The 72089-nt window shown below is 41.4% G+C and overlaps 1 pseudogene across 1 annotated transcript; it reads left to right on the forward strand.

Annotated features, from left to right (window-relative positions):
- The first annotated feature begins 43832 nt into the window (after nucleotides 1–43832).
- Nucleotides 43833–44522, forward strand: LOC105509036 (annotated as a pseudogene). Its single transcript, XR_001001364.1, has one exon. The product of XR_001001364.1 is annotated as a 60S ribosomal protein L9 pseudogene (transcript).
- The last annotated feature ends 27567 nt before the right edge of the window (nucleotides 44523–72089 follow it).

A 72089-nucleotide genomic window follows, 5' to 3' on the forward strand; every position in this document is an offset into this window, starting at 1 on the left:
TAAAACATTTGGTCTAATGAAAAGTCTCAATTGATTTGGGTCAATTTAGCTTATGGTACTTTTCCTCAGAGAGACAGTTGCCATAAACAAAAATCTTATCTATACTGAGAATAATGGTGAGTGCTAAAATCACCCCAAGGTATAATGTTGTTTCAGCTCTTTCAAAGATTCTAATATCAATTCTAATTATACTCACAACTTATAATTATTTTCTTCCCCCATTCTTTCAGAATTGTACCCAGAGCTCCTCCTTATGGTATGTAAGACAATTTCATAATCTGATGTTTGCTCGTCATTCCAGCCTCATCAGTAACTTCCAAATTAGCTACAATTCTCCTTGTCTATCTTTGAAATATCATTCCTTTCTTTTGCCTTTTAGCTGACATCTATTCTTTTACAACAAACTGCAGCTATGATCTTTAGTGGAGGCATCCCTGCCTTTTCCAGGCTAGGTCAGGGCTTCCCCTGTTCCCTGCATTCCCTCTCCATGCATAAAGTTTAATCAGAGTATGTGCAGCATGTGATATGACCCTTAATTTACTTTGCTGGGTCTCTATTGTCAAAGGTTACATTCTAAGCCTTCCCCATCACCCCCCAAAAATGACATGATGAAGTCTTAATGCCAGTAACCTCAGAATGTAACCTTATTTGGAAATAGGGTATTTACAGGGATAATAATCAGGTTAAAATGTGATTACTAACGTGGGTCCTAATCCAATGACTGGTATCCTTTAGGTAAAAGGAAGATTTGCACGGAGAAAGTCATGTGCAGAGGGAAGATGACGTGAAGAAGTACAGAGGGAGGATAGCCATTGCCACCTAAATAAATTCTTTAAAAGAAAATATTTATCTGGGAATAGGGCAATGCAATGGGAATACACACACCATAATGGTAAACTATGTGTTATTCAAGACAGTATAGGAGGACAAAGAATTCTAAAAGAAAAATGAGGAGGATTACATAATGGAGACAATTGTGCTTGGCTATAAGAATTGATAACAAGGTTGGACAGGTAGTTGCTGGATAGATGTCATTGCAGAAATAATTTTTGTGTTGTATAAGGTTGCAAAGGCTTTTGGGCGAAGTTGTGGTGTTTGCAGTCTCCTGTGACAGTTTTTGTTACCAGGAATGTATGTCAGGAATTATAAGAACCGTCTGTTCATGGGCATTCCCAGCTCTATTTGTCAGGTTTTTAAAAACATATAGAACAAGAAAACCCACAAGTTACTTCATTTTGATTCTGACAACTTTCACATTTTCTTCTTTTGATCAAGTCTTTCTCCAAAAGCATCCATCATTCTGTAGTTAGGTTTCAATTATTCTTCAGTGCCTCAATAGGCCTATGCTGGGTTGCTGGTCTGGTCCCATTGGGAGAGAGTCCATGTCAAAACCCTTATAGCCACATTTGAGCAACAAGAGAGATTCAAAGGGAGTGGCTCTTGGGCTGTGACCTGGAGTCCATTATTAAGTTCAATTTCATCTGTTCCATAGAGTTTTGTTATCTCAAAGGGCTTGGGCCAGCATTTTTCTCTTAGGAGTTGTACTTCTGAAAAAATTTAAGTAACAGGTACAACGTATAAAAAGGAAAATATAAAATAGTAATATGACAACCCAGTTTGCATAATGGTTTTGAGCCATGAACCAAGGGCTTAAAAATCAACCAACTGAATACAACAAATGATCACAGGAAATTAGGAGGCATCTGTTGTCAAATAGGTTGCTTGTTTTCTGATGTTGTATACATATGAGTCTCAGCTTCCCAAGAGGAATTTATCCTGGTACAGCATGTAGAGTTAGGATAGCACAGACATTTTAAAAATTTAACCAATAGATAATAGAGTGCAATATTCTGCATTAGGTATCCCACGACCAGGTCAAATTAAAGCAGAGAATGAGCAGAAGTTATATTAGGGATGATGTCAAAAGTCATCCACGAGGTGAACTAAAGCATCTTTCTGGTTTGCTCCTGTCAAATTACCAGAAGCTACAGAGTACGATATTTCGTTGACACCATTATCCTGCCAAGTAAAAAAGGTAGCATAAAGGGGGATCTATGAGTCTCATTATGATATGGAATCTTATTTCGACTCCTTAGGAAAAGCTCCCTACAGCATGAAAATGTCAACTTCTGATGCTGGTTTGCAGTTTGAATGTCTGGTTTGGGGTTTGGGTGCTTTGGCGAACTTTTGGTGTGACCCATACCTACGGCACTATATTCCTTATATTTCATCGCGTTTCATCCTAAAGGGCTTCAGGAACAGCAGTTTTTAGTGTTAATAATTTCATGAAATAAAGTTGGAGAGGAGGAATCTAGAATAATTCAGGATCTAGTCTTGTCTGTAGCTAGAGAAGCACTCAAAAATGATGCACAGAGCTATGATCTAATTATAGGTGTATTATGGTTTTTCTTTTAGAAGCACAACTTTTTCTGTTGATCACATAGAAATCTCAGATGTAAAAATCTCTTGAGGATAGTCAAAACAAGGCAGATTTTACGTTTCCTCCTGGGCCTAGTAGGAAGTTACAATTTTACTCCCTTATTGTAAAGTCAGAAATGCTGGAAGTCTGCCACTTCATGCACATTCTCCAATACGACATTTCAGTCACAGTCTTGGTAATATAACAAGTGTTTTCAATTGTATTCTGTTATAAAGCGACAGCAAATTTTTATTGAACTTATGCAAATAACCATATTTCCATAAGAATACTCACAAATATTTTCTGAATTTTAGAGATAACAGAAAAAACAAATGTTTCCATCTTTGTTCACAAAAGTATATATTACCACATTATTGTAATCTATAGATAGCTTAAGAAAAAATTTCCTTAAATATGGAAAGCAAAACATTTAAGAGACAACATTTTTCAAATAAAAATCAAAAACATCTTCAGGTATTTAACTCATGTAATTAATTCTTGTTCTGCTTGATCTTGATTAGCAGTTTTATGAACCCGTCAGATTATCAGAGGTCTGGAAAATGTTTATTTAGTTTATTGATCTTAAAGTTATTAGAAATTTACATTTAAGAATATTTGTTAAAGTCCTTTTCATGATTCTGATGGCAGATGCCTTTAGAGAAAAATTAAAACAATAATTAGATGACAGAAACATAAAATAGCCATGGTTAAAAATCTGATGGGAGTTCATTATAATCAGCAATTGCCAAGGAAATTTGGTTATTTTTGTCGTGTACAACATAGTAACAAGCACTATGACTGATGAAATATTAGATTTCTAAAAGTTTTGTACAATTTATACATTCATATCAATAACAGATGTAACTGCAAAAAAAATTAACATCATTTATCATTTGACAATGCATTCCATCCAATTTACCAAATAAGCCTAATCATTTAATATCTCCAAGATGAGAGATACATCTTTTGAGGCTCTCCAGGGGCCCAACTGGAAAATCTCAATTTTTAGGGCAAAAAGACTTAATTTGGAATTTAGATATTAGAGAAATCCATCAAAGATGTGTAAAAAAAAAAAAAACTCTCAAAATTCTTGATATTCATTGAACGAGTGATAATGAAAGACTTTATGTTAAAGAATGTTTGAAATGTAAATCCTTTCAAAGCTCAATTTTCCCAAATTAAAAAAAAAAAAAAACTGAATAGAGACAATACACAAAGTTATCTGGATAAGAAAATCTTTGATTCTTAGGCCTGACACTAAAAAGGTAAAAACAAACCCTTCTGCAATGCGATTTATTTTCCTTATGGGAAGCCCGTTTAGATAAACTGGAAGTTGAACTTGATGAGAAAGGTACTTAAATTTAGTTAGACACAGGAAGAGTTTGTCCAAGTTTATGAATGTACAGCATATTATAAAGGAAGATAAACAAGAAAACTTGTTTCTTGAACAGGAGAATACATGGTTCTTAGTAATAGCATGGGAAGTTTCCTAGTTACTTGGAACAATTCAGATGTATTAAGAGAAACTAAAGAAACAAGTTATACTGGGGGAAAACGTTTTTCTAAGCCTTTAAGACAGAACATTTCAGTCTCAGGTAAAAGCAGAGTTAGATTGAGAGAAAAAGCCATAAGAGCTGATGGAAAGTCAGAAGAGAATGATCACTCCAGCCAAGCTAAAAGATACACCTTTTCATGGGGAGAAGAAAGAGCTGAAGGCAAAGACGCATGACGCGCAAATCACGTGCTGCGAGAGGCAGCAAAAATGGAACTGGCGAGACCCGAGTCCCAGAAGCTTCGGGATGAAAACTCCACCTCCAGAAATCACATTACCATTCAAAATAAGGAAGACAGCTTTTCCAACCTGAAACTAGGGAAATTAAATGGATAGCAGAAAGAAACGTAGCAGAAATAGAAACTGTCTGCAGTAGAGAAGATGGTTGTTAAACAGATTTTAGAATGAAAGAAAAAAGGTCTTGCAAATTTTACTAAGAGCCAATCAATACTTCAAAAAAACCCTGTAGTTCTAACATAAGAGAATGCCCTTTTAGTTTTGTATCAGTGTATTTTTAATACCAAAACTAAATTTTTAGAAAGACTTACATCTAATTATAGCCAATTTAATTATACATAAGATTCCCTTTATCAATTTTTCTTCATGAGTATTTTATGACCTGCACAGACCTTTGACAACCTGTTTGAACTTTCTATTTTGTCCTATATTTTATTTTTCTTAAATAACCAGTGGTTTCGACTGGGCGTGGTGGCTCATGCCTATAATCCTAGCACTTTGGGAGGCTGAGGTGGGTGGATCACCTGAGGTCAGGAGTTTGAGACCAGCCTGGCCAACGTGGCAAAACCCTGTCTCTACTAAAAATACAAAAATTAGCCAGGCTGGAGACCCATCTGTCTTATCCTCAGGATTGTTCATCCTCATTTCCATCTCCATAGATCCATGAAGGTTAGGTGACCTGTGTTCCTCCAAATCTCACTACCCTTTATGGCAAATTATGCCCAGCTGAGGTCTAAAGGCTGGGCGCTTCCCCCTCAGCCTCTGCTGCCCTGGGATTTTCATGTCTGTTGCCATGGGAAGCCTGGTTCTATAACAGCATCTCCTATGGTCACCTAGTCCATGTATGACAGCACCACCTAGGTTTCAAGTGGTGCTGGTCTTCCTTACTTGCATATTCCTCCTTGCCACAGTCCAGCTACAGCAGCTTCTGCATCTGGAATTCATTTCGTGCAGGCCAGTTTTTCCAAGTTTCCAAGTAATGTTCAGGCAGATATCAAAACCATGCCTCAAGTCTCCCACAAGAGTGTTAAAGATTTTGTCACAGGATTTAACTGGTCTTATTATCTGCCCCTCTATCCAGCATTCTCAAGTGTGCCTTTTTAAATTCCTGCTGACAAAGAGTAGCCACACCCTGCAACTCCTTGCCTTTTATAGCCCTGGTGGGTCATGCTGTGGGTCTTATCCTAGATATGCATCTGGTGGCCAGGGCCAGTGGTGGGGTCAATTTTGAGGGCAAGCGTATCCTATAGGTTACTTTCTCTAATGGCAGTTTCTTACATGGTTGGGCTGTTTCTTCAGGTGCAGATGGTTCAGGGCAGTCTGAGAACTCAAGGTTTGTAAGTGCATATGCACAGATGTCCCCAACCCAATCTCAAGCCCTCCTCCTTTTGTGACCCCAAAGTTGTTATAGCAGAATTGTCCAACCTGATTATTCAGGCTTCTCTGAAGTCCTGTCATGCTTACAATTAACTTCTATGCCTGCCTGTCAGCTGGGTCTGCTCTCCAGCTGCAAGGGATGAGAGTGTTTTCAGATGCTACCAACAATACCCTCTGACTTTCATGCTTTGCCTTATGTTACAGTGATTAACTGACCAGGGAACCTGTCATTTTCTCTTCAATACATCAGTCGCTCCCAACAACAGCCACATGCTCACAGTCCATGACTATTTCTCCCAGCCAGTGTATAACCTTCCACCTGCATTCCATCCAATTTCACCATAGGTGAGCATCTTGGTGTTCATGCTGCAACAGCATGCCAGGGACCATACTCCTCCTCCTCCCCAGAGTGATACATCCTTATTTCCAGCTTAGTGATGGGTGACCCAACTCCAGAGCCCATCCTAATCTCTGTCTCCTGACACTGCTTCTCATACAACTAACTTGGGTTGAATTTCTATTTCCTGGGACTGCTTCTCATACAACTAACTCAGGCTGGCTTCTCTAGAAGTTGAGTCTGACACGGGGATTCATTGAAGAACCCTTTAGAAGACAAACAAGCAGACAAAAACCAACGTGTAAGCAGAATCTCAAAGGCAACAAAGCTAAGCAAGATTATAAAAGTGGGTGTTGTATTGGCCACAAGGGGAAAGTCCCAGGCTGCTGGCTTAGAAAACAAAGTCTATGATGGTTCCTCTCACTGAGCTGGGTAACGAGGTTTACCTCCTGAAGTTTCCTCATGCCTGAGTTTTCTCCATCTCAGCTGCTGCCACAGTGTCTTGCCTGCATTGCTGCTAGGCACTTTTAGCCAGCCACTCTCCAGCACAGTCCTCCCCACAACCTTCCATCTCTCAGACATGCCACTTGAGTTGTTTTCTTAAAATCCTGATTCAGAATAAAGCGCTTTTCTAACCACCGGGACTCATATGCATCATGCTCCCTGGTCCAGCATAAAGGTCTCACCTATGCTAACAAATTGTGTCTACCAGTACTGCAGTACTCACTGAGACCAAAAGAATACTTCTTTTGTTTGTATTCCTTTGACCTTCTGTGCTCCTCCTGACCTAGTCTAGCTGGTGGACTCTTACTCGTCCCCCAAAGCCTAGTGCAAATGCTACCCAGTTAATCCCAATCAGACCTCCCCACCCAACTTGTAAGATGCTCAAGAGCAGCATCTAACTCAGGTATGTGCACTCATCTCTGCAGACCGAGGGCCTAGCAGGGCACCGGGCTCTTCAGAAATGTTTGTTCAATGCGTGCATAAATATGAAGATATGATGCATGATTGAAGGGATAATATAGGAATAAGCATGAGTAAATGAAAGAATGCCTGCATTTGTCTGCTGTTGCCACGTTTCAAAGTGTTCAGATTTCTTATCCCTCTTTCCCTAGACTCTGAACATAGCACAGGGTATATGAAGAGGCTTCTCTGAACAGCATGCTTGCTGATTGGATAGAAATGGGATTCTTTTCTTCAGAATCCACTGGTGTCTCCACCCAGGCAGATAAGCCTTGAAGCCTCCCTTTCCCCTCCATGAGCTCTGTGCTCCTCGGAAATAAATCACAATGCCATTGGGCCTTCATTAGCATGTAGAGTGGGAGTCCTGTCTGTACGGCTCCAGGCACACCAAGGGCTTTATCTACCATTTGCTCTCATCATAATCTGACTAGAGAAAGCTCCATCTGGGTCGCGGCTGGAGCAAGAAATGGAAACCTCTTCCTTCCAATGAAAATACAATTGAGGAATAGGTGCAGCTTGTATGTGTTAAATGTAATTCACTTCCCCAAAGTATTTACATTTAGTTGTTTCCATTAAGTAGCTGAGGCTATTAATAGAACAGGCCATTAGAATGGTCTGGATATAAAGATGGGGGTCTGTACACTGTAGGAGAAAAATACCAGACCCAGGGACTTGGAGAAACACACCTTTGACCAGGCTCTGCTGCTCACCAGCTGTGTGGCCCAGCCTTAATGAGATCCGGTGAGGTCAGTGAGCCTCAGTTTCCCTACTGCCAGACCCAACTTCAGGGGCATGAGGCATGCAACTCTTGCGTGCTCAGAGGGGCCCGTGCCTGGTTTAGTGCTCTGCTGCTGCCATCTTGAAATTCTTTCCTTTGAGCTTGTATTTTGTAACTGAAGTCTGATGGGACAGTGGAGCGTGTGCATTAGCAGAGGAGGCACCTGCACTGTCTGTCCACCATTGCTTGCTGCCTCACTGGCATGGAGTGTTTATGATTTTCCAGGAGCAGAGAATTCCAGTGGATCCCCAGTGTGTGGGAGCTCAGGGAGCCTTTTAGAAGTGATACAAGGAAAGCAGGTTTCGTTGATGGTGGCGTGAGCAGGTGCGCTGGCAGCCCTGAGAAGCCACACTTCCATTGGGACCAGAACTTATTTGGAAAGCCAAAAGGCAGCAGTGGTGTTCTAAGATGATTAAGGAACCAAGAAACCCTCTAGTGGCCTTTCTTACTCGTGTTAGTTCCCTGTATTTGCTAACTACTTATGCTAAACATGAGGACATGGCAGGAAAGGAAAGGGTAAGAACCCACAGTTCCTTTTCTTTCCAGTCCTTCCCTACCCATCAGTAAATCACAGTAAAGAGTCTTTTTGTTTTTTGAGATGGAGTCTTGCTCTGTCGCCCAGGCTGGAGTGCAGTGGCGCGATCTCGGCTCACTGCAAGCTCTGCCTCCCAGGTTCATGCCATTCTCCTACCTCAGCCTCCTAAGTAGCTGGGACTACAGGCACCCACCAGCACACCTGGCTAATTTTTTATATTTTTAGTACAGACAGGGTTTCACGTGTTAGCGAGGATGGTCTCGATCTCCTGACCTTGTGATCCACCCGCCTTGGCCTCCCAAAGTGCTGGGATTATAGGCGTGAGCCACCGCGCCTGGCCAGTAAAGAGTCTTAAAACAGAAGCATATTAAGAAGTGAAATAGACAGTCGAGTTGGTTTCATGCAGTGTTTTCATTGCTTTCGTAAGAACAAATTCCATTTGTATGAATGAGCTACAACTTTTGTACTTTTGGTGATTCTGCATACAAGTTCAATATTCTGATGTTTGCCTTTAGAACTGTCATTGCACATTGTATAAAGATGAACAGCAAAAGTTGTGCTCACTTAAAAATTTCTTTGCCCAGAATGACATTAGTGAGTCAAAAACACTAACATTTCAAGAGCCCTCAAAAGCAAAACAAGTTGTACGTTTCAGTACGTTTACAGGCATTTTTTTCTAGTTTACAAAAGGGCTCCATATTTTCTTTTCGTATGCAAATTATGTAGCTCATCCTCCTTCTAGATACAAATAGGGATCAGGCTAAAATTTCCTCTAATTATTTATAGGTCTGTGACTTTTAGTTACTAAACATCTCACACAACTTGCACAGAATAATTATTTCATATTTAAATGTAAACATAGATGTGATGCAAATCTGAAATTTAACCCCAGACATCCTGGATTCCTCTTTATTCTCAACCCCACATCCCACATGTTTCCGATTCTGATTCATTCTAATTCATTCTACCCTTTAATCTCTCTCCAATCCAACTACTTGTTTCCATTCCCCCTGCCACTGTTGGATAAGGCCACCACTATTTCATCGGGACCTATTCAACAGTCTTCTGGTGGGTCTTTGTGCTTCCAGTCTTGCCCTGCTCACTCCATACCTGGCTTGCAGGAGGACATCTGAAAACATCACTCCAATCATGCCTCCTGCACCTCCTCATGCTTGTAATCTTTTCATGGCCCCCCATTACCTGTGAGGGGGAGGAAGTCAAACATGCCCATGTGGCCAATAGCTCAGATTAATCTGACCTCGGAGGTCACAACCCCACTTAATCCCCAGGCAGTTCCATCAGGTGTTCATTCACTCACCTCAAGCTCCCACCATTCCAATAGCTATTCCCAGAAGGAACTTGACTCAATCAGACCCTCTGGCCTTTGCACATGTGCATGAGGCTGCACGGCATTCTCCTTGTCTGGTCAGTTTTTGCTTGTCCTTCCAAATTTCTGAAATTCAGATCAGGACTTGCCTCTTTCAGAAATCCCTACTAAGTTCTCACCTGGGTAAGAAAAATAATCCAGGTACTCATGTAGTAGTATCTTGGATATCCCCCACTTTATCATTTGCTCATGATACTGAAATGACATATTCATGTGTATTTCTCCCATTGAGCTCCCAGAAAGCAGAGATTTTTATCATGTTAATTGTTGGAATCTGAACTACATAATAGAAGATCTTTAATAAATATTAATCAAATTCCTTTCTGTCTCCACCTGCCTTCTCTCAACTTTAACAGAGTATCTCAATCCAATTAACAAGAATAAAAATGCACAGGCATTTTTAAGGGATGAATAAATACACTACACCTGCTCATACCTACAGAGGATGCCATTTAGTGAGACAGAGAAATAAGTAGCCACATTGCAGAGCACCTTAATCTGAGCCACTGCAGATCCAGAGCAAGTAATTCTGCCTAGAGGAGTCAGAAAAGATGCATTTCCAGGACAGATCTGCAAAGCATGAGTAGAGAAACGTGTGGTAGGCACTTGGCATGCAGTAGGTGCAGCCATTCAACCAGCAGCTAAAAAAATCACCCATCATCTCCCTCGATGACTGCGGCTTGAGTGAGATGCCTTTCCCATTGTTTTTGCATTAAACAATTGCTTCTTTATTTCACAGCGCCCTGCATTATAGTCCATTTACCTCGGGAACATTTTTCATTTTCGTTCCCAGCCCTTATTTATTTCAAGCAATTCATCTTTTCTCTTGGTGCCCTTTGCTGCCGCCTAGTTAATTGCTTGTTGTTCGAAGTTTTTCAAGTTGAAGTTTACTTTTTTTATTCGCTACCCAGGAAATAGGGCTTTCTTTGTTTTTTCATTGTTGTAAAATACACTGGAAATACAGCTTTGCTTTTCTTTGTATCCCCTCCCCATGAAACTGTTGAGGGGGGAAAGCTAGCAGAAGGTAAGGTTTTCTCCTGACGTCCACTGGGGTTGTGAAAGGGCTCTCTCTGCTTCTCCTCTCTGGCTGCCCACAGGCCAGGTCCTTGGGGATATTTACACGTAGATCTGGAATGAAATAAACTCGGCCTCTATTTTATTTTGGGTCTTTCAAGGCCCCAAAGTTATTTAACATTAGAAGTTCCATCTGGAAATAGAACAAACTGGGGAGCAAAGACAGCGCAAGAAGATGCCTGTTAGTCGTTTTCAGCAAATCGGATAATCTCAGCCTGGGGAGGGTCCAGCAGGCTCCAGTCCATCGTCCCACCAGCCCCTCCAAATCTGGAACCTTCTTCCCCAGATCATCGCTTGACCTGCTCCTATGAGGTTCTGACTTCTATTGAAAAGTCTTCAAGGACATCTGCCCTGACCACCCTTGTCTCAATCTCAAAACCCTAATCCTGCTGAATTATACATCAGAGCTCTTATCCCTACCTGAAGTTATATGTTTGCTACCTTATTTTCATCTTATGCCAAAATAAAATTCTACAAATTCTATAAAAGCAGGAACTGTGTCTTGCTGCCTCCTCTATCTCCCTGGTAGTGACTCAAATACATGGTGAATAAGGAAGTGAGAGAAAGATGTGTTGGGCAGAATTCAGTGTTAGAAAATACTTCTTTATGTGAAAATGACAAATGGTGATATTGATAGTAAAATGTTATAACTATACTTTCTTGGTTAAGTTTCAGGTATTATATAAAGAGGTTGTATGTCATTTGATTGAAGTCACATATCACTATCATTCCCGTTTTACAGATGAGGAAACTGAGGCTTAGATGAATCCTGGAACTTGCCTGAGTCAACATAGCTAGGAAGTGATGGATATAGAATATAACCCAAACCTGACTCCATTGCTCAAAAACATTCATCATGATGCTAAACCCAGTTGGCCCTGCCTGCCATTTCTTTCACTGAGCGCAATCTGAGTTCTGTCTTGCAGCAACCCCAAACAAGTCCTGAGCTCACACTTGCAGATCTCACTGTATGCTACATAGGGTGTATTTCACTGCAAAAATGATACATCTACACAGTCTCTCTCAAGTACCCTCTGAAAATGCAAATGGCATTAGAAGGAAGTTTTGTGGGGAAGCAGCACTGAAGAGACCAAGACAGATGAAGTTAGGTTCTTTCCAAGGAAAGCCTGCCCATCTCCAGCCCTGGGGAGGCCCGGACTGGTTTGGAAAATGTTTTAGCCCTGTCCTATCTGAGGGGAAATAGTGATAATAACAGCAAGTTACAATAATAATAATAGCAGTGCAGTATTGACATGCTGTACAACGCTAAATGCTTTATGTAACTTATTTCATTTAATTCTCACAACAGCCCTGTGAGGTAGGCAGCTCCGTATCAGAATGGCATTGCAAGTTCTGGGATGTTATATAACTAGGCCATGTCACCTAGCTAGCAAGAGACAATGCTCACATTCAAACTCTGCCAGCCTCTCTGAAGCCTATGATGCTCCAATTACTCCACTCTCCCAAAGCACATCATGTCCTCTATTAACATTTTTAAAAATTACCTTTCACTTTATGCAGAACTGCGAGCCCAGTTCTTTCCTGCGTTCTTCAGTTTAATATAAAATAATGACCCTTAAGCTCTGCCAAACAATAAGAGGAGAAAAATTCAAATGAATTGGGGGAAAAAGAGCATGAAAAGGAAAGTGGTTGCAGAAGGGAAAACAGGAAAACCAAAGATTGTTGTTTTGCCGGTATGGTCAACTCTTACATGTGAGCATGACCGTGACGCAGCCTGCCATAGCGGCATGCCTTGACCCTGATCTACGACCTCTGTGACTGCTCGAAATCTGCTAGAAAGCTCTGCTTCTGCATCATGACTTCCTAGGGGAGAAATGGAAGCTATATGTCTTCTTACTTGGTTGTTTACGTTTCCCACTGAATATGCATTTGAACATATGCATTATAGTTTCTGCAATTGCATGCGTCATACCCATTCCATACCTCCTGTCCACAGACCAAGAGAGGTCTACACTTGGTCCACAGACCAAGAGGGAGGGGAGGCTACACTTGGAGAGGGCTAAGAGGCATTTTGTCTTCTGAGTGCTCCTTCACCATCTAACTCACTTTTGATGCTTCTGTTTCACAGGGTACTTGTTTGAGACCCTTTGGGCACAGCATTATTCTACAGTACCATTTACTTATTGTACTGAACAGTTCTGCAAGGTTTGACAAATGCATAAGGTTGTGTAACTACCAAAAATCAAGACATAAAAAAGTTCCACTCCAAAAAATGCTGACATGCCCCCCTGTGGCTGATCCATCCCCCTGCCCAGAAGCCCTGTAGATCGATCTGTTTTTCCTATGGTTTTGCCTTTGCAAGAATGTCATATAAATGAAATCACACAGCGTGTAGCCGCTTGAGCCTGCTGTCTTTCGTTGGGCATAGTATGTTTGGCATCTATCCATCTACATTTCTGGGTACAGCAGTTCATTCTTTTTTGTGGGTATAACAGTTTATCCACGTGTTAAATTCACATGTTATTTATCTCATGTTATTCACGTATTATTCACATGTTAAATACCTGAGCTGCTTCCAGTTATTGGTGATTATGAACAGAGTCACTGCCAACATTCAGGTAAAGGTTTCTGTGTAAACCTAGTTTTCATTTCACCTGGGGTAAATGCTTAGGAAAGATTATTGGGTTTTGTTAAAAAAAAAAAAAAAAGAAAAAGAAAAGAAAAGTATGTTTAACTTTAAGAAACCATCAAGCTGTTGTCCCAACTGGCTGTTATCATTTACCTTCCTAGTGGTAATGTATGACAGTTCCAGGTGACATACATCTTAACCAGCACTGTCTTATTGTGGTTTTAATTTGCATTTCCTTGATGACTAATGAGGCTAAGAATCTTTTCACCTGCTTATTTGCCATGTGTATGTCTTCTCTGGTGAGTGGTATATTCAAATCTTTGACCACCTACTGAATTGGTTTCTTATTCCTAAATTTTGAAATTTCCTTGTATATTATGGATATAAGCCTTTTTGTCAGATGTGTGATTCGCAAATGTTTTTTCCCAGTGTGTAGTTTGTCTTTTCATCTTCCTAACAATGTCTTTTGAACAGATTACTTTGTATCTAAAGCTAACCATGAGTTCATACTGGAGTCTCTGATCCTGAGCCAGTCCCACATGGTTCATTCTAGCCTTTGCCACTTAATTATCTGTAACTTCTCCCTCCAATAGTGAGAAACCTTGTCCCCATCTTCCACCATCTGTTTATTTAGTCCATCCAGCAACAGTTTCTGAATGGTTCATCTATACCCCTGTGAGAGACTAATAAGTTATTAAGGTTACAGTGTTGATGTAAAATTCCTTCTGTTTTTAATCTTCCAGTTTCCAGTCAAGACACTGCTTTCCGAAGGTCAGTACTGCTATCCTTCACTCCTGCAGGGAGGGTCTCTATTACCTCCGTAACATGTTAATTTGTCACAGTAGTCCATCTTGAGATCCCCGATTTCCAGATGGATTTTTCAAAACTTTTATACATCAAGGTCCATGTTTTGTGCTAGAAATGTGTGAGTTTTGACCAGCACGTAGTACCATGTATCCAGTGCTACAGAACGTACCATACAGACCAGTGCCACCATCTTGAGGATGTGCCCTGGGCATCCTCTAGACAGATAACCTCCTCCTCCCCAAAACCTCTGACAAGCACTGATGGGTTTTAAGTCTCTGGAGTTTTGCCTTTGCCAGAATGCCATATGATCGGAATTATACAGGATGGAGGATGTAGCTTTTTACATCTGGCTTCTTTCAGTTCATGAAATCTAGGTATTATCCATCCATGTTTTGTGTGGGTTAATAGTTCATTTCTTGTTATTGCTAAATGGTATTCCATTGTATAGCTGTACTGCACTTTGTCTTGTCTATTTAATGGTTGAGACATCTTGCCTTGGTTGCTTCCAGTTTTTGGCAATCAGGAATTAAACTATTATAAACATTCTTGTGTGGGCGAGCAAATGCCTAGCAGTGTGATGGCTAGGTTGCAGGATAAGCATATGTCTAACTTCGTAAGAAACTGCCAAACTATCTTCCATAGTAGTCGTGCAATTTTCTATTCCCATTAGCAATGACTGAGTTTGTTTTTCCACATCCTCGCCAATAACTGGTATTGCCAATTTTATTTTATTTTTTTTTGCATTGAGTCATTCTAATAGGTGTGTTATCTCATTTTGTTTTTAATTAGTGTTTCTTGAATGACAAATGATGTCAAGCATCCTTTCATATGCTTATTTTCCATCTATCTTTCTTGCTAGATGCCAGTACAAATCTTTTGCTCGTTATTAAATTGGGTTATTTGTTTTCTTATTAGGTTCTAAGGGTCCTTTGTGTATCTTGAATAAAAAGTCATTTATCAGATATATATTTTGCAAATATTTTCTCCTAATCTGTAGTTTCTCTTTTCATTCTCTTAATGTCTTCACAGAGCAAAAGTTTTCTATTTAAAGTTCAATTTATTAATTTTTTTCATGGATTGTGCTTTTGGTTATATGTCCGAAAACTCATCACAAACTCAAGTTCATGAGGATTTTCTCCCAAGTTATCTTGTAGAAGTTTTATGTTTTTGTGTTTTACATCAAGTGTGTGATCTATTTTGAGCTAATGTTGTGGTGTGAGATGTGAAGTATTGAAGTTTTTTGTTTTGCTTTTGAAAGTCCGATTGTTCCAGTACTGTGTATTGAAAGAAAAGACTATCTTTTCTTCATTGAATTGCCTTTCCACCTTGTTAAAAATTAGACTGAGTAGACCATAATCTGGGCTCTTTTATTCCATTGATACTTTATCTTTTCACTAATACAACACTCTTGATTTCTGTAAATTTATAGTAAGTCTTAAAATTGGGTAATGTGAGTTCTGCATTTTCTTTTTCAGAATTGTTTTGGCTATTCTCATTTAGATCTTTGATTTCTTTGTAGTTTTCTGCATACAGACCCTGTACATGCATTGTTGTATTTATACTTAATTTTTGGAGCTACCATAGTTTTCAAAAAACTTCAAATTCTAATCATTCATTGCTGATACATAAGAAAGCAATTGACCACGTGCCCTGCAACCTTGCTAAGCTTGCTTATTAACTCCAAAAATTAGTTTGAAGCTTCCTTGGGGTTGATGGTTTTACTTGTTTTCCAACCTGTGTGCCCATTTTTGGTTCTTGTATCATTGCACCACCAAGGACTTCCAGTCCGACATTAAAAAGGAGTTTAGGTAAAAGAGGACATCCTTTGCTTCTGATCTCAGGAGGAAAGCTTTCAGTTTTCCACCATTAAATATGTTAGCTATAGATTTTTCATGAATACTGTTCACTAAATGAAGAAAGCTTCTGTATATTCTTAGTTTTTTGAGAGTTTTTATTATGAATTGGTATTATATTTTGTAGAATGCTTTTTCTGTATCTGTATGATTTCTTATTTAGTCTGTTAATATGAATTATAATGATTTATGAATGTTGAACCTGCATTGCCTTTCTGGGATGGATCTCACTTTAAGACTGTTTAGGTTATCTATTTCTTCTTGAATAAGCTTTGTTTCTTTCAAGAAATTCATCTATTTCATCTAAGTTATTACATTTATGAGCATAGAGTTGTTCATGGTGTTTCCTTATCTTTTTAACTTCCGTGGGATCAGTAGCAATGACCTTTCCTCATTTCTGATTGTAATTTGTTTTTTTCTTCAATTTTCCTGGCTATAGGGTTATCCATTTTATTTGAACTTTTCAATGAGCCAGCTTTTGATTCTGATTTCCTCTATTATTTTCCTGTTTTTGATTTCATTATTTCAGCTATAATTTTACTATTTCCTTTCTTCCACTTGTTTTAGTTGTTTTCCTTTTTCAAATTTCCTAAAGTGTAAGCTTAGGCTACTAATTTTGTGTCTTTCTGCTTTCTTAATTATAGGCATTTAATGTTCTAAATTCCTTCTAAGTACTTCTTTTGCTGCATCTCGTAAGTTTTAATAATTACATTATTTTAACTTCAAAAAATGTTTAAATTTTCCTTAAGACTTCGTTTTCTGGTTACCTTTAATATTTTTCTTTTGGTTTCCTTCAGTTGGAGTATAATATGCCTAGGTAACTTTATTTTTTATGTTCATCCTGCTTGATATTTTCTGAGCTTTTTGGTTCTGTGGTTGTGTGTCTGTCACCCATTTTGAAGTATTTCCAGCCATTACTTCAACTATTTATATCCTGTTCTTTCTTATTCATTTGGCTTTTCAGTTGTCTGCATGTTATGTTGTTACCATTTTATATTGTCCCACAGTTCTTGAATGGAGAGGGAGGAAAAGCAGGAGGAAGAGTGGGAGGGAGAGAGGAAGAGTGGGAGGGAGGGGAGGGAGGGAGGGGAGAGAGGGAGAGTACATGTGCTAAGAATGAAAGATGACCAATATTGCTTGTTTCAAGGGTATTGGAGGGAAGCTAAAGGCTGCTTCTGGTTCACATCTGAACTTGGTTAATCTCATATTTGTACAACAGCTTGGGGGGTTGGGGGAGGGTTTGTGTGGAAGTGGCAGGATGTTTATAGCTCTGAGTTTTGCTGAGTGGGTAAGCTGGCCTCGCAGGGGTGTGTGTGTGTGTGTGTGTTTTGAACAAACAGAGTAATATTTTATTCTACCTGTTAGTTTCTCTTATTTTCTTTTAGCATCTAGCATCTGAGATCTGTACGTTTTTATATTTGTTCATTACAAATCCTTCTCACAGGGGATCTGCTTAGAGGACCTTTCTAGTTCAGGCTGTATATTTTTATTTCCAACTTTTAAGTTCCAAGGTACATGTGCAGGATGTGCAGGTTTGTTACACAGGTAAACGTGTGCCATAGGTGGTTCACTGCAGAGATCATCCCATTACCTAGGTATTAAGCCCAGCATCTATTCTTCCTGATGCTCTCCCTCCTCTCACTCTGCACAGGAGGCTGGAGCTATTATGGTCCTTACAAGGAAGGGAGAATGAAGCTGGAGAAGTGGTTTGGTGGCCAACTTTGAAGAACTCTGACAAGCCCCAGTGTGTGTTGTTCCCCTATGTGTTGTCATTATTCAGCTCCCACTCAAGTGAGAACATGTGGTCTCTGTTGGTTGTGAAACAAGGTTTGTCTTCTCAACACCTTAGGATGATGCTCAACATTGATCGATTTTTTTCAGTGGCTTTGGCCAATCTTCTTAGGCTCTAAGAACTGCTTACCTGAAGAATATCAATGATTTTTAGAGAAACCAGCTGAATGCTAGGCCCACTTTTCTGTGCCTAGTTTCTTACTGGCATCTTGGTTCCTAAGTCCTGGCTGCCTTGACACCCCCAACCCCCATTTTTGGGGTCTCTCCTTCCCTGTAAGGTTTCCATTCTGATTTCTCTGCCTTCCAGAAGTGGTCCTTTGTCAGCTCCTTTATGTGGGATTGTAGCCCCCATACCCTCAATCATGAATTTGCAAATATACTGAGGAAAAGGCAGGTGCAGAATGTGAGTATATTTTTCTGCATTTCCTTTCAAGACTCTTGTTTCCCCAAATCTCAAATGCTGCCATAGTGATCTGATTCCTTAGAAGACATCTTCTGGTCTTTTGTGGGCTCTTCTATTTGTTCTTGAGGTTGCATTGCTCTGCTGCTTGCCACTCCATCATGGCTGGAGGCAGAAGTCCTCAGGGGAGAATTCAATCTAGGTGGTGGCATTTCTGATGAACCCAAGAAATGGAGCTGATACAGGCAGGTCACTTGGCAGCTTCAGAAATGAAGCTATGGCAGAGGCAGGTTGTAAGCAGAGTAAAAAGCATAAGCAAAGTAAGGAGGAAGAAATGGTGAACACTGGGGTAGGAAATGAATAGTTCAGAATGACTGGAGCTATTTTATTATAGGGACTGAAGCTGGGGAAGTGGTTTGGTGGCCAACTTTGAAGAATCTTGAATTTGGGCTCCTCCTCCCTGACACGGCAGGAAGCTATTAAGAGATTTCACCAAGGCTGGAATTTCTGAGAAACCTTTCAGCAGACAGTTCTGACAGTTCAGTGAAGCACCCTATGGGTCTGAGATGGAGGAGACCAAAGGAGCTGGGGAAACAGCAGTTTAACAGGGGAGGGTAGCATTTGTAACGATGTGTGTGTGGGGTGTGGGGTGTGGGGGAGAGCAGCAGGACTAGATAGGAGGAGAGGTGTGGAGGAGACCCTGGGGGAATCCTGAAAATTCTTCCTGGGCTTAATGTTGTGTTGTCTTTCCTATTAAGCTGGCCATTCATGAGTCACAAATCTGCAGACGTATGTGTCAACTTACATTCTAAAAAACAAGGCAAAATTAACACAGAGAGTTTTATCTGGGCCAAGGTTGAGCATGGCTGCCCAGCTCGGGACACTCTGGGAAATACTCCAGAGAACAAAGGCGGCGGTTAGAGATTTCAGAGAAAAAAAGGACAACTCAGGAGAGGGGATAATTACAAAAGTCGTGTTTCAGGTAATCTCACTGTTTTACAGGAATGACGTTGATGTGTTATTGGCTCATGTTATTCAGGTTTAGAATGTGAGTTATGGTGTCCAGTGTTTGGCATTGTTGGGTTAATTTCTGGCTACTTGCTGTCAGCTAGTCTAGAGCCCACATAGCAAGTAGCTTCCAGAAGTGATTACTTACCTCGAGCAGGGAGTGGGACGTGACTGCCACATTTCAATGCCTCCCTGGCCTGATAATTTCAAGGAGCTCACATTCCTCAGATAAAAAGTCTTTCTTTCTCATTTGTAAATCCTTCTAAGAAGGAAGCAGCTGCCTGGCTTTGTATCCATAAGAATTTATAAAAGGCAGAGGCTAAGAATGACATTTCTCATTCATACCGTTATAATGATCAATCAGTGTTTGCTTTCCTCTGGGACAAAGGTTCAGGTCGGAAAGCAATCGCCTGGTGAGTGTGCATCTTTTTCAGGAGAGCTAGTTCACCGCCTGGCAGGCAGGAAGCCTCACGAGGGAGCATTCACCTTGATTAATGCACCAGCATCCAGGGGCTTGCAGGCTCGGAAAGATGATTTCAACAGCCTCTGGGGGTGTTGGCTTTGCTCAGAGGGCGCTCACATTAGCTAATCGCGCGGGAGTGGATAAAGTGAACCAAATGCCACTTTATTAAATTACAATGAGAAGTAGTTCTGCCACACTGGTAGATGTATGTTCATGTGTCAATTCCATTCTCTCCCTGTTAAGCAGACCTATCAGAAATACCTGGAACCTTTGAATAAATTCCAAGAAATAGAATTACTAATTCAGGAAAAGAGCTGTGCACACAAATATTTACATGCGCAAATGTTACAGTGTAATTTGTGATAGAAACAAAACAATTAAACACCCTGCAGTAAGGGGATCAGTTGAATACATTACGGTAGAGCCAAATAATGAACTAGCAGGCAATGATTTAAAATTACATTTGATAATGTGCAAAATGCAGGCAATATATTCATTTAACAAAGCAGATTGAAAAGGTATGTGTCAGCATTGAGTGTGTGCAGAGAGAGAGGCTAGAGTAAAACATTACATTTTTGACATTTATCCCGCAGTGATTGTCCTTGTATTTGCTTGAATTTTCCATTTACTCCTAATGAACATTTACCATGTTTACATTTAAAGTATGTTTATATGTATGCTTACACATCACGTAACATATGACATGGATGTAGAAGTTTCAGACAGCAGAGTATCCTAGCAGAAACCTTTTGGAGTCAGGCAGATCTGTCTGAAATCAAGACTGCCAATTTCTAGCTTTTAGAGCTTAGGTTTTAAAAAAGATAATTTACCTTTCTTTGCATTTGTTTATTCAAAATGGGGATAAATGAGAACTACCTTATATGATATTTGTGAGCTAAAATGTAAAGCATTTAGCATATCATGAGTGCTCAAATGAGGGAACTATTTTTATTATTGTGAAAGGAGAAGATGACTCAGTTTTCTTCCATGCAGGGGCTCTTGCAGATGTGATTTTGTGACTCAGAGCAAAGGCTGCTGATTGGATGGTTCGACATTTTCCTGGCTTCAGGGCATGCAGCTGCGAGTGTCCTTGGGGTGAAGGCAACTGGGCCCAGGGCAGCACTTGCTGGGCACAGCCAAAGTTGGCTTTGATGACCTTCTTTCTTTCTGTTCTCCATGGACTGACCTGCCCTGCTCTGGAGTGTCTGTGTTTTTGTATGTTAATGACGTTAGTCAGGGCAAGGATGGTCATAGGTTATCCCTTCTCCTTAGGAAGAACAGAGACATCTCTGCTCATCCTCTTCTGTCTCTCTGATGACCTCAGAATTAATTTATGACCACAAAGCACAGACAGGTATAAACACGGCGCCTCCTATGAACCCCCTGCACACATAGCATGTGTCTTGCTTCAAGTACTGATGGACGACAAGGACAATAACACAGGCTCTGGAACTTCTAAGCCCAGGCCCCACTGATACTCTTGCAGTTGGGCTTTTTTTTTTTTTTAATCAATGTTTAAATTGAAGCTCTGCCTAGTCTTTTTAGCTGTATGATTTGGGGTGAGTCACTTCCTCTCTCTGGGCCTCTTCCAATTTCAGATCACCCACCTGAAAGGGCCTTTATGCCTCATCATGTCGAACCTCCTCGTTTTTTTTTTTTTCCTGGTGAACAAACAATCACTCCACCCCCATCCCAAGCACTCTGTGGCCTCATTGATCAGCCTTGGCTCACCCTCACCCCCTTCTCTAGAACAGTGGCGGCTTGAAGTCACCGAAGAGAGGACCTCAGGAAGGAGGAGGGAGCTGATGACTCATGGAGGGGATTTGACAGCCGCCTCCTTTGCGGAACGAGGAAAGTCATTAGGATGGAGTCTCATGCCCCGAGGAATTGCATTTCTGATTGTAGTTTTCCGTTATCGACCTTTATTTTGCTAATTACAGCTATGACTATGATGTGTTGGGTTCCTATTATAAGCAAGTGCAAGGTAGACCAATGTTTTCTATCTAATTCTTATGTCAATGTTTCAAGGACATTAATGTTATCCCTATTTCCAAGATGAGGATATTGCATATTAGAGATTAGATTTAGAGATGACTGGCTGTCAGACAGCTAGTAGTGAGCTGTACAATGAAATTGGTGATTATTAAAATAGGAATAAGCTGGAAAGCTTATTAAATCTCACTTTCTCTTTTACGAATGAGGAGAATGAGGCTTAGAGATGATGGGGAGCAGGTCCAAGTTCACACAGCTGAATGGTATTTCAAGGACTCAGACCTCCCTTCTCTCTTCCACAGCCTTCATGCTGCCTCTCCTTTCATCCACCATTGGCTCTAAGACTATTGCTTGATGTCTGTGTCACTGGGCTGCCTCTGCTAGGTTCATTTTGGAAATGAGCCCTCCAGTATTCAGAGATGTCCATGGATTCAGGCATATCCATCCACAACTGCAAGTCCTTTTGGAGAAAATCTGACTCAGCATTTTAAGACAGACAAGATAAGAGTATCCCCAAAGAGCCGCTTGCAGCCTCATTGAGAGTGGAAAGAGGAGGGCATAGATTCAGATGGCCTTGGTGAGAGAGAGAAGCTGAGAACAGTACTAAGTAGTCTGCCATTTTGTATTATCCTGGTAATTTTGGTCACCTCATTACCTGTCTTTCGGAATCACTGTCTTCTTGGTTCCTGAATAGTGTGCTTAGAACAATCCTAGGGTGATATTTGCCATAGTTCAGTGTCAGACTCCATATCAGATTATATTGCATGTATAGTCAGAGTGTGTGAGTATATACAGTAGGTGCTTAATAATTACTTGTTTTCTTAATCCTTTGTAGTACGGGGAGGGGGAAGGGGGGAGGGATTGCATTGGGGAGTTATACCTGGTATAAATGATGAGTTGATGGGTGCTGACGAGTTGATTGGTGCAGCACACCAACATGGCACAAGTATACATATGTAACAAACCTGCACGTTATGCACATGTACCCTAGAACTTAAAGTATAATAAAAAAAAACAAAAAAAAAAAAACAAAAAATACAAAACAAACAAACAAAAATAATTACTTGTTGAATAAATGAGCAAAAGAATGAGAGTCTGACTTTCACACATCCAGGTTGCGGACTCAAAGTGATCAGAGAACCAAAATGATTCAGTTCAGCAGAAGGACCACAGACTGATGCCAAACAGATGTGACTTCACATGCTGGTGTTGATGTGTATTCATGACATTTGAGACTCAATTCTCTTTTTTCTAAAGAGGATGGCAAGTTCTTACCTGTGTGGTTGTTGGGAGGATTAAAATGTTGGGCCTAGTGCCTGACACAGTAAGTACTGAGCAAATGTTAGCTCTTGCTGATGCTGTTCTACTGTAACTGACTTTTTAACTTACAAAGATGATGGCAACGATGAAGTCTGGCCAACAGTCCTGGGCCGATAGGCCAAGTCCAGACGGGCAAAGGCTGGGGTCAGGGGTGCAAGGAGCTCCAGGAGACCCTTTCCAGGCGTTTAGCCATCGATTCCAGGAAATGCAATAAAATAAGCCCAGGACAGATGCTGGAGTCGGGCTGCCGTAGGTGAGCAGCCGAGTCATCCTGGCTTAGAGGGATGTGGAGGGTGGATTCCACTGGGCTATGAAATCTATGAGTAGAAAAAGGCGTGGGCTGGTTTTGTTGCCTTTTCTAAATTGTGCTGTTTGCACTGAGTTCTGTTTCAGTGAATCCTGAGAGAGCCTCTGTCTAGAGACCAGAGGAAGACGATGGAGGAGGTGGGAGGTAGAGGCACCGCGGCCGCCTCTTCCTGGGCCTGCAGCGCCCTCTTGTGGCTCAGAGCCCGAGCATCCACTCCAGGTTTCCTCTGCAGGTGCCGCTGCAGAAGGGGTGCTCCCGGGCTTCCCATCCTCCTAGGGGCTGTGTTGTACTGCTTCTCTTTGGAACCCGGAGTCCTGAGAGAGAAGGAAGAGGAAGGAAGACCTCCCGTCGTGTTCCAAGATGGGCTCCTGTGACGGACTTCAGGTGTGCTGCTAACTGGCCAGATAACCTGCAATTATCTGCCTAGGCTCTTTGAGCCTGGGTCCTCATAGCTGTGCTATGAGATGAAAGAAGGCAAACAGTGCACCTGGAAGCACCTTGTTTTCTGACACCCAGTAGTTTCACATTAAAAATTAGTTATCTTGCCTTCAATATTTTCCTTTCTCTTCTAGATAAAATTGCTAAAATCCAGAAAAGTGAGCTTTTTGTTCTTTTAATAGATGTTAGTCAAGTGCTAAAGAGGGATGCATTCCCCAATCTCTAAAATCTATGTCCTAGATTCAAGTTTGCCCATCTTGCTGTTTGACCTGGGAAGTTACCTAAACTCTTTGTGACTCAGTGTCCTCACTGGTAAAGTTAGAATAATAGGATCTGTCTTACAGGAACCTTATGAGAATTATGTTAGTATTTGAGAAGAGTTTGAATAGTATGTGGAGCTAGTATTTTTAATGTCTTCTCATTATAGTCTCATCACCATCCTTGTTGTAGTTAGTGCTGTGAGAGATAGGGGGAGAGCCTTCTAGTGGAGACTAGGAAGGGCCTGGAGATACAATGTTAGATCCAGAGCAGTTCCAATTTCCTTGGAGTAGAAAGCAGATAACATTATGGGGTAAAGCTGAGGAAGTGCCTGGGTAACCACGGAGTTTGGGTTTTATCCTAGAGGGACCTTGGAGACTTATAAGGGCAGATGTGGGGACAAGCATCATGTCCCACAAGAACATGCTTATGTCTGTTGTCAAAAACTCATAGGTTTGGGGGCTGCCATTACCAAGAAATTGTTTCTTCAGTATTTCAGAATGCATATGGCAATAAATAAAAGTTCATATAGATTTTATGCCCCAATTTCATGCTTGTGACACTGGAGAAGTTCAGCAGGCAAATAAAAGAAATTCAGCTGAGTTCTATTGAGTTATAGTCAACTCAGCAGCAGACAGAATTTCAGATTGCACAACTAGGAATTCATTGTCTTGTATGGTTTTCTTCCATTTTCACCGGAACCATAAACCTGATAGGGGATGAGCATGGTGAGATAAGTCTGAGCTGAAAAAGTAGCCAAGGCTGTTCTGTGTCCCACAGGGTGCTGCTTCCGTGTGGCTTTTCTGGATGCTCCCAAACAGAACGTCAGCTATCCTCTGCAGCACAGATGGTACCTGCGTGTTCAGCAGAGAACCAGATGCTCTGTGCAGTGGCTCATTAGGCAGGTGAGCAAGTCAGGAGCCAATGAGATGCTAGAGAAAGCAACCCCAGAACCACATAAAGGAAAGTATTGCAACACACTGGTTTCTATCAATCAACTGAGCGTATGTGGTGCCTCCCGACAGGGCCTCGGACAAGTACTAAGTATTTGTTCTAAATGTAGGTCCATTGAGGCCCCTAAATCTTCCTTGTCTGATTCCCAAGAGTTGTTCAATGTCTTCAAGTCAGAGGTAAGCAGAGCCTTCCCACTCTTCCCTGGACCTTGATGCAGGTGACCTTTCAGAGATTGTGTGACCCCAGTAAAGCCACTGGCATAAATATTGAGAAGGCTTGGGTTCCCATCTGGCTTAGCTCTGCCAGAAAACCCCCTTCCTCACAGTGAACCAGGGACCTGCATTTCCCGTGGTGCCCAGTGCCTTTGTTAGTTTTATTTTCCATGCTAAGTGGTTGTAGCAGGAAGGCAAAAGTGATTTATAATCTCCAGACATATCATTGATTGGAGAGATATTTATTGAATATCCACTGTGTGTCAAACTGTTGTTACAAGCTGCATAGGAAGATAAGTTCTATTAATTAATTGGTATAAAAAGTCTCCATGCTCTGCACCTGAGGCTACAAACAGTAAAAAGGAACTGGTCTTCATCTTGCCTGGAAAGACCTCGTCCTGGTCTAGTAGAGGGCATATACGGTGACCAGAGAACTGCAGTTAAATGAATGTAACAGTGTAAGTGCCCTCTGCATTATCTAGGCTACCTCTATGGAAGCCCAAAGGCACCTAAGTCCTCTTAAAGAGGATGCAGGTACAGAATGCTTCCTGAAAGAGGCAACATTTGAGCTCAGAATTTAATTCAGGGTTTCTCAATCTCAGTGGTATTGGCATTTTGGGCTGGATAATTCTTTGTTGTGGGGGCTGTCCTGTGCTTCCTTGGCTTCTACCAAATTGTGAAAAATCAAAAGTATCTCCAGACATTACCAAACATCCCTGGAGGCAGGGCAAAAGTCCCAGCCCCTCACTCGGGAACCACTGATTTATAGCTCAGTGAAGGCTGGTGGGAATGTCTGGAGAACTTGAGAACCTTGGCTTTGGTTGCAGGTAGTAAGGCGCTCCATGAGGCCTTTTCCAGAAGAACTGTGCTTTAGAAAGGTCATCCCATTGCTATGTGACAGGGCAGAGGCAGTAGCTAGTGGCATTGTCTCCATGCCACTTGCCTTCTAATTAGACAGGAGACCTTGGGCTAGCCACTGGTCTGATCCTGCCCCAAGCAGCCTACTTAAAAAACAGCTGCTGCGATGTCTCTGGTCTTCCTCCAGGCCCTACCAGGAGAGATGTGATGTACGATAACATCTGCTCCTACAGGGAGAACAGCCCATGAGCTAAGGGACTTTGAATCAGAACCTGGATCTTTCTGATGGTTTTCAGTGTGAGGCTGTTTGAAATTCTGAGATTCAAAGATGTTTTGGAGCCAGAAGTGGACAGGGGAGGTGGTCTGGTCCATGATTAGTGGGTGAGTCTGGTAAGTAAATATTTTCCTCCAAGATACTCTGTACTTGATTGATATCATTGATTGGAGAGATATTTATTGAATATCCACAGTGGATAATTATTATTATCCACAATAAATATTCAGATATTTATTGAAGTCCACAGTGAATGTGTGGGCTTCATATACTGTTAGAGGATTTATCGTTTCCTGGGTGATGGTACAGGTGAAACAGACGGTATGGAGTGGACAACAGGCACATTTTATTCCGCTCATTCTTTCTGAATGCAGACAATGGAGGCAGTGTCAATAACAGGAGAAAGACATGTGGGCCACAAGGAAGTGATTGGCCAACACAGTCCACCTTCCACTTTTTTTTGGGGGGGGGAAACAGTTTTGCTCTTGTTGCCCAGGCTGGAGTGCAATGGCACAATCTCGGCTCACTGCAACCTCTGCCTCCTGGGTTCAAGCAATTCTTCTGTCTCAGCCTCCCGAGTAGCTGGGATTACAGGTGCCCGCCACCATGCCTGGCTAATTTTTGTATTTTTTAGTATAGACAGGGTTTCACCATGTTGGCCAGGCTGGTCCTGAACTCTTGACCTCAGGTAATCCACCTGCCTTGGCCTCCCAAAGTGCTGGGATTACAGGCATGAGCCACTGTGCCCAACCCACCTTCCACTCTTAATCACTGCACTGGGTAACACAGGCTTTTTCTCCTTCCTCTGAGACATTTTCTAGTTCTGATGAAGTTATTCACCTGTGAAGTCATTTTTGAAATAAACCGTGGATCTTAACGCATCAAAATCACCTAGAGCACTTGTTTAACACACAGATTGCTGGGCTCCAGCCCCAGAATTTCATGCCAGGTGATGTTGACGCTGCTGGTCTGGGTATTTTAAGCAGCCTGTTTTGTGTATCATGCGGCATTGTGCCTCTGAAAGTATAGATAATATGGTGTGTGGACAAATACTTCTTGGGAGTTTCATACATACCATTTACCCCAATCCTGGTTGCTCACGGCTGGCTTAATCAGCACCCCCATCTCCTATTCTTAGCCTGTGCATTAATGTGCATTATTTATGGTTATAAAGTTGGATAACTGAGTGACTTCTATTTTTACAATAATTAAAGGGTTTGGGAGAAAATTAGTTTAGCTGTTTATGTGCCCTCAAACAGCCTTGTAGGTTAGGGCCGAAATGATGAGAGAACAAATAAAGGTGCTGTCGGCCTTGTCCATGGTGCTGAAGGACACACTGGAGAGGGCTCCAAGTTCATAGGATTGCATAGCCCCAGACAGAGCCGGGATAGGAGTCTGTACTTTTCCTCCAGCTCTGACATGCAGGTACTTGCCACATCTAATGGACCAAGGAAAGAAAAGAGGAAAGGGATTCAGCATATACCCCAGGATGCAGCAGGCTCCATTTTTCAGCTTCAAAGCCAATGTAGGAAATGAAAAAAAAAAAAGTGCAGGACAGAGATGACCCAGAGCTCCCAGGACTGAGGCCAGAACATGGTCACTGGCCATTGTTCCCTACTATGGAAGTTCCTTTGCTTCTGTCATTGTTGTCAGATTGCTGAACTGGGAAGGAAGGATACTCAATCCTGTGGACTCTGAACACAATAGGTCTGTTCAAACCTAACTGGGTTATCCATGAAACCATGACCCAACCTCATAATCCTTGGCTTTCTTGGCAATTATAACAGTCCCTGCCTCTGAGAGTTAAAGTGAAGATTAAACAATACAAAGGACTGTAACGTGTGAAAATACTCAGGAAGCCATAGCTATATTTCCTGTTACCCCCAATGAACTACTAAAATTTTCATGCACAAAGTGGCATCCTCTGCACCTTCTGAGTCAATGCCTTATTCCCAAAAGTTGTCCCACAGCCAACAGTATCAACGCTCTTAGAGTCATCCCAAATGATTTCTCTTTAATGACCACAACTTATTGATATAGTATAGAGCTTCTCAAACTATAATATGTAGTCAAATCACAAGTGTATCTCGTTAAAGTGCCTTTGTTAAAGTACAGTCCCCGGACCAGGAGCACTGGCATCACCTGAGTGTTAAAAATACAGAATCTTAGGTTACAACCCAGACCATATCAAATTAGAACCCCTCAACAGGTGATTTGCATGCACATTAAAGACTGTGAAGCACTGGCCCAGAGAATACTGTCAGATACTATGCTGCTGTTGGGGTGTGTAGTCATTCTTCAGTTCACTCTTTGTCTTATCTTCTTTCCTCTATGATCTTTTAACGTTCTAATAGAAAGTTCTAGTTCTTTGCCCTTACCATCAGCAGTAAGTGCTAAGACATGTATTTAATCCTTGTAGCAACTCTATGAGGTAGATGTTGCATTCTATAGAGGAGTAAATTGAGGATTAGTAACTGTGTGACCTTGTACAAGCAACATTGGTTTCCAAATGGCAAGGCCAGGGTTTGACCCCAGACCTTTCCTGCTGCCAGTGATGCACATTCATGCTGTTACACAGCACGTACACAAAGAGCATTAACCTCTGTACAGATAACCACCCAGATGGCCTACTTTGTGTCTTCTTCCAAACAGATAAAACACATTCTAGCATAATAATCACATACTAACAATGTCTGAACATTCAGTTATGAGAACTGATGTTTAACTGAAGGAGACTGATATGGTTTGGCCATGTCTCCACCCAAATCTCCTCGAATTCCCACATGTTGTGGGAGGGACTCTGTGGGAGGTAATTGAATCGGGGGGCAGATCTTTCTTGTGCTGTTTTTGTGATAGTGAATACGTCTCACAAGATATGATGGCTTTATAAGGCACAGTTTCCCTGCACAAGTTCGCGTTCTTTGCCTGCTGCCATCCACGTAAGATGTGACTTGCTCCTCCTTGCCTTCCGCCATGCTTGTGAGGCCTCCCCAGCCACATAGAACTGTAAGTCCAAGCCCACTAAACCCCTTTCTTGTATAAATTGCCCAGGCTTGGATATGTCTTTATTAGTAGCATGAAAATGGACTAATACCGAGACCAAGTCTCCACCTGGCTCTTTTCTCTTCCCTGTGTTGTATCTGTGGGTGTAGTCCTTGGAACCCCAGGTACTGAGAAGTGGGGTGAGTGAAGTTCTTGATCTGAGCCCTCCATGGGGCAGGGAGAGTATTTAGATGGGATCTCAGAATGAGAGGGTGTCTGGAAAGGTCAGCCGTATGGACAGGAAAGCAGCAAAGTTCTAAACATAGACCATAGCTGACAGTGAGACACTGGTGAAGAGGCTATGAGCATCTCTCTGCCTTTCTAAGACATTGCTCTGATCCCTTCGCTCTCTGGTTTACAATCCTTTAAAGATTTCTCATCCCCGAATGGCTAAAACCCAACTCCCTTGCCTGATGTCTGAATGTCACTTGCCTCTCCATCTCCTTCCCACCCTGTCCTTTGACACCAGCTGTACAGAGCCCTCATGGCCCCTAAAGGTGCTCTGCTGTTCCTTATCTTTGCTCATAGTGCCTTGGACACGTCTCTCCACTTTGGCTTCCTGTCCAGCTTATTTGCATGTGCACCACCTCCTCTGGGAGCCCTGTCCTCTGTACTATCAGCATGCCCTGCCCATGTGTCTATTGCCGTCACTGCACACAGGATTACATCTACATCCACATATTACAGATATGGGTTTCTCACTAGACTGTGAGCTCCTTGAAGACAAGCACAGCAGAGCCAGAAACAGTGCTTGCAGATATGGCACATGCTTCTTTTTGTTGATAATAAACAATTTCAGAAGAATTGGGAATAAATTCTATTCATTTTCAGGTGAATAAACAGACTCAGAAGAGAAGTGTGACTTCTCCCAGATTATCCAGGTCGGAGCTGGGACTGAACCCAGTCCTCTCAGCTTCAAAAGCTATATAGTCACTGGTTCCATGTGTAGCTGCCCATTAGAGCTGATGGACTTTGTCCCATGACCTCTTGAATTTGCTCCATCCACAATCTGCTGGACGGACACTGGGCCTCATGGGATGGAGGATGGGCCTGGGAATCTGCATTTTCAGATTCCCATGAATCAACTTCCAGGTGATTTTGCCAGGTTAACACTATGCCAGGTTAGAAGACTTTGGGTTATGTCATTGTTCATTGTTTGTACTCATTTCAGATCCTGATGTTGAGTTCAAGTAGAGAACATGGATAGCAGATCATTGGGGCAATCCATAGAGCAATGTCGAGATCAGTTGTTTATGTATTAATATCACCTCAGGGACGTCTTGGTCAGGTGGACTATTCTTGAGAACACAGTTTGGATGAGGGTAGGAAGAAATTCATCTAAGTATCAATATATCATGATGACTTGAACACTGAATTTTAGCAGTCTCATGTTTACCTGAAGAGCAGGACTGGCTAGTCATGTAAAAGATTCAAAATGAGATGTCACATTCTGAGAACAGTGGAAATAAGCTACAAATCAATAACAGGTCTAGAATATTTTTGTATGTTTGGAAGCTAAAAAAAAAATACCTGAACAGCCCATGAGTCTAAAAATAACTGAAAGGGATATTTAAAAATAGAAACTGAATGAAAATGAAAACACAGCATATCAAATATCCATGTGTATATCTCCATTTGTGGCATAGGTGTGGGACTATAACAAACTAGTTCTGTGGGTTTCAGCTCAGTCTCTTCTCAATTTTAGGCAGAGTGCAGAAGTTGAGGGTATCCATGTATTACATTTCTTAAAGAGACTTCAGTTCATTTAATCCTAGTTTCTCTATCTGTGAAGTGAATGCAGCAATAGGGCCTATTTCACCAACTGCTCTGACCATTAGAAAGGCAGGGCCTGATACACAGTAAGCATTTTATGGCATTCGTGAATGGATACATTACATATTTCAAAGATGAGATGAACAAAGTGACTTGCTCAGCCTTACAGAAATTGCTGGAAAGGGGTATAAGCTTAATCTGTGGAGTCTTTGATTACGTAGTGTTGTGCCAGAAGCTGAAGGAATCGTGACTGACTTTGAACTGTGTACCCTGAGCCCCTTCTGGGGTGATGTGACTTAGCAAGGAAGACTGACAGCTGAGGTCTGGGTGCCCTCCTTCTCACTCCCAGCTTTGTTTATGTGCTTCTCCCTGTGACTTTGTTTGAACCAAAGTATTGACTTAAAAAAAAAAATGAAAAAAGGAAGCAAAGCACCTCTTAACCCAAACACCTTTTTACACCTGGGAAACAGAGCCAGAGAGCACAGCCCTGCCCAAGGCAGACACAGAATTCCAGCACAGTCGTGGGTATAACGTTGAGGCCCTATTTGCCCACTATGTTTTTCACTGCACTGACATTCCCATAGCTTTGTTCTTATTGATGGATTCTTTTCTCTCATTTTGGCATTTAAAGTCCTCCTGGGAGAAACAATATGCCCTGTTTCTATCCTTATTCCTCAAGGGAAGCTCAGGGGCGGGAGACCATTAGCCAGAGTCCTCTGTTTATGCAGGAATGGTCATTTCCAGAGCCAAGACAGGGGCTAATGCCCTCTGAGCTCCCTCTCCTTGTGGGCTCAGAGAGATTATATAATTTCCCCAAAGTTACACAGTGAATACATGGAGAGAGTGGAGTTTGAATGAAATGTGTGACTGTGAACCTGTGCTCCCCTGGCCTCTCCTTTTGGGCTTGGCAACCTCTGACAACAAGGGCGAGTGTCAGCAGAGAAAACACCTGCTGGGAAGCTCGGATCCAGGGCTTGCAGAAAACCCTGGTTCAATCACCATTCCTCACATTCTTTCAGGGCTGAGGGTTTCTTGAGACTTCCAGACCACTGATGGCCATGGGAGTCTGCAGCAGAGCAGGTGTGTCTCGCATAGGTTACCCGGGCCCAGTGCAGCTGTGGTCTCAGCTCATTTTGTGCAGAGGTTGCCAGGAGAGCCGGAGAACTGAGGCTGCTCAGCTAGTTCAGCCTGGAGGTCAGCATTTCTGAGAATGGCCTGACTTTGACAATCATCTGGGCAGCTTTGGCCATCAGATAAATCCCACGGAGAACCTACTTCAAGTGGGCAGTGAGTGAGGACCGTGAGTCCTATCCTACCTCAGAAAACTGAGGGCATGTCTCATCGCCTGCATGTGAGTTTTTCTATGTCTTTGGAAACAGAAGCTATATACAAGTTACTCTGCAAATTGTATTTTGCATTTAGCAGATCACTGCCATCCTTTCAAGTTAGTACAGATAAAGAGAATGGGTTGGATCTAACAGAGGTCTCGATACAGGGCAAACAAGCAAACCCCAAAACAGACTTGTGTGCACACCCACGCATGCATCTTTATGTAATCTTACTTTGCCGAAAGCAGAGAACCTGTTCAGCACTTTTAATAGGTAAGCTAGGTAGCTTTCCTGAAAGGTTACAGTAATCAGTGGCCCCAGAGAAGCTTCTGAGCAGCCAATGGGATCCCCAGGGCCTGCTGTATTCTACTTGGATCCTTGGTCACAATTTCCTCTCTGGTCAACTCTGCCCCAGGAAAAGGTGAGTAACAGGATTAGAGGATGCAGAGACCAAGTCCAGCAGGTACCCAGCACAACAGGAAAGCTGAGGTGGGCAGGGGACAAGAAGAAATAGGAAACAGTACATGTATCCCACTGTGGCTCAGAGACGAGTCTTTGGCTACTTGAGACAGGCAAACCTGGTGTGAATTCCCAGGCAAGAGATGACATGGGCTCTGACATGTAGGGGTTGGGGGGGTTGGGGCAGGGGTGGAGAGACCAGGGTAGGACGTGGTGGGAAGGCTAGCTGCATATTTGGTCACCAATAGCATTCTTTCACTGGTATCCCTCATCTCCGCCCCCCATACCCATTGTTAATCTTTTTCTCAATTGACCTTGGTTACTGAGGCCTGAATGACCATCTGGGCTTCTGAGAGCCACCAGACCTGTCGGCAATTCTGAAGTAAAGGGGCTTCTCTGGGGAAGACGGTCTAAGGAGGAGTCCTGGGAGAGACATAGCATTCATAGCAGACAGAAAACTGCATCCTTTCAGAAGCCCTTTTACAGAACTACCCCCCAGGGATCCTCTCTTTGGCAAACACATCGCATTGCTGTGCTAGACCCAGACTGCATGGAGCATGAGCATACCAAGAATGTGTTCAAATGCACCTTCCTGGGACCTGACCTTCAGAGAGCCCAAAGTGTTGTCAGCTGCGTGGTTTGGGAGTCTACATGTTAGCCAGCACTCCAGGTGAGTCTGTTGTGGGAAGCTCAAGGAACACACAGAAAATCTGATGTAACTGGTCAGCTCTCCAGGAAGCAGGAATGGTATTCCCCTGCCCCTCGTGGTGTGCGTGTGGTAGGAGAACCAAGCAGAGCACCTACCTGGGATGGGCTTCCGCATACACAGTGGTATCTCCAAACAGGAATTTAGGTGGTGATATAGTTTGGATGTGTGTCCCCTCCAAATCTCATGCTGAAATGGAATCCCCAGTGCTGGAGATGGGGCTTCGTGGGAGGTGTTTGGTTCAGGGGAGCGGATCCCTCATGAATGGCTTGGCGCTCTCCTTGAAGTCATGAGTTTTTGTTCTGTTACTTCACAAGAGTTGGTGGTTTAAAGAGCCTGGAACCTCCCTCCTTTTTTCTTGCTCCCTCTCTTTTGCCAGATGACATGCCTGCTCCCCCTTTGCCTTCCACCATAAGTGGAAGCTTCCCAAGGCCTCACTAGAAGCAGAAGCCAGCACTATGCTTCTTGCACAGCCTGCACGACTGTGAGCCCATTAAACCTCTCTGTAAGTTACCCAACCTCAGGTATTCCTCTTTAGCAATGCAAGTGGACTAACACGCATGGCTAAGTTAAAGCAAAGCAACCGGCCATGCTATTCTGTGGTCAGGCCTCTCATCTGTGTGTTTGCCAAATGTGTATGAGGAAGGCAGAAGCACATTTATATACAGATTCCTCAGCTTGAAATCTTTAATTCCCCAGGGTCCAGCTCTCCACACTGGGCTCAATTACCCTGCAGACATGCTGCTCACACACCAGATCACACTGGATAACTCTCTGCTTGGGTCTTAACCTAGGAAGTTGCTTTCTGGAGCTCTGGTTAAATATTTTAAGCAGGATGGATCTCAGACACAGTAGAAATGTGCATTTGTAGAGCTCACATCAGATTCCTAAGAATTGACTTAAACCCTGGTGGCCTGTGCTGGGGGATAAATGTGATGTGCTTTGTGCAAGGAATGGAGGCTTCCCCTACTCCTCACCTCCAAACCCCACTCCAACAATGTCACACTCATCTGAAAGTCCTTTCCTATCTTCGAGGGCCATGGTAGACACTGGGGAGGTGGAGGTAGAGTGGCATAATCCTTGCTCTCAGGAGCTCAATTTGAACAAAGACATGTTTACAAGCAATCATAATCCAACCTGATAAATGCAGGGATCAGGGGTATGTGGTTGAGAAGCCCTGCTGGCAAGGAACAGGCTGTGGCCAGTGGACACTTCAGAGAAGACAGGATGAAATCAGACCTTATAAATATCTGAGACAACCCAGGGGTAGTAGGTCTCCCAAAATACCAGGCCGTAATTCCCAGGACTTGTAAATGTTGCTCCATACAGAAGAAGGGGCGCTGCAGATGTGATTACGTTAATCTAGAGATGGGGAGATTGTCCTTGATTAGCTAGGGTCCTAAATCTAATTACAAGTGTCTTTATAAGAGAGAGGCAGAAGGAGATTTGATACGGACAGAAGAGAAGGTGATGTAAAAATGGAACAGAGATTGGAGTGACTCAGTGATGTGGCTACCAGCAAAGGAATGTCTGGAGCCACCAGAAACTGGAACAATGAGCTCTCCTCTGGAACCTCTGGAAAGAGTATGGCTCTGTTGATGGCTCGATTTTACTCACATACAACTGAGTTAGGACTTCTGACCTTTAGAACTTTGTTGTCTTAAGCCACTACGTTTGTGGCAATGTATTAAAGAAGCCACGGAAAATTAATACACTGGCCAATTCACATAGGGGTAGAAAGGGGACAGGTCATATTCCAGGCACATCGGGGCACAGGCCACAGAGCAATTTGGAGGAACTACAGATAATCATTGGTGGCTGGAAAATGTGCATGACCAGAGCAAGGGGAAACGAGTTGGGGAAGATGTTCAAGGTCAGATTAGCAACTGCACACACTTGCACATCAACACAAATGCTTCCTCCAGCAGCCCCAAGCAAGGTTGTGCTCCTGACTCATTTCTCCTCTATATCATCCATACTCCTGGTCTCCATGGGAGATGAAACACAGCCATAAACTCTTTCTATGGAGTGGTGGAGTCTAGTCTCCCACTCCTTGAATCTGGGCTGGCCTTTTCATTTGTTCTTCTGATAGTGTTAGAAGCAACACAGGCCTCAGAAGGTCTTTCATGTTCTACTTGGCCTTCTTAGAATGTTGCCATCACTCCACAGAGAAGCCTGGTCTGATTTCTTAAGGGTGATGGACCACATGGTGACAGAGGCCCAGCCACCCTTGTCCAGTTGAATCCAGTTCACCTCTGACCTTCCAGCTGAATGCGCAAGTCTAGGCAAGGCTGGAGGAACTGACAAGGCAACCCACAGAAAGTGGGAAGAGAATGAGCTATTATTTTAAGCCTCTAACTTTTGGGGCAGTTTGTTATGCATAAACTGAAAAACTTCTATGCCCCCAACCCCATCAGAATCTGGTCTTTGAGATTCTCTAACAGCCCATCATTCGCCTCCCCTGAGTCTCCACTCAGTTTTTTTGTTTTGTTTTGTGGCTGGACTCTAACCCCAGTTCCTTTTCATCTACTGCGGACTTGGTATCATGCCCTACTTTTAGATCTATGAAGGATTTTCTAATGCAGGACGTTCTTCCAGGGATAATTGGTGGTAAAAATTCTGAGCTGCAGCACAGTTCCCACCTCCTGCAATGTTTCCCAAACACAGGTTTTGAGGGGTGTTTACACCAAGAAGCTGTGCAAACTTACATGTGATCAAGTTAGAAGCATCCAGCCTCATTTACTGTGCCATTAATATGTGCCCAGTGTGAGATAATTTGTCACGCTTGTCTCACTTGAGTATCATAAGGATTGTCTGGGTAAGACATAATCAACCTCAATTACCCAAGGCTTAGGAAGATTAAGGAACTTCCACACAGGCATTATAGCTAGTAAGAGGGGCTGAGCCTGAATTTGGATGAAGAAGGATTTGATTATAAAGTCCAGGGCTTTTGAGCTAAGCTGCCCCAAATGACCAATACAATACTTCATAGATATTATTGAATGGCTGAATAAATGAATGAATGCATACTTGGATAACCCTCCAACTCAACTCTCCAAGCTCCCTTCACCTGCTGTGAAAGCCTGGGGAGAGTGTTGCTGACACTGAGGCTGTGAGCAGAAAATGTGGCCTGTGGTGCAGCATATCTAGGGCAGTGTGTTAAACTGCTTTCATGCCACTGATAAAGACATACCTGAGACTGGGAAGAAAAAGGTTTAATTGGACTTATAGTTCCACATGGCTGGGGAGGTCTACAGAATCAAGGTGGGAGGCAAAAGGCACTTCTTACATGGCAGCTGCAAGAGAAAATGAGGAAGAAGCAAAAGCAGAAAGCCCTGATAAACCCATCGACTCTCATGAAACTTATTCACTATCATGAGAATAGCATGGGAAAGACCAGCCCTCATGATTCATTTACTTCCCCCATCCCCCTGGGTTCCTCCCACAATATGTGGGAATTCTAGAAAATGCAACTCAAGGTGAGATTTGGGTGGGGACCCAGCCAAACCATATCAGGCAGGGAAGCTGCCCACTGAGTGTTAATTCCTCTTTGTCTCTGATCCTTGTGCTGCATTTGGCTATTGACAAAGGTGTTTAAGCTGGAGCAGAACTGTACTCAGTGATACGAGAACCTGAAGCTCCCAGAGATGCAGGCACCATCTCTTGAAGCCAACAGGCAGGCCTGAATAGTCCCTTTGTCCTTTAATACCCCCCTCCTCTTCCCATAAAGGAAGAAGAGCTAGGACACTGTGGAGAGGGAGCGCACCATAGCAGGTTCCTTCACAGCTCTGCCGCAGATTGAGCGCACCAAGAGCCTGGCCTGTTGACATCTGCCTGGGTCTCTCTATTTTTAGTAGAGATGGGGTTTCGTCACGTTGCCCAGGCTGGTCTCAAACTCCTGAGCTCAGACGATCCACCTGCCTTGGCCTCCCAAAGTGCTGTATGTTTAATTTTCTATCCTGTTTTTTTTTTTTCTGCTTCGTCCATGGTATTATATTTTTCCTTGTTGCTCTAGAGTTTTCCTAATTTGTTTAGAAACAGTAGCCAGAGTCCATTGATTGCATCCGTGATAATTTATATATCCACTTCCCTTTTAAGGCTCTTTCTAGCTTTTTTTCTATTAAGAATAATGCTTCAGGGAATATATTTATGCATAGAGGTTGCTTTTCTTTCTCAAATATAGAATTACATCCTTGGGCTCAGTTCCCAGAAGTGAGTTATTGGCTCAAAAATATGAGTATTTCTGTGGCTCTGAAAGCACATTGCCAAATCACTTTCCAAAGTGTTCATTACAATTAAGAGTCAGAGAGAGAATTTTACCCCATCCCCACCAGCGACAGTGTTTATTTTTTCTTTTTACTATGGTTAAGAAGCCAAACACTTATTGTATTGGATTTGAGTTTCTTTTCAGTGAGATTTGCCACTTGTACTAGTTATAACTAGGAAGTATTTACACATAACTATTATATACAGTTTCTGTACATCCTATGTGCTTTACAAGGGGGTCCTTTAAGTATTGTTTGGCATAACTGAAGATTCAGGCACAAAGAAGTCTGAGTTGATTGCACAGATGTGGGACACGTGGCATAGGGAAGGTGTTTGAGACTCACACTCTGGAGCGGGCAGATTTTGGGGAACTGACCAGCTACCAAGGGGCAAGAGAAGGGCTGAGACACAGGGTTCACAGAGTGTGTTGCACTTAATTGCAATTCACATCCGCAGTGACAAAGCCTGGAATGAACATTTAGATAGAGGCCACCCTCTGAAGCTGCAGGCTCATGCGCTAACCAGGGCATGTGTAAGAGACGTAGTCATTCACTCTATGCATGGAGGGGTGCATGCTGGCCTCGAGAGGACCCTTAAGGCCAGGCTGGAGGGTTTAAACTTGATCCTGTAGGCAAAGTGGAGCTGCTAATTTCTGTGGAAGAAGCATGGCTGCAACCTGACCATGATACAGTCACTGGAGCAGGGAGATTTGTGGATGCAGCAATCATTTATGCAGGATGGGATGAGACCTGGGAAAGCAGAGTAAGGGACAAGACATGCTTTTCTGTGCAAAGGAAAGAGCAAGATGTGTCATTAGCGTATGTCTTTCCCCCAGGAAAGAGCTGCTCTCATGCCCCATCCTCATGCAGGCTTCCCTGGGACAGGGAACGTTGCAAAAGCGTAAACTGTCTCATGAATTGCATCTCCAGTGCCCATCACAGTGCCTGGCACACAACAGCCCATTATGGAATGTTAAATAACTGGATCAAGAAGTCAAATAAGTGTACAGAAGGGCAGGAGAGGAAGAGGAGGATGGATACAGATTGAAACAGAAAAATGAGTGTGATGTCATGTGAGGCTAAAGGCAAAGGAAATAAATATAGCAGAGTGTACTGTGTAGAATAGAAATGACAGCAAAAACTGGGTCAGGAGACCTGAGTAGTAGAGTCCATTTAGCCAACAGTCAACCCCAGCAGAGAAGTCCCTGCCCCCATCTCTGAGCCTCAGCTTTCTCTTTTCTAAAGGAAGCAAGTTGGGTTACAAGATTGCTATGGAATCATTGATTCTAACATCTTACGACTGATAAGAACCTGAGTTTTTATGCAGGCAAAGTTCTGTTTGTACTGTGATGTGGTTAAATTTCATACAAACTGGAGTTTTAGGACTTTTAAGTGTGGCACGTTGTATATATGTTGGCCTCAGACTTCATCACTGATTCAGGTCCCTGTTATTTCACTTAATGACTACTGTCTTTTCTCCTTTTTATCATTCCCCTCCAAATGGTAGTCTCCTCAAATCATTCCCCATAAGGAGAATCAAATTCTTGGAAGTAAAAATGATTGCTGGCCTGGAGTAGGAAATATTCCAGTTGAGCCTGGAGGAGTTGGTACCAGAATTTAAGGAAGCTATCATAGACCAATTGGCCATGTCAAAGGGTATACTGTCAACATGAAGGAGCTTCCCTTTGTACAAAGATGAATTTTTAAAGTTTGTCATTATCAACTACAAAACCCCCAATAATTATTAATTCATAATGATCTACACACAAAAATGCAAAGACAGAAAACCAATCAAAAACAAATACAACCCATTAGGAATTATTAGATTCTCAGGCATTAAAAGTTTAAAAAAAAATGAAGCATGCTTTCTACTATTCCTGAATAAATGGTGTTTCAGAGTAACCAAATAGCCCTAGTTGATGAGCAAACATTTTTTAAGATTTCAAATAATACATTCTAAAGGAAAGGTAGAATCAAACAATTGAATCAAGCAATAAGTCACCTTTTGAACATTGTTACATTGTTACATTGTAGATGGGACATTAAGAAATTTTACATTAAAGAATCAGGCAGCCCCAGCTGAACTCCTCATCAGTGTAATTATTAGATAGTATGTGCTTCATGGTATGCTAGCAAGTGAAGCACCTAGGACCACTTATCAAGTCTATATGCAAGAAAGTTAAATCCCAATGCAACGAAACCCTAGAGAGGCAGAGTTCAGCAAACTACAGCCTGTTGGCCAAATTCTGACTGTGGTCTGTGTTTCTATGGCCTGCACAGTAAGAAGTTTTTACATTTTATAGGATTGTGAGTAAAATTAGAGTATGTTTCAGAGACCATATGTGGCCTCCAAAGCTTGACACATTTACTATCTGGCCATTTAGAGAAAGTTTGCTAACTCCCTGACTTTTACAAGAAATATGTGGAGAGATTATGACAAGATGATCAATGACAGCATGCAGGACCAAATAGACTAACACAGAATGTGAGACCTATTACAGAACAGTTAGCCTTGCTTCTACAGGTCCATAGCATAAACATTGGGATGGGTTGCTGGATTGCTCTAGACTGAATATTACATGGATGTTTGGTTCCTGATTTCAAGAAATATAAAATGTAGCTTTAAAATTAATATTTTAAATTGATAAGTCATTGTTTGTAAAAATGCACAGGGTACAATGTATTTGGATCTATGTAAATAACGGAGAATGGTTAAATCCAGCTAATTATCATATACGTCCCCTTATTTGCATTTGTTGGAAATGTATTCTTAGCTATTTGGAAATACACATTATTGGCTATATCACCCTGCTCTGCAATAAATCAAAACTTATCACCCCTCTGTCTATCTGAAACTTTGTGCTCTTTGATCAGCAGCTCCTCCTTCCCTCCTTGCCCCATGCTCCCAGCCTCCTGTAACCATTTTACTTTCTACTGACAAGTTTAACTTTTAGATTTCACATATAAGTGAGATTATACATGATTTGTGTCTGGCTTATTTCACTTAACATAACGACTTCCAGTTCCATCCACGTTATTGCAAATAACAGAATTGTTTATATAGCTGAATATTCCAATATGGTGTGTATGTGTATATATATAATATGTGTGTGTGTATATATGTGTATATATATACACACCATATTTTCTTCATTCATTGATGGACACTTAGAGGTTGATTTCACACAGCAGCTATTGTGAGCAGTGCTGCAATTAGTATAGGAGTACAGATATTCTTTTGAGATACTGATTTTAATTTCTTTGGATATATACCCAGAAGTGAGATTGCTGGATCATGTTGCAGTTCTATTTTTAGTTTTTTGAGGAGCTACTGTTTTCCATGATGGTTGTAATAAGTACCGTTAATGTGCAAGAGTTCTTTTGCACATCCTCACCAACACTTGACAAAAACATGTAGTCATTATAATTTTATAAGTGATTATATCACATATTGTACATGAAGAAAATCCTAATTTTTTTTAGAGTTCCATGCTGATGCTTGTAGAGATAAGTGACATGATGTTTTGAATTTGCTTGAAAATACTTACATGAAACAAGAAACGAAAGGAATAAATGGGGAGCGTGAAGCAAATGTGACAAAATATTGATAATCATTGTTGAATCTTGGAGGTTTAAAGGTATAAAGTTTTCATAAAATAAAAATGAGACCAAGTAGTATAATTATTGTTCTTTTATCTAACAAATTAGAAATTAGTGTTGTGATGGTTAATTTTGTGTATCAATTTGACCAGGCCTTGGGATGCCCACATATTTGATCAAACATTATTTCTATTTTTTTCAGTGAGTGTTTTTCTGGAAGAGATTAGCATTTGATTTGGTGGACAGAGTAACGCAGATTACCTTTCCCAGTGCACCTTCCTCAATCTGTTGAGGGCTTGAATACAACAAAAATGTGGAGGATGTTTGGATTTACCCTTGCTGCCTGATCTCTTTAGCCAAGACATAGATGTCAGGCCCTCAGTGCTCCTGGTTCTCATACCTTCAGACTCGGACCAGAATATACACCCTATTGGCTCTCCAGCCCTCAGGCCTTCAAACTACATCACTGGCTTTCTTGGGTCTTGGAGTTGCACATGGCAGACTATGGGACTTCTCAACTCCACAATCATAAGCCAATACCATTACATATATATTTCATCCTATTGGTTGTTTCTCTGGAGAACCCTATAGAAGTGCATATCTACTCTGAGAGCCCTGTGCTATGCACTGGGGACACAATAGTGGATAACAAAGGCGTGATCTACATCTTCATGTTGACAAACAGGAACAGTAAATAAATTGTAACATTCTGTAAAAAGAACAGATGGTGGTAGTTTTCTGAAAAATAACAGGGCAGGGACAAGGAAAGGGCTTTCCCAGGAAAATAACATTTAAGCTCAGTTCTGAAGGAACAAAATGATCGAGTGGAGCAAAGAACAGAGGAAAAAAGTAATCACAGCAATCAGAACAGGCATGCAGAGAGTCTGAGGGCAGAAGAGGTAGGTTTGAGAAACTGAGAGTTTCTGGTGGTTGGAAGTACAAATACGAGGCTTTTTGTTTTTCATTAAAAAAGGTTTTTATGGAGTTTTAAAAATAGACTTTACTTTTTAGAGAAGTTTTAGATCCACAGCAAAATGGAGTGAAAGGTACAGAGACTTCTCTTAAACTCTCTGCCCCTACACACGCACCACCTTTTCTCTACCAGCACCCCTAGCAAAAGGGTACATTTGTTATAACTGATGGATCCAAAGTCTGCAGTTTACATAAGGATCCAGTCTTGGTGTTGTGCATCCTGTGAATTTGCCTGTACCCATCATAATGACATGTACCCAGCATTATAGTATCATACAGAATAGCTTCACTGCTGAAGGCATTATTTTTGTCCTCAGCCCTCTCACTCTTTTCCTTACCTTCATCTAATCCTCCTCCATCTCCCAGGAAGAAAGAAGTCCTCCAAATGGGCAGAGCTTCATAGGCTGCACCTAGTTATCCACTTGTGTAAAGTCCAAGGTGATAACTATGATTCATGTGCACTCACAGCGGACATGGCCAGCTGCTCAGAGACATGGAAGGACAAACACTGCAAGATTATAAATAAGAAATCTGAAAGAGGTATGAGGATTTTACATATGTGAGTAGCTAGTAGCAGGAAAGATATCTTGGTGATAGTTTGAATATATATCTCCACCAAATCTCATGTTGAATTGTAATCCCCAGTATTGGAAGTGGGGTCTGGCGGGAGGTATTGGGTCATGGGGCCGGACGCCTCATGGCCTGGTGCTGTCCTCATGCATTTGAGAGATCTGGTTGTTTAGAAATGTGTGGCACCCTCCCCCCAATACTTGTTCTTTTGCTCCTGCATTCACCATGTGACATGCAAGCTTCCACTTTACCTTCTGCCATGAGTAAAAGCTCCCCGAGGCCTCCAATGAAACCAAGGAGATGCTGGCGCCATGTTCTCTGTACAGTCTGCAGAACCAATTAAGCCTCTTTTATTTATAAATTAGTCTCTGATATTCCTTTATAGCTATGCAAGAGTGGCCTCAAATACTTGGTATCATTTGCTACCTCAACCAGAGATTATACATTACAGATAAGGTGCTAACCAATCAGACCAAACAACTTGCCCAGTTGATATAACCACGCTGTCATTGGTTACCTAATTGTTGACACTCTTCGAAACATGATTCAAACGACCATGGTGACAGGAGCAAAGGGCCTGGTCTCTCATTTACCAAGATTAACTACTCTGAACCTCGACTGCCCTACAGAGACCAAAACATAGCCCCTGAAGTGGATTATTTACTCAAGGGAATCAACTTGGAGCTAAATTGAGTATATTGGGCTCCTTCTATGATAAAAAAGACAGTTATCTATTCTAACGGAAGACATTTTATGAGTATGGGTTTGCTTTTCCTATGTGTTTTAGCCACAGTTCCTACCCAAGGCCTCATTGAATATTTGATCCCCTGGCCTGTGGTCCTACATAATACATCTCATTAGATCAGGGTACCCATTTCATGTAACATGAGGGCTTGTGATCATAAGACATAGAAGTCATAACATGCTTTTGCTGTGTCTACTGCAAGAATGAAGACCATTCTCAGCAATCAGACTGTCGACATTCCAGAAAATGTCGACATTACTCTGAAGGGACACACAGTTATCGTGAAGGGCCCCAGAGGAACCCTGCAGAGGGACTTCAATCACATCAATGTAGAACTCAGTCTTCCTGGAAAGAAAAAAAAGAGGCTTTGGGTTGACAAATGGTGGGGTAACAGAAAGGAACTGGCTACCGTTCGGACTATTTGTAGTCATGTACAGAACATGATCAAGGGTGTTACGCTGGGCTTGCGTTGCAAGATGAGGTCTGTGTATGCTCACTTCCCCATCAACGTCGTTATCCAGGAGAATGGGTCTCTTGTTGAAATCCGAAATTTCTTGGGTGAAAAATACATCCGCAGGGTTCGGATGAGACCAGGTGTTGCTTGTTCAGTATCTCAAGCCCAGAAAGATGAATTAATCCTTGAAGGCAATGACATTGAACTTGTTTCAAATTCAGTGGCTTTGATTCAGCAAGCCACAACAGTTAAAAACAAGGATATCAGGAAATTTTTGGATGGTATCTATGTCTCTGAAAAAGGAACTGTTCAGCAGGCTGATGAATAAGATCTAAGAGTTATCCCACTACAGAAAGAAGATGCCAGATGACTCCTAAGACCTACTTGTGATATTTAAATGATGCAATAAAAGACCTGTTGATTTTTTTGAAAAAAAAAAAGTCATAACATACTGTTATCTTATGATCACCAAGTCATATAACAGACTGTTATGTTATATACTGTTACAACAGTATGTTATATGACATATATATTATGATCACCAGCAAACTGCAGGCACAGCTAAAACCTTAGTTGAGAGGCAGTATTTTAAGAAAATTCAGCACCAGCCTCCAGAATGCAGGAGGTATATTGAATCACAGACGTTATGGTGCTATCTTCTCATTAGGAAAAAGTATATAGGTCCTGAAATAAAGAGGCAGAAGCCAGCAGAGCCTCACACAACTCCAAGTGACCCACTTGGAAAATTTGTCTCCTGACCCTGTAACTCTGGGCTTTGCAGGATTAGATGTTCTGATCCCCAGTGGAAAGTAATTTCACTACCAGGTATAGTAAGTGTTCTGTTTAACTATAAGCTATAGCTTCCATCTAGGAACTGCAGGCTGCTTATGTCCAGGGACCGGCAAGCAAGGAAAGTGACCATTGTAGTAAGAGTAGTCTTGATCATCATCAGGAGGAGATAGGGTTGCTGCGATGCAAAGGTAGCAGGCAGAAATATGGTTAGCACCTGAGTAATCCATTTGGCTACCTCTTGGAGCTCCCTTTGCTGAATTGTGATGGTAAATGGATGATATGGTTTGGCTGTGTCCCCCTCAAATCTCATCTTGAATTTCTACATGTTGTGGTAGGGACCCTGTGGCAGGTAATTGAATCATGGGGGCAGGTCTTTCCCATGCTGTTCTCAGGACAGTGAATAAGTCTCATGAGATTTGATAGTTCTATAAGGCAAGGTTTCCCTGCAAAAGCTCTTTTTGCCTGCTGCCATCCATGTAAGATGTGACTTGCTCTTCCTTGCCATCCACCATGATTGAGGCTTCCCCAGACATGTGGAACTGTAAGTCCATTAAACCCTTTTTCTTATATAAATTATCCAGTCTTGGTTATGTCTTTATCAGCAGCATGAAAATGTACTAATACAATGGACAAATGCAGCAAGCCAATTCAAATCACCCAGGGATGACAGTTTGGGTCACTACCAGGTGAGCCACCAAGACGAGCAGAGGTACCAGGTGAAAACAAAGAGGGTCTAGAATGAATAGTGGAGGAAGGAAACAACGATTATTAGTTGTGGGCCCAATATTAGTTCCCATGGTGGAGGTCGTATTTTATCCTACTAAGATTTGGTTGGGGACAGAGAGCCAAACCATATCTTGAGTCATAATCCCCATGTGTTGAGGGAGGGACCTGGTGGGAGGTAACTTGATCATGGGGGCTGTTCTCCTCATGCTGTTTTTGTGATAGGGAGTTCTCATGAGATCTGATGGTTTAAAAGTGGCAGTTTCTCCTGCCGCCTTGTGAAGGTGTCTTCTTCTTCCGCTGTGAGTGTAAGTTTCCTGAGGCCTCCCCAGCCATGCAGAACTATGAGTCAATTAAACCTGTTTTGTTTATAAATTGCCCAGTCTCGGGTAATATCTTTATAGCAGTGTAAAAATTGACCAATATACCTACTGACCTTTGTTTTCTAAATTTCTTCTATGAAGACAGGCCCGTCAGAATTGTCAAACAGCTGTTTGCTGAATTTGCGTGAAAAATAGTTTTCCCCTTCCCTTCTTCCACCTCAGCCCCGAACTCTAAGTTGCCTAGGTGTCAGTAAATGCACTAAGAGGCTTTCACATACTCAGTAATTTCGTGATTTCTTTCTCTACCTGTTCTTGCTTCCTTCTTTTCTACAGGTGCCAACCCTCAGAATGGTTTCTAATAAGGATTTCACACATGAAACTCCACCCAAGAGTCTGCTTCATGGATAACCCAATCTGAAAAGGGTTGGCCAATGTCCTTAGACTGCATAGCATGTAGAATCATATGCCCATCATTATAACCTATGGTTACACTTTAGAAACTCAATGGTTTAATATGATAGTTACATATTTATAGCCTATGGTTACACTTTAGGAACTAATGTTATAGTTATGTATTTATAAGTTACTTGTGAGATAGGCACATAATTCCCACTTTGATCTATGAGGAAACTGAACTCAAAGCTGAAGTAAATTGTTTAGCTAATGAGAGGTGCAATTGAAAATCAGCATCTGAAAATTGCACATGTGTGAATGGCTGTTAGCTAATAATCAATTTAACTGTAAAATTTTACCAATCATAAATCTGACTCATGAGCTACTTCCTTTGGTCTTTATAAAAATGCAATGAGGCAAGCAAGATTTTGTCCTTCAATCCTACGAAAATGAGGAAATTGCAGCTCATTTTCCTGTCCTGCTCCTCCTCCAGTTCCTCTTCTACCTCCTGACAGCCTACAGTTTTTGCAAAATGATTGATCAGAATGTTAATTCTAAAACCCTACCAGATTCTTAGTGAAATAAAGAAAACATCTCATCACATTGTTCATATTTTTTAAATTATTTTACTAAGGGATGAATTAGTTATTTAAAGGTTCTGAACCTCAACATCATTGCATGTAAAATTTGCACATTTGAAAGCACTATTCACAAGCATTTGCAATAAAAAACTGATAATAAAGGGACATTTCTAAATATTCTGGAATTCCTAAGCAGACTCGATCTTCAGGGTAACATGGAGTGAGGGATAAGAATGCACAACAGTGTGTCCAATATAATAAGTGGGTAATGAGGCAGACCTGCGTTTGAGCACAAGTGCTTTCCTTTCATCCAGATTCATGGGCAGGCACTTTAGGAAAGACTCAGTGCCCTGGGACTGGAAGGTAGTTTAGAATATGCAAGTGAGCAAGAGGAATGGTGCTCAACCAAGATGAGTGAAGCCAGGGCAACACCACATCTGCTCAGAGTGGCTCACTGCAGAGTTCAGTTGAAAGTAAGTGTCAAGCCCAAACTATTTACCAGTATATGCTCAAAATGCAGGATAAGGAAAAGACTGTTCTGACTCTTTCTGGAAGCAGACAGGGTGTACATTATAAATAAGTAGTCTTTATGTGCTGAAAAATCTCAGCTTAGGAATGAGGACTGGAGGATGTTAAATATCCTTCCAAATTCCCTCCCATTTCACCACCGGAGGAATAATTATTCTTTTTCCTTGTAGGTATTTTAAATGCTGCATTTTATGGTACTATTTTCAAAATAGCTCTTAAACCTGAAGACTTATGCATGATATGCCTGCGAACTTGTGTCAGGATCTTCATATTTCCCACCCATTAATGAACAGGGGGATGTGGTGGTAAATTCAAAAATAGGTCACTTGAAGTCATGTGGCAATTTCAAATTTCTTGTTACTGTTATGTGTATGTTTGTGTATATGTGCATGTGTGTTTAAATACACTCCTTAACGACCTTCTCTCATTTGACTCTTGCCCTGCTCTTTAGAAAACAAATGAATACATCATAAATAATGGACAGATGAAGATGTGAAATAGATGAAACTTATTTTCCTGGAAGAGGTCTTAAGGTTAGAAACGTTCCTGTTAATTCCTTTTGAAAATGAAAAGATATCCTAGAGGTTACAAAATATAGAAAAACAACATACTTTACAGCTAAGCTATTCAGGTCTTCCTCATTTTAAAGGAGAACAGACAGACACAGAAGTTTGACATGACTTACGCAGAGCTACCCAGGGGTGGTTCTACAGATAAGGGGATAGGTTCAAGTTGTCTCCATATGAATGAAGTGGAAAGTACGCATTAGACTATTGGGCTGCACAGTTTTGTATTGGGTGAAGATATTTCCTCCATAGCTAACCAATCACTATGAAAATACGCCCCCTAGAGAAGAGGAAGAAAATAATTTCAGGAAACAACTCTGACCTCAACATTCACCAGCACAGTGACTGAGTTACTTAGTTCAGCTTTCCTGCACCCAGTTTCCTCATCTCTGAAATGTAACTGATAACGTTGTCTTACTCACAAGAGAGTGAGTCTTCTCTTTCCCACTCTGAGAAAAGAGAGGCCCCAGTGTGAAAACTTGAAATGTGCCATACAGTTAGGGCAATGTCGTTTTCAGATCCTGTTTGCAGAGCTGAATATCCTCAACGGCCGAAGTAAAACAGTCCAGGAGAATGTGACATGGGTTCTCAACTTCCAGCACATGTCTGTCATTGGTAGGTCACCCTGGGGAGATGTAAACTCCCAGGCACTTCCAGCTGATTTAGACCCCCGTAGCCCAAGAGCATTTACTTTGAGAGTGTCCATCCTTACAAATGTGGTGATTCACCTGTCTTTTTACAGGCCAGTCTGGGGAATTAACCAGAGGTATAATGGGCCCACCAACTCCCTACATGCATACTAATTTCTTCCATTCCACAAGACGACTTGATTATGACCATGCTGGCTAAAGGGAATGTCAGTTTTGTATACTCTAGGGGGCATTTTCGAGTTTAATTACTTCTCTATTAGTCAGAACTAGTGTGAGCATTGTGTCAGCTGCTAACTACGTCCATTTTGATTACGCATTTGGAAACTGGGGAAATGACTAAGATGACTGTTGGACGCATTTGGATCTATTATCAGAGCCGGGTCAGAACTCTATTTGTCATCTTACCTTCATAATGCCTTGTTTTCTCTGTGAGGACTTTGAGACCCCTAAGAACTGTGCCAGCTCAGATCTATATCCAAAACCTTTATAAATAAATGCTCCTTCCCACTGCCCAATTATTCATAAAATGACCATAGAATCCTTTGGGGAAAAGGACTGAGAAAATCACCGTAACAAGTGATTTATTCAGATTTAGTTAGATCACTAACTATGGGTATCATGGCGTTGCTAGATCCATCCTCAAGGTGAACTTGTCCCTCCTTCCACTGAGGTGTCCTGAGACCGAACTGGCTTAGTTCTGAAGAATTGAGAGAGATCACAACTTTCCATTTGCCTCCGCCCAAGCTCCTTTTTTATCTTAATGCATGTGTATTTTACATATATACGCACTAATAAACAATTCCTTTGTTGGCTACTTACATATCTTACCCTTATGAATGCTATGGTCTGTTGTCCATCAACAAAGAACCCTGTGGGTAAATTGGGTCCTAGCTTGTCACTGTGGCCTTGCTATCTAATATGGTGATTATATAAGCCTTGTTACTGATGGTTGATTGCTGTCTCTCCCAGCCTCTGCTGTTCTGTCATCCCACCACCAGCCTACTGACACTAGGGGACCCACGTCTGTCACATCATCTCCCAGCATCAGCCTCCACCTGGAGATGCTGAGTTTCTCAACAATGTCAGTTGTTTCCCCACTGGGACATTTCATTTAATTGAGAACAGTATTCTTTACTTCCACTAGAGAACTGTAATCAGTTAATGGGTTTTCCAGTTGAATGTAGCAGACCCATTCTTTTGTGCCTTGTTGGCTGAGACTTTTGATCACTACCTTAAAATTTTTGAGACAGTTCTCACGTCTCTGCCTCATTCCAAGTGAGATATCTTTTTCTCCCCCTCAAAGCTTATATAATCCCTCCCAGCAGTGAACTAGACTGTCCTCCAGAATGCTTGGTCAACACATTAAATCCCAAGCCTTGGGAGGGTGCTCTATGTTACTCATTCTTGCTCAGCTTCATAATTTACCTGGATCTGGGATGGCGCCTTGAAGATTGACTCCCAGGCATACTAGTTCTGGATAATATGTTTTGGTCAGATCTCGCAGCTTTCTTTGGTAAGTAATTCTGTTATTCTTTTACCATTGCCCCCATTGGGTTATCATAAGCACAGAGAGTATATTGGTTTAGAGTTCAGGAGAAGTAGGGCATATATTGCGGAGGGCAAGTATTATGTTGACAAGGTATCTGCCTCGGTTGAACTTCTGTTTGGACACCAGTAACTGGATGAGGGCTGATTTTTTCTAGTAGGGCGAGTGGCTAGTTTTTCATGCCTGGAGGCCTGAGGGTATCTGGATTTTTAAAGAAGTATTATGCACATCCACCCACAAGCTCTCATCATAAGTTTCAAGGTATCATTCTTTCCCCATAAGGACCTTGACGTTAGCCTAGGAAGTTTTCCCAGATAGCAAATTCAGTTCTCTCTCAAGATCTATTAACCATAATATTGTGTGACCTGGTCTTCAATAGTTCACGCCTGCCATAAGGAATATGTTTAAGATGTGGTCATGATGGCTTTCTGAAATTTGCACAACATCTTAAATTTGTCATTGGATGATTTGAGTCTCATTTTCTGTGTTCAGTTTCTCCATTTTTCCACTATGGTCCTTTTCATTTCCCCTACATCTTCTAAGTGCCAAAAATAAACAAGTCCGTGCAAATCTATGTCTATCTCATCCCAGTTTTCCATGGATGAAAGCTTTAGTTATAATGTTACCATTTAACAGGAGCATTCAACACTGTTTACCGTTATTAATGGGGTCCATTTTGCCACCTGCTCAATGAGTGATCTGGGTCCTGAATTCCCTTCCTAGAATTTGTTTCCTAGAACCATGTTTACCTTCTCTCTTCCATCAGGTTCCCAGTGATGAAGGTTTGTGTGCAAATGTCTCATTTAAGTGTGCAAATTGGTAATGAAGTGTAGAAAACAGGATGGGAAAGGGGAAGAATCCAAGTAAAAGTAAGATTTCAGATAAGGTCCTGTGGAGGCTGGCTTCTGCTGATTACACCGAGAAGCTCTGGAATGTAGTTAATCTCAGACTCTTACCTGAGACAAAAGACCTGGGAACCCATATTCCTGGACCCATCAATCATTGGCTACAGGCAGCCTGGGGGGATATAAACTCATGGGTATTTGCAGTTTGAGGCAGATTGGCCCAGAAAGCCTAAGGGAAGTTTAAGAAGAGATATAACTGCATGTTGAAAAAAAATCCAGAGCTGGAGATGAGACACACAAAGTAGAACCTATCTGACTCCCGACAGGGTATGCTATACGAAGTTATGGATTTTACAGTCCTTTCAGAAATAGAAGGATGGGCTCAGGTCAGCTATCCTTTTTAGAACAGTTTTTTATTTAAGAGAATTATTACAAAGATGGTACAGGGGGTTCCCATAAAATCTACATATAGTTTCCCCCATTAACATCTTATATCTGTAGGGTACTGTCATAGTTTATTTGTACTGCTGAAACACAGCTCTGTAAAACACTACATACTGGGTAATTTATAAACAACGTTTTCTCAGCTATGCAGGCTGGCAAGTACTAGATCTCAATGAAGTTCACGATCAAGTCACCAGCAGTCTCTGTCTAGTGAGGAACCCCAGTCTGTCTTCATGATGGCACCTCATTCCTACATCCTGCGGTGGAGATATGGTTTGGATTTGTGTCCCTACCCAAATTTCAGGCCGAATTGTAATCGCCAGTGTTGAGGTACTTTTCCTCAATTGTCCTCGCTTTGGCCTTGGTGCGAGCGGATTGGATCCTGGGGTTTGAGTTCTCATGAATAGTTTAGCATCATCCTCCCTTAGTACTGTAGCATGAGTTATCATGAGATCTGGTTGTTTAAAAGTGTGTAGCACCTCCCCCCTCCCTTTCACCTGCTCCAGCCATGTAAGATGTGCCTGTGTGATGTTAATGTTGAGAGTCAACTTGATTGAAGGATGCAAAATATTGTTCCTGGGTATATCTGTGAGGGTGCTGGCATAGGAAACTAACATTTGAGTCAGTGAACTGGGGGAGGCAGACCCATCCTCAACCTGAGTGGGCACCATCTTAATCAGCTGCCAGTGCAGCTAGGATAAAAGCAGGCAGAGGAACATGGAAGGGCTAGACTGGCTGAGTCTTCCGGCTCTCATCTTTCTCCCGTGCTGGATGCTTCCTGCCTTAGAACATTGGACTCCAGGTTCTTCAGCTTTGGGACTCTTGGACCTACGCCAGTGTTTGTCAGGGACTCTTGTGCCTTCAGCCACAGACTGAAGACTGCACCGTCAGCTTTCCTACTTTCGAGGTTTTGGGACTCAGACTGGCTTCCTTGCTCTCCAGCTTGCAGATGGCCTATTGTGGGACTTCACCTTGTGATCGTGTGAGTCAATACTCCTTAATAAACTCCCGCTCATATATCTATCCTGTTAGTCCTGTCCCTCTCCCTCTAGAGAACTCTGATACAGCCTGCTTCCCCTTTGCCTTCTGCTGCGATTGTAAGTTTCCTGAGGCCCCCCCAGAAGCCAAGCAGATGTCACAATTACGCTTCCTGTACGGCCTGTGGAAGTGTGAGACAGTTAAACCTCTTCTTTGTAAGTTACTTAGTCTAAGGCATTTCTTTGCAGCAGTGCAAGAATGGACTAACACAGGGAACAACACTGTGTTAGTGTTGTCTTCACATGGCAGAAGGGCAAGATAACCCAACACTGCATGAGTCCTCTTTTATAAGGTCCCTAATCCCATTTATGAAGGAGGAGCCCTTATGCACTTATCACCTCTTAAAGGCTGCACCTTCTTAATGCTATCACATTGGCCATTAAGTTTCAACATCTGAATTTGAGGGAATTCATTCTTTTATAATAATGTAGTGGGTACATTTGTTTTGAATATTAGCCACTTATCAGAAGTGTGTTTGCAAATATTCTCAATCCATAGGTTGTCTCATTTCCTCTGCCGTAAGTTCATTTGATGTAATTTGTCTGTTCTTGCTTTTGTTGCAATTTTTGGAATTCTATCCAAGAAATCATTTCCCAGAAGACCAATGTCATGGAGATTTTTCCTTATGTTTTCTTCTCATAGTTTTGTAGTTTCAGGTCTCACATTTAAGTCTGTAATCCATGTTAATTTTTGTACATGGTATAATAAGGGTATTATTTCATCCTTCTGCATGTGAATATCCAGTTGTCAAACACCATTTCTTAAAGAGATTGTCCTGTACCCATTTTATATTTGATACCTTTGTCAGAAATCAGCTGAATATAAATCTAATTTGAAAGTTTTTCCAAGTTCTCTGGTTCTGTTCTATTGGTCTATGTGTCTGTTTTTAGCACCGTGCTGTCTTTAACATAGTACAAAACTGTAATAATCAAGACAGGTAGTGTGAGGCCTTCGGCTTTGTTCTCTTTGCTCAGAATTGCTTTGGCTATGGTGGTGGTGGGAGACACTTCTATGGTTCCACACCCGTTTTAGGATCGTCTTATTTCTGTGAATAACATCATTGGAATTTTGAAGGGGATTATGTTGAATCCCTGGATTGCTTTGAGTGGTATGGACATTTTAATAGTATGAATTCTTCCAATATCAACTCAGATCTCTTTTGTTTGTATCTAACTTCTTTCAATATCTTGTAGTTTTCAGCATACAGGTTCTTATTTGCGTAATTTTGAGTACATTCTTAGCTGTTGTAAGTGGGATGGTCTTCCTGATTTTTCGGATCGTGTTAGAAACATGTCTAATTTTTGTGAGTTCATTTTGTATCCTGCCACTTTCCTTGAGTCATTTATTGGTTCTAATATGTTTTTAGTGATGTGTCCAGCATTTTCTACCTATGATATCAGATCATCTGCATACGGGGACAATTTAACTTCTTCTGTTCTAATTGAAATGTTTTACTTTCTTTTTACCTAGTTGTTCTGGCTAGGGCTTCTAGTACTATGTTAAATAGAGGTATCCAAATGACCATCCTTGTCTTTCTCCAGGATCTTAGAGGAAAGGCTTTCAGCTTTTCACCATAAAGTATGTCAGCTGTGGCTTTGTCACATGGCCTTTATCATGTTGTGGTTCATTTCTTCTGTACTTAGTTTGAGATGCCTCATTACAAGGCAGTTTTGTCAAATGCTTTTTCTGCATCTACCGATACGGTCTTGCGGTTTTTGTCTGTTCTGTTAATGTGGCTTCACATTTATAAGTTTACACATACTGAACCACTCTTGCATCCCTGTGATAAGCTCCACTCGATTGTGAATGCTTTTAATGTGCTCTTGAATTTGGTTTGCCAGTATTTTGAGGATTTTTGCATTATGTTCTTCAGGGATGTTAGTCTAATGTGTCCTTGTCAGCTTTGGCATCAGGGTAATGCTGGTTTCATAAAGTGCATTTGGAAGTATTACCTTCACTTGAATTTTTAGAAATGTTGGGGAAGGACTGGTAACCATTCTTTAAATGTTTGGTGGAATTCAGCAAATCCATCAGGTCCTGGGCTTTTCTTTGATAGGAGACCTTACTACTGATTCAATCTTACTCATTATTGTTATGTTTGGATTTTTTATTTCTTTATGACTTAATCTGGGTAGGCAGTATGTGTCTAGGGGTTTATCTACTTTCTGGGTGATCCACTTGGTACATAATTGTTCATAGTAGGCTCTTATGTTTCTCTGAATTTATCGGAAATTCAAAAGAACTGATTTTTCAATCTGAGTCTTAGCTAATGGCTTATTTTTGAAAAAACTCTTACTGATATTCTTTTTCTAGTCTATTTTGTTTACTTCTGCTATGATCTTTATTTCATGTTGTTGCTAACTTTGGGCTTAGTTTGCTCTAGTCCCTTGTGTAATGTTAGGTTTTTTGACATCTTTGATAGAGGCATTTATTGCTATAAACGCCCTGAATGGCTTTTTCTGCATCTGATAACCTTAGGAATGTTACGTACCACTTTGTCTCAAGGCATTTAAATTTTAATTGCTTCATTGACCCATTGATTGCTCAGCAACATGTATAATTTGTATATATTTGTAAATTTTCTGATTTTCTAATTTAATATTGTACTCAGGAAAGATACCTAACATGATTTTCAATCTTAAGGTTTTTCTTTTATAATTTCTGCAACCTGGGAACTTCAAGTTGCCTTGAGCATATACTCCCATCTTAAAGTTTCTAAAACTTGCTTTGTAACCTACCATATAATCTATCTTGGAGAAAATTGTTTGTGCTTTTAAAAAAAATGCATTTTTGGATTAAGTGTTCTGTGTATGTCTTCTAGGCTTAGTTCATCTAAAGTATAGTTGAAGTCTAATGTTTTCTGATTTTTCTCTCTGGATGATCAGTCTGTTGCTAAAAGTAGGGTAAAGTTCCCTACTATTTTATAGAGTCTCTCTCCCTTCAATTCTATTAATATCTGCTTTATATGTTTATGTGCTCCTAGTTGGATTCATATGTATTTATACTTGTTATATCTTGATGAATTGACCCCTTTATTAATGAATAACTTGTCTAATTTTAAAGTTTCTGACTTTTAGCTTGCCTGGTAAGGACAGCTACTCCTGCTGTCTTTTAGTTTCCAGTTGCATGGTATATTAGTCTGTTCTTACACTGCTGTAAAGGAATACCTGAGACTAGGTGATTTATAAAGAGGTTTTATTGTCTCACAATTCTACAGGTTGTACAGGAAGCACAGTGGAATCAGCTTCTGGGGAAGCCTTAGGAAACTTACAATTATGGCAGATGGTGATGAGAAAGCAAGCACATCTTACCTGGCTAGAGGAGGAGGAGGAAGGGGCATGTGGTGTGGTGCCACACACTTTTAAACAACCAGATCTCACGAGATTTTACTATTACAACAATGGCACCAAGAGGGATAGTGTTAAACCATGAGAAACTGCCCCCATGATCCAATCACCTCCCACCAGGCCCCACCTCCAATATTACAATCCTACATGAGATTTGTGTGGGGACACAGATCCAAATCAGATGGAGTATCTTTTTCCATTTCTTCACTTTTATGCTATGGGTGTTTTTACAGGTCAAGTGAGTTATTAAATGCAGCATGGAGTGTTTTTAAAAGATCTATCTAGCCACTCTGGCTTTTAAATGGAGGATTTAGTCCTCTTATGTTCAAGGTAGTTATTAACAGGTAAGTACTGACATTTTCTGGTTGTTTCATAGATCTTTTGCTCCTTTCTTCCTCTTGCTGTCTTCCTTTGATTTTTTTCTTCCTCTTGCTGTCTTCCTTTGATTTTTTTCTTCCTCTTGCTGTCTTCCTTTGATTTTTCCATTAGTATTTTTTTAAATACATTTTAATTGACAATGTTGTACATATTTATGGGGTTCAGTGATGTTTCAGTACATATAATGTACAGTGACCAGATCAGGGTAATCATCTGAAACATTATTTGTGTTGGGAACATTCAATACCCTTTTAGTATCTTTATCTATAGTATCCTTGAAACTTATAGTTAACTATAGTCATTCTATAGTGGTATAGAATACTAGAACGTATTCCTCCTTTCAAGCTGTGATTGTGTATACTTTAATAGATCTTTCCCTATTTTTCCCTTTCCTATTCTTCTCAGCCTCAAAATATCATTGAGTTTCTACTTTTGACTTAAGAGGTCAACTTTAAGCTTCCATATATCAGTCAGAACATGTGTTTTGCTTTCTGCTCATGGCTTATTTCACTTAATATCCTCTAGTTCCATCCATGTTGCCATGAATGATAGGATTTTAATTTCTGAATAATATTCCATTGTTCTTATCCACATTTTCCTTATCGCCTGTTGGACACCTAGTTTGACTATCTTGGCTATTGGGAATAGTGCTGCCATAAATATAGGGGTGAAGATGTCTCTTTGATGTAATGATTTCAATTCCTTTGGGTAACTACCCAGTAGAATTACTGGATCACAGGGTAGTTCTATTTTTAAACTTTGAGGAACCTCCATACTGTTCCCTGTGGTGACTGTACTTGTTTACATTCCCACCAATGTATACAATTCCCTTTTCTTCACATTCTTACCAGCATTTTTGTGTTTTTGATAACCATCTGAACTATGGTAAGAAGATGCTTCATTGTGGTCTGTATTTACCTCAAGATTAATGATGTTGAAATATTTTGTTGGCCATTTATATCTTCTTGAGAAGATACTGGTTCAGATTGTCTTTAGATTTGTGCTGTTGAGTTCCTTGCATATTTTATTAATTCCCTGTTGGATGAATAGTTTGCAAATACTTTATTCCATTCTGTAGGTTACCTTGTCACTTTTGCTGTGCAGAAACACTTTAGTTCTATATCATTCCATTTGTGTATTTTTGATGCCTGTACATTATAGGTCTTCTGTTTTTCAGACAAGTGTCCTGAAGTGTTTTCCCTATGTTTTCTAGTAGCTTTATAGTTTGGGTCTTATATTTAGGTTTTTGATACATTTTGTGTTAATTTTTGTATATAGTGAGATAAAGGGTCTCATTTCTTTCTTCTGCAAATGTATCCATTTGTCCCAGTACTATCTATTGAAGAGACTGTCCTCTTCCCAATGAGTGTTCTTTGTACTTTTGTCAAAATCAGTTGGCTGTAAATAAGTGAATTTCTGAGTTCTCTAATTCATTGGTACATGAGTCTGTTAATGCCAGTTCATGCTGTTTCATTATAACTTTGTGGTATAATTTAAAGTTAGTATTAGTCTGTTCTTATGCTGCTAAAGACATACTCAAGATGGGACAATTTATAAAGGAAAAAGTTTTAATGGACACACAGTTCCATATGACTGGCGAGGCCTCACAATCATGGCAGAAAGTGAATGAGGAGCAAAGTCGTGTCTTACATGATAGCAGGCAAGAGAGCCTGTGTAGGGGAACTGCCCTTTATAAAAACCATCAGATGTCATGAGACTTATTCACTATCAATGAGAAAAGCATGGGGAAAACCCACCTCCATGGTTCAATTGCCTCCCACCTAATCCCTCCCTTGACATGTGGGGATTACAGGAGCTACAACTTAAGATGAGATTTGGGTGGGGAAATAGCCAAACCGTGTAATTCCTCCCTGGTCCCTCCCAAATCTCATGTCCTCACATTTCTAAATCAATCATACCTTCTCAACAGTTCCCCAAAGTCTTAACTCATTTCAGCATTAACTCGGAAGTCCACAGCCCAAATTCTCATCTGAGACAAGGCAAGTCCCTCCCACCATGAGCCTATAAAATCAAAAGCAAGTTAGTTACTTTCTAGATACAATGTGGGTAAAGGCATTGGGTAAATGCATCCATTCCAAATGCGAGAGATTGATCAAAACAAAGGGGCTACAGTCCCCAGACTAGTCCAAAATCCAATGGGGCAGTCAAATCTTAAAGCTCTGACTCTGTCTCACATCCAAGGTCATGCTGATGCAAGAGATGGGCTCCCATGGTCTTAGGTAGCTCTGCTCCTGTGGTTTTTCAGGGTACAGCCCCACTCCTGGCTGCTTTCATGGACAGGGATTGAATGTCTGCAAGCTTTTGAAGGTGCATGGTACAAGCTGTTGGTGAATCTACCATTCTGGGGTCTTGGGGATGGTGGCCCTCTTCTCACAGCTCCACTAGGCAGTGCCTCATGGGGGACTCTATGGGGTCTCTGACCCCACATTTCTCTTCTATACTGCCTTAACAGAAGTTCTCCATGAGGGTTCTGCCTCTGCAGCAAACTTCTACCTGGATATCCATGTGTTTCCAGACGTCCTCTGAAATCTAGGTGGAGGTTCTCAAACCTCAATTCTTGACTTCTGTGCACCCATAAGCCCAACACCACATGTAAGCCACCAAGTCTTGGGGCTTACATCCTGTGAAGCAGTGGCCTGAGCTGTATGTTGGCACCTTTTAGCCATGGCCAGAGCTGAAGCAGCTGGGACACAGGGCACCATGTCCCGAGCCTGCATAGAGCAGTCAGGCCCTGGGGTCAGCCCAGGAAACCATATTTCCCTCCTAGGCCTCCAGGCCTGTGATGGGAGGGACTGCTGTGAAGTTCTCTGACATGCCCCAGAGACATATTCCCCATTGTCTTGGTAATTAACATTTGGCTCCTCATTACTTATGCAGATTTCTGCAGCCTGCTTGAATTTCTCCCTAGAAAATGGAGTTCTCTTTTCTACAGCATCATCAGGCTGCAAATTCTCCAAACTTATGCTCTGCTGCCTCTTGAATGCTTTGCTGCTTAGAAATTTCTTCCAGATACCCTAACTCATCTCTCTCAAAGCTCCACAGATCTCTAGGGCAGGAACAATATGCTACCAGTCTCTTTGCTAAAACACAGCAAGATTCACCTTTATTCCAGTTCCCAACAAGTTTCTCATCTCCATCTGAGAGGAGCAGCATTTGGTCAAAGCCATTCAATGAGCCTCTGGAAAGTTCCAAACTTTCCCATAACCTCCTGTCTTCTGAGCCCTCTAAATCTCTAGGAAGTTCCAAACTTTGCCACATTTTCCTGCACCCTCCAGACTGTTCCAACCTCTTCCTGTTACCCAGTTCCAAAGTCACTTCCACATTTTCAGGTATCTTTACGGCAGCACTCCCCACCCAGCCCTACCTAGTACCAATTTACTATATTAATCTGTTCTTATCCTGCTAATAAAGACACACTCGAGACTGGGTAATTTATAAAGGAAAAGGTTTAATTTACTCACAGTTCCACATTGCTGGGGAAGCCTCACTGAGGAAAGAAAAAGACCCTCTCACATTGTTTTATGCTCAGTAACTGTTTTAATAAAAAAACAAGGAAGTAAAATCAAAGACAGGCAGCCCGGTGCCAGGCCCGAAACCAGGCCTGGCCTAAACCCAGTAGTTAAAAATCAACTCATAACTTAGAAACTGATGTTATTCAGACTCCAGACATTGTGTAGAAGAACATTGTGAAACTCTCTGCCCTGTTTTGTTTCTGACTACCAGTGCATGAAACCCCTGTCACGTATCCCCTAGATTGCTCAATCAATCACGACCCTTTCATATGAAATCTTTAGTGTTGTGAGCCCTTAAAAGGGACAGAAATTGTGCACTTTAAGGCAGTAGCTTGCTGATGCTCCCAGCTGAATAAAGCCCTTCCTTCTACAACTCCATGTCTGAGGTTTTCTCTGCAGCTCACATCCTGCTACATCACAATCATGGAAGAAGGTGAATGAGCAGCAAAGTCATGTCTTACATAGCGGCAGGTAAGAGGAACTGCCCTTTTATAAGACCATCAGATCTCATGAGAATATTCACTCTCATGAGAACAGCATGGGAAAAACCCACACCCATGATTCAATTACCTCCTACAACATACAGAGATTATGGGAGCTACAATTCAAAATGAGATTTGGGTGGGGACACAGACAAACCAGATTATTCAGTAATGTGTCTTCTCTCACTTCGTTATTTTTGCCCAGCTTGCTTTGGCTATCTGGATCTTGTGGTTTCACATAAATTTTAGAATTTTTGTATTTCTGTGAAAACTTCTGCACAAAGATTACAATAGAGTGAAGAGACAACCAATAGAACATGTTCAGACTAATCAACTCAACAGATTAACCACCAGGATGTATTAGGAATTAAAGCAAAAGATCCGAATAGACATTTCTCAAGAGACATACAAATGACCAAAAGGAATATCAAGAATACTTGACAACACTAGTCAGAAATGCAAATCAAAACTGTTGCATAGCATCTCACTGTAGTTTAAAATGTCTTATTAAAAAAAGAGGTGCTGGTAAGAATGTGGAAAAAGGGAGAATACTTGTATACTGTTGGTGGGAATATAAATTGGTAGAGCCACTATAGAAACAAGATGCAGGTTCTTTCAAAAGCTACAAGTAGCACTACCAAATGCTTCAGCAATCCCATTGCTGGGTATGTATTCAAAAGAAAGGAAATCTGTATTGCGAAGAGAGAGCTGCCCTCTTATGTTTATTGCAGCACTATTCACGATAGCCAACATATAGGATCAACCTAGGTATCCAACAACAGATGCATAAGTATGGGATATATACACAGTGGAATACTACACAGCCATTAAATACTTAAATCCTGTAATTCAAGGCAACATGGATGGAACTGGATATTTTGTTAAAGTGAAATAAGCCAGGCAGGACTTGAAATCTCCCCAGAACAGAAAATACATGAAGTGATGAATACCCTAAATGTTCTGACTTGATTACAGCCTATGCATGTAATGCAATTTCACATGTACTCCACAAGTATATATAAACACAAGGTATCCAAAATTTTTAAAGACAAATAGTTTATGTCATCACTCATGTTAGAGCTAAACAAAGTTGGTCTTATGGAGATAGAGAGTAAAATGAAAGTGACTAGGGATTGGGAGGAGTAGTGGGGAGGTGGGCATGAAGACAGCCTGATTAAATGGGTACAAAATGCAATTCAAATAAATAGGATCTTGAGAGGACAAAGGAAGAAACCAGTTAGGCAGGCAGTTAGGGTGGGTGCTTGGTTGAATTCTTCCAAACAAAAGAATAGCCTGCAGGCAGAGACAAGGGAACTTGCACAGGCGTGCTTGCCTGAGACATGCCCACAGCCACACGGATAAGAAAGGCTATACAGGTGACTTGTACAGACATGTCCACAATGGAAAATTCCATCCCCTGACACATGCTCAGTAAGGGGAACAAAGCAGAGTAACTCAAGCAAAGGGCCTGCATGCACATTAGGAGGATGGGGTGAAGCTACCAGAAATTCATGCCTCATGCAGATAAGATGTGCATCCCTTATTGCTTTTTCATAAAAGCCTTTGCATTCAACTGTAAAACAGCGACACTCTTCTGCGTCCCATCTCTGCAGCAGAGAACTTTCTTCTTTTACTTATTAAAACTTTCACTCCAGCTTTACCCTTAGTGTCCACATTCCTTAACTTTCTTGGACCTGAGTCGAAGAACTTCGGGTGATAACTGGGGGTTACGAAAGACTGCTACATTGTGGTACATTGGTGAGATTAACCATCTAGCAGCACAATAGGACAGCTGTAGTCAGTTTATTCTATTTTTAAAAATGGAATAATGGAATTGGAATGTTTCTAACAAAGAAATATTTGAGGTGATGCCTTATTTGATCACTATTCATTGTATGTTGTATCAAAATCACATGTACCTTATTAATGTATACAACTATTGTATATACACATGAATTAAGAATTAAGTTTCTAGTTTGGGAGGCTGAAAATATTAAGGATATGTCATCCTGTGGCAAAAGTCAGAAGGGTGACAACATGAGAATAAGACTAAACTCATTTTCATAACAAACTTACTCTCAGTGACAAACCTACTCCCACAATTATGACATTCATTCATTCATGAGGGCAGAGCCCTCATAAACTAATATCCTCTTAAAGGTCCTACCTCTCACACTGAAGTTTGTTTCCAACACATGAATCTTGGGAAACACATTCAAACTGTTACTGGAAGGCTGTGAGTATGAGTTGTCCAGGTCCCTTGGCATTTTGAACAAAGAATTGGACAAAATGCACAAAATAACAAAGGAGTGAGACACAGGAACAAAGCAGGAATTTATTAAAGGGAGAAAGCACTCCACAGGGTGGGAGAGGGCCTGAGGAAATGGCTCAAGTGCCTGGATACAGAGTTTTCTGGGTTTTTTTGAGATTCCTATCGATTACCCCTTTTATGAAGGACTTGGTCTGTGGCTGAAGGCAAAGGTGAATTTAATTCAAGACTGAGGTGAGTTGGCACTCTATGCAGAGGAAGGGCTGGTCTCTGCTTGGCTGAAGGCCACTCCAAGGCACTCTCCCTTTCCACCTGAGACATGGTGGAAGTGAGAGGGCTACAGAGAGAGACTACCCTTTGATCCTTTGTTCCTCTGCCCTGAGGAGATGGGGTTTCTCCTTTTGGTTTGGCTTTAGGAAGTTTGGGTTAACTGGCCTGAGGTTTCCTGCTTCCAGATCCAGGTGTCCTGTAACAGACTAGCTTGTTTGCTTGTATATTATTGCTTTGCTTGAGTTTGTAGATTAAAAAGCAGCCTCAGGAAAACAGGACCTTCAGAGATAAAATACACTGACCAAGAACTTGGGGAATGGGCTGATCAGCCTGAGAACAGCAGCCTGATGGCACCTGCAGAAGGCCACAAGACATTGACCAAGAAAGCAATGATTAACAGAAACCATTTCACAGAAATGCTTTGTTCATTGTTTGTCCTCCCTTAATTTCCCTTAAGAACCCCAGATCCAGATTTTACAGCTTGGAGAGGTAGTCTTTAAACACAAGTTCACTGCCTCCTCTGGGTGGCTGGCATCTTGAATACAGCTAACTTTCCTTTTCAAAAGCTTGTCTCCTCAATTTTGGCTTTCAAGAGATGTGTGGCCTATACCTTAGTTATACTTTCATGTTTTCGAGTATTTGTTAAAGCAACAGCCCCACTCCTTGGTACTTGTCTTGTTTTTGTCTGTTTTGCGTTGCTGTAACAAAGTACTACAGACTGAGTAGTTTAGAAAGAAAAACATCAGTTTTGGAGACTGGAAAATTCAATATCAACATGCCACCACCTGGTAAGAGCCTTGTTGCATCAACTTAAGGCAAAAGGGCAAGAGACTGCAAGACAGAGCAAGAGAGGGACAAACTCACTCTTGCAATAACTAACCCATTCTCAAGATAATGACATTAATCCATTCACGATGGCAGAGCCATCCTAGCACCCTATTGTGATCCTATCACCTCTTGAAGATCCTATCTCTCAACACTGCTACATTAGGGATTAAAGGTGAACTTTGAGGGATGCAAACCATAGCAACATTGTTGATTTTATGGCTTCTCGTGAGAACTTTTCTTTCTCCAAGTCATTCTTCCCAGTTTTTGTTTCAGTATCATTAGATTATCCTAACCTGCTCTCCTCTGGCTCCTTCCACCCTGGCTTCTGTCAATATTTCTTCTATGTCACTACTTTCTTGCAGTTGTAACATGATATGCCTATATGTAGCTTTTAGATGTGTATTTATTACATTTGGTATTGAGCTTTCTGGTTTTGGTATTTTTTGGAACTCTCTAAGCCATTAAGTATTCCTTCTGTTCTAAATATTCTAGTTACACACACACACACCACATCTTATGGAAGTTGTCCTACTGCTCTTGGATATAATGTTCTATTTTTTCTCTTTGCATTTTAGTTTGTGAAGTCTCTGTTGACCTATATTCAAGGTTATTGATTTTCCTGGCTGCATCAAGTCAACTGATGAGCTCAAAGGCATTCTCTGTTTGTTATTTTGATTCTGAACATTTCCTTCTGCTTCTTAGAATTTCCATTTCTCTGCTTACATTACCCATCTGTTCTTACATTTGTCTTTTTATTAGAGCCCATATTAGTCCATAGTAGTCTGCTTGAGCTTCCAGAACAAAATTCCGTAGATAGGATGGCTTGAACAATAGAAATTTACTCTCTCAGTTCTAGAGGCTGGAAAGTCCAAAACAGAAGTTCCAGACAACTTCTGGTGGAGGCTCTTCCTAGCTTGTAGAGAGCTGCTTTGTCCTCATATGGCCTTTCTTCTGAGCCTTCTTGGGGAGAAAAGGAAAATGTAAACTCTTTAGCGTCTTTTCTCACGAGACACTAATCCCATTGACTCAGGGTGCACCCTCACGACCACACTTCATCATAAGTCTAGGCCCTATCTCCACAGGTAGCCAATCTGAGGGCCATTCTAGCTTCGATATGCGACTTTCAAGGAGATAAACTTTCAATTAGTAAAGCTCTTGACATATTCAGCTATTTTAAGATTTCTTTGATAATTCTAACATTTGTGTCATAGGATTCTAATCTAGATCTGATGCTTGTTTTTTCTTTTCAGACTTGACCCTTGGGCCTGGCTTGTGTCTTTGTTATTGTTTAAAGCTATGGTATTTCAGGTCATAAGAACTAAGGTACATGGATCTCTAGTATGAGGACTTATGTTAATCTGGCTAGCATTTGACCTTTAGTATTTCATGTTGCTACAGGTGCCAGAGGCTTCAAAGTGCCCTAATATCCTTGTTTTTGTTCCTTGACTTTGGGTTTTCTTACTTATTCTTGCTCATGGCAGCCTGTCTTGAAGCTCTTTCAGCTCTAATCCATTGTTACTTTACCAGGGCTCTGTTGATGTGGGGCTAAGATAAGGAAGAGGGAGAATGCTGTACCATCTTCCAATTAAATTTCAAGTCGTTTAGTGGGTTTCTTTAGCCTGTGACCTCCACAAGTTATTCGTCTTGTATAACCCTCAAACCTTGGGTGAGACAGGACGGATGGAGGGGCCTGGAGGAGAGGCATACCCTTCCCCAAGGCTCTGAAGACCTTTGTTACAGGGAAGGCTGGATTTATATCACTATTGCCAGAGCCAAGGAGGGAATCTTTCTTGGATCCTGAGAACCTGGTGGAGTTCCTGGAGGTGAAGCCCCCCAAAGTAAGGGGGCCCCTTAAAACTGTAGCCCCCCAAGGAGTTTGTCCCTTATGCTAGTCCATACTCAATTCCCAGCAGTTTATTAAAATTACCACTTAAGAACTCCTACCAGTTTTTGGCTCCAGCAGCTTCTACTTCAAGTAGAAAGGCTTTAGCTGAGACTCTGGATTTGCCTGTCTCTCCAGATTTCAGGGTGGCAGTTGCACTGCAAGCTTAGCTCTTAAAAAGGTATCAAAACACTTTCACTGGTTTTTAACTTTTTCTTGTAAAGATAAAAGCATGAAATTCAAGATCTTTACATTTTGGAGCTGAAAGCAGAAATCACAGATGTCCTTTGTAATTTAGATCCCCATGAAATCAGAGCCAAGGACAAGTCTTCTATTACACATGGCTGATGTGGAAGATGATCTCAGGGAGCAGGGATAGTGAGTGAGACTGGCAGAGACACTGCAAGTTTACAGCATCAATGCCACTGCCATAGGCAATAGGTGCTGGATACATCTACTGTGATAAACAATGCTGGAAAAGAAAAATCTCTATACATAGTTTTTCATATCCAGAGATTAATTGATCTAGTCATCCTTCCAGAAGCATAAATACGTTTCTATTTCTATATTTGTCTTGGGTCTGAAAATGACAAATACTGATACCTGCTCTGTTGTAAGCATCTATCACATATGCTCTCTCATACTGTTGAGTATGTAAGAGAATGTGTTATCTACCTCGAACGAACGAGGCTATGATTTCAGATCAGCTGAGTGACTTGCTCAAAGCAACACAAGCAGTAAGACAACAAAGCCAGGGTTTAGGCCTGTGCCATTCTCGCCATGGACTCCACAGGCTAAAACGATGCTTCTCAGAGCTGTGTAAAACATTCTTTCCTGGTAGTCCCCAAAGCCAAGCTGTGACATATGTTTGTTTAATCTGGTCACATGTATCTCAGAAAATCCTAACTAGAATTGAGCTTCCCTGATCCCTCCTTTCCCCGAGACAGAAATTTTCCTAATTCATCCACATAGTCATTTACAAATACTCATCCACAGGGGAGATATCTTTAATTCTCACAAAGATACATCATAGTCTCATTAAGTAGGGTTCCAAAAATTCCTCCCTCTAAAGCCAGAATCTGGCTTTCAGACATGGGTTTGAGTCATTCCAACATGGAATATGAACTATGATTATGTTGCTTAGAACTTGCTTTTGGAATGCGACATTGGTCTTGTTCTCTGAAATCCACTCAGTCATTAATAGATCAAACACTAGTTAGAAACATCAGGCATGTTAAAGGGGTTGAGACAGAGCGATTAGTATGTGTGTGACTGAGTACAATACGCTCAATTGGGGAGTTTGTGCAATAAAACGAAAATGCCCATAGTATCAATAAACTGACGGGAACTGAGACATACCTTTTAATGTCATTGGTATAGCCCATTGTGTAAGTTATGAGGAGAGGTCCTGAACCCACAAGGACATCTGGATCTGGCTTTTCACGATAACTGTCTGTGGTTCTGAAGGGGGCCTATAGGCTAGAACTTCACTGCAGAATAAAATCTAGGATATGAATACATTTTATACATGGATATTTGCAGGAATTTTGTTTTCTAATGGGAATCCATTTTCAAACATCACCAAACTATCCATGAAATCTTGATGTAAATGTGGACCATCTATCAGAAGGCACAGAACTAATGTTCTTTAGGACAGGAGCAATGTGTGTTTATCTTCAAACCCTTGGTACCTCACACATGCTGGAAATTCAGCACAGGCTCATGGGTTCATGGCTCCATTATGTGAAAAAGTCCCAGAAAGCATTACAGTGAGACATAACTATAGTGTTGAGCTCTTAAGAAGCATGAATGATGGAATGTACTTAAGGTTGAGAACTAGAGGTTCTGTGTTCGAGATCCAGTCACACCCACCAGAAAATATCTTTGAACACAATACAGTTGACCCTTTTTGAACTACGCTGGTCTTGATTATATGCAGGTTTCCATCAAATATGAATTGGAAATATATTAGGAGCTGGGCACAGTGGCTCATGCCTATACCCCCAGTGACTTGGGAGGCTGTTGCTTGAGGCCAGAAGTTTCAGAACAGCCTGGTCAAAATGGTGAGACCATATCCAGAAATAAAAATAAATAGCCAGGTATGGTGGTACATGCCTGTAGTCCTAGCTACTCAGGAGGCTGAGGCAGGAGGATTGCTTGAGCCCACAAGTTCAAGGCTGCAGTGAGCCCTGGTTACACCACTGTACTCCAGCCTGGGTGACAGAGGAGGCCCTGTCTCTTAAAAACACAAGACAGTATTTGCAGGCTGCCAAGTCCATATATCCAGAGGGCTGGCTTTTATACATACGTGGGTTCTACAGGGTTACTTCCACACTTAAGTATATAAAGACTGAGATACCCAGATGTCCTGGAACCAATCTGTCACATATACTGAAGGACAACTGTATTTTGTTACCCTCATTTTTAACTTCAACACTGCAACCATTACTAATTACTACCCATTCAACTATTACTAATTACTACTCAGCATCATGACAATTGAATAATTACAATTATACAGCCACATATTATCTACTTTTGAGTGCCCTGCAATACCTAGTTCAGGTTCTTTCACAAAATAGGAGCTCCCCAAGTATTTATTGGTTTGAATTGTGAAGTGCTGGTGTCAGTTACCTCTGAGAATGAAACATTCTGATCTTGTATTTGGCAAACCCAGGAAGAAAAATGCAAGCCGTCTTCCTAATGGAAGCTTTGTGCAGCAGTCTGCATTAAGATTCTGGAGGAGAAGAGGAAGCCTGCATCTTTCATTCCGTACCCAGATTGAAACACTCCATTATAGGCAAGGGAGCCGTGGTAGTTTCATCAGCTGGAACATAATAAAGGAGGGCCAGCTGTGTGATCCAGCGTGAGGTGTCTCCTGATGCTCAAAGGAAGCTTGCTCATGCAAACTCTTCCCACATTGTGTCTTGAGCTCAACAGAACTCATTTCATGGGGAGGAGGAAACTAAGCTTCATTCATGACTGTATAACATTTATTCAGTTGTTCTTGATGTTATAGAGAAAAAGTCCCATCCGATTTTAATTTCAGTTCTGCCACTTCCTAGCTATGTGAACTTTGGAAGCATATTTTACTTGTAAAGGCCTACTTGTCTATTCATGTTTACCGGAAGCATTAGAGGTGTTGTATGAGCAGCAGCTTCTACAATGGTCGTCACATAGTAAGAAGTCAATTATTTAAACCAGCACCAAAACTCGAATTTCTTCATCCGTAATAACCATTAAAATCTTTCAAAAACTTAAGGACAAAGTCCATAGTTAGAGCCGTGGATTTTGTTAATCTACTTACGTTCTCATGTGTTCAAGTGATTATAATTTGGAATATTAGATCAGGCTGCTGTAAGTAGGTTCAGGCTGTATTTCAAGAATTTTTTATACTATCCTTAAAACCATTAGAAGTCTGTTATCCCCCTCCCCCTTTACAGATTAGAGAGCTGAGGCTTAAGAGATAAGGCAAATTGCACAAATTTGCATAACTCTTACATGGCCAGAGTAATTTTAATTAGGTCTGATGCTCAGTCCATACACCTGCAACTTCACTTTGTTTTCCTCTTGGGGCAAAGATAGCTTTAACTGAAATTGATCTTCAGACAATTTATTGCATTTGAACAAACCATCAGACATGTAAATTTAAGCCATTTCTCAGCCAGTAAGCTATGGAGAAAGGGCATCAGACTGAGAGTTAAAGACATCCAAAAATCAAGCTGATATTTATGTAAGCTTTATGCGAGATATGTGTGTAAGCAGCCTACTTCTCAATGACCCTATGTGTAAAATGAGAACAATATCCATCTTGGATTTGAAAGGATCTAATTAGATCTAGCAGATGTGTTTTAATGTAAGTGTTTCAAAGATGGAAAGAAAGGAGATGCTATTCCTTTCCTTCCCCTCCCCTCGTTTTATGGATTGTTAGTATATTGACTTGTTAGATTAAGGGTAAAATACATGGTTGATAACTGAAATCCTTTTTACCCTTCTCACCTTCCCAGTGTCTGCGGGAGCCCGAAGGCAGGCATAGACCTCCTGGTTTTGAGAGTGTAGCTCTCTAAGTGTGTGTACTGTCTTTCCTTCCTGATGCTCCAATCAGCCGTAACTAGGCCACATTTCAGAAGCTCATAGGAGATGGTTGTAGCCTCATGAGTCTGAAAGGAATGTTGGAAGCAGGAAGAGGGTTTAAGTTCAGCAGACGTGTATTAAGGACCCTACTATTTCCATAAGAAAACCAGTTTAGCCTAGCTGACAGGCATGTAAGTAGGTAACTGTGGCAACTCAATGCCAAGAGATCTAGAATTCCTTAGAAGTGTTACTGTGGACTTATGTAAACCAAAAGGGTTAGGATAGACATTTGATCATGGCTCAGATACTCAAGATAAACTGGAACAACTGGTCTCCTACCTATCCTTAACTTCTGGTGAGCTTTATTCTTTGGGTCTCAGGATCTATTCTACCTCCTAAGGCCATCTTAAAGTTAAGAACAGATATGGAAGTCTGTTCTTTTGCCAGAATTCCATTTAGTATCCTGCTGAGGCATTGAACTAGTGGCCATTAGGTTCAAGATAATGTTTAATGGACACCCTTGTTAACTATGCAGAATATAGCTCCAAAACAATTGTTGATTCACAGTTACTCTTGGGTATCAGTTTAAGCTTGCTGATTCCAGCAAAAATGGTTTTATAACAGTCTTCGGAGGAGTCCACAGGCCCAGCAACTCTCCCATTCAGATGCCTTGTTCTAGTCCTCTGAATATCTGCACATGTTTTGGCTTTGTACAAATCCTTTACCCACAGTGTCCAATTAAGTGGCCCCTTAACTTTCAGGTTTCAACTGAAGAATCACCTTCCCTGATAAACCTTCCCTATGCCCCAATGCACTTTGCAGGTGGGTGGGTATTTGAAGGATTTCAGACTATACTGTGACTGTTCAGTTACTTGTGCGTCTGCTCCTCCTGTATAGACTGAATACCTTAAAGGAAGGTCATATTCATGTCCTCAGTCCTTATTCACAGCAGGGGCTCAATTGCTGCTTAATGAAAGATGAATGATCCTGAGAAACTGGTTTGAAGCGCTTTGATCTAGAGTCAAACTTATCCCAGGATACTTCCCCAAAGGTTTACAGCCTGAGTCACTCAATCCTGAGGCGTCACCAGCATCATTTTTATGCCTAGTGTGGGAGAGTGGAAAAAAACGTCTAGGTGTCGGAAGACTTTGGTTCAGCTTGTGATTCACCAACAGGCTACTAAGAGCCATGGTTTTATCATTCCTGAATTTCATCCTCATCTGAGGAACATGCTACTGTGCATTGGAAAAACTGATGTGAGTGTCAGAGTTGAGTATGAAGAATATTTAGGGTGGCTGGCACATAGCCTGTGACATAGAAGGCACTGCATAAACAGCTCAAATTTAAATTCAAAGACAGGCTAGGATCCCATTAGTAATGTTATAAGCTTTTTATATAGACATGAGGGTGTGTTTCTATTTTATTGTGAAAGGAATTAATTTTCATAATTAAGACATCTTTGGCAAAAATGTAATAGCGTGATGTGTGCAGTGCTAAGAACTTACTAGATTGCAAAATAGCTTCTGTTAGATGCTTATCTTATGTTGGGGATTAACCTAAATATGCCACATGAATAATCTCTAAATTGTCACAGTATCATAGAGCAAGTAGCCCATTTTTACAGGTCAGGTGTCAGATTCAGAAAGATTAACAGTTTTGTTCCAGGCAACACAGCCAGTACATGAGAGGTGAGGCTGATGCTAATCATGTTTTTCCCAGAGCACTTTTTCTCCTCATCGATTCAGCACAAGTCCGTGGGTCACAAGAGCTTTGAAAGATACCTTTTATCTTAACTCTGTAGCTTGAAAAAAGAACTACAGAAGCTATGAGTAAAGAGCCCAAATTATTTTCCTAGGCAGGACGGGATCATCCTAGACCTTAGGATCTTAGATAAGTCTTATACTGAGGAAACTAAGGATAAAGGCTCACATCCACACTGACCACTGACCTGTTCTAGGCAATGGGATGTCACTCCTCTTATGTTCTCTCAAAGTTTTGTTGGCCTATCATATGCCATTTCAGCAAAGGAAGTGCCAAGTGCTGTCCCTCCCAACCCAAGCCTAATGTTGGAGCAATTGGTGCATGTTTCACTTCAGGCAGATGTGACCCCATCTGTCCCACTCCTTTCTAAACATTCCCTTTCTTCAAGTTGTCTGCAGTTCCCTCATCCTGGTCCCTATGTAGTCATGAAAGAGGCTCTATACTCATTTTTCCCATCACAAAGAAGTACATCCAGTTGACTTTAAAGCTGGCCCCAAGGATCCCTGAGCCTAAAGACCTGACCATGTCGACCTGGGTGATTCCAAGAAGGGAAGTGTAAGATTCAACCCTCCACTGCTAATTTTGCCACAGGAAACCAATATATCCAATTTGTCTGGATAAAGGATACTTTGGAAAATTTACATCAAAACAAAATTTTCAAAATCCACTGGATGTCAGCATTTTTACAAGCACTTTGTGTAAACATAGTTAGGAAATAGCTGTGCAAATCCTTCCTCT

Source organism: Colobus angolensis, unplaced genomic scaffold (genome assembly GCF_000951035.1).
Source record: "Colobus angolensis palliatus isolate OR3802 unplaced genomic scaffold, Cang.pa_1.0 Scaffold17, whole genome shotgun sequence".
In the NCBI taxonomy this organism is placed as follows: domain Eukaryota; kingdom Metazoa; phylum Chordata; class Mammalia; order Primates; family Cercopithecidae; genus Colobus; species Colobus angolensis.